Below are 72,089 nucleotides of genomic sequence, written 5' to 3' on the forward strand. Positions count from 1 at the left end.
GTTTATTGACTACTTCAAAGTATATATTTCCCTTACATAGATTTAAAACAATGTTTCGGTAAGCTACATGTGTGTGTGTGTGTCTTGGCCTCCGCCGAACCCCTGAGACTGACTCACCGAACCCCTGGGGTTCGATTGAACCCAGGTTAAGAACTACGGTACTGGTGAAAAGAGAAAAGTTAGGGGACTGATTGTTTGATGATATTCTCGGGGTCTCAGACTAGGTAAATAGCGAGATAATCAGAGTTTCTCTATTATATAGACCTACAAAAACTTATATTCGATCCATGCTAAATGTATGACAACTTTTTGGTTATGTTTGAATGAAACCTATGGTCCAGTGCTCCTGTCCTGAACATTTATCAAAGTAGTAATTAAAATAGTACATCAGTTATCAACATTACATCATTCACTAATGTATTTAACTTTAAAAAAGGTGTGAAAAAAGGTGAAGCCAAGAAAGGTTTGTTTGTTTGATTTTGAATTTCGCACAAAGCTACTCGAGGGCTATCTACCATGCCGGGCCGTTGCCAAGAGAGGATGGAGTATGCAAGTTAAAGGAAGGAAATCAAAATTAGTGGCCAAACTAATAATTATTCTTGTCGCAACTTTATAGCAAATATTTATTTATAATCTAGCCAGGCAGCATTCTCTGTTCAACTTCGGGCATTATGGTGGGTAAAACAAAATACGAGGCCTAGATTACTAATGAATGAATATTTGCCGTAAAATTATTATCAGTGCTATACGTGTAGCTACCCGATTGGTCAGTACTTTGAGTTCATTCCTGTAATTGGCATGCTTAGTCCTTATTTGGTTGTACATTTCACATTTAAGCAAATAACTAGAGCAAATAAGAAAGTGACAACATTAGCTTTAGGATGGCAACCCTATTATTCGGAACTGACCTCTACTTCAAAGAACCAATCGGATTCTTTAAAATATACAGCAGTAGATTTTTCTTTCTAAAACAGTGTAAATAATAATTTCTTTTATAGTAATGTCATGGAATCTAAATTAACGGTTGTCACCTGAACGCTCTCGGTACAGCCATTTCATGGAAAACTATTAACGCTAATTGTTTAACCTGATCTTATGCGACTCTAAACGATCTTTAATAAGAGTTAATGTCATAAAATTTAGCAAATTAATGCTTAAACGTTGGAATGAATAGTGAAGAATATTTTTTGCCCCCGTACGATTCTTTTCAAAGCTTCAAAAATTGCTTGGCCTAACCAATATGATGTACCTGTACATCTCTTCACTTTATAGTTTTGCTGCTGTATATTAGTCGTTTTTTATCCGATTGATAAAACAAAACAAACAGGCCCACTTTTAGTTGTTTCTTTGTTTTGAATTTCGCGCAAAGCTACTCGAGGGCTATCTGTGCTAGCCGTCCCTTATTTAGCAGTGTAAGACTAACGGGAAGGCAGCTAGTCATCACCACCCACCGCCAACTCTTTTACCAAAGAATAGTGGGATTAACCATCACATTATAACGCCCCTACGGCAGAAAGGGCGAGCATGTTTGGTGCGATGGGGATTCGAACCCGCGACCCTCGGATTACGGGTCGAAAGCCTTAACCCACCTGGCCACGCTGGGCCCCTACTCTCAGTTAAAGCTGTGGTAAACTTTTCAGAATGATAGCTAACGTGATTTTTTTGCGTAGGCGTGCGCAAAAAATTAAACCAAACTCGATATTTTTGTTGAATAATTTCACGTGGCTCATATTTAGACTAAATTGTAGATTGTACCAAATAGGAAAAAAAAAATCACAAAAGTTATGAATGCTTTTCTCTCAAATAAAGTTTCCAAACTTTTGTCAAAGAGAAAAAATTGTGTCATATAATTTATTCTTATCATTTAAACAAATATAGTACATTTGATAAATATCTGAAACTAGCACTGATCTATATGTTTATGAATTAATTGTTAGTTTACATACATGAATGAAACATAAGAAAGAATCTTGTTTTATTCCAAGCAAGTCTGGCCATAACATTTCTAGTAAAACCAATTGTTAAAAGAAATGGCTATCTCAGGTTCATATATATATTTAGTTAAGACTGTAGTATGAATATCAACTTTATTCAATCAAGTAGAATCACTAACATATTTAAAAAATATACAGTGTTATAAATAATTGCATTTAGACACATTTGCCAACATGGTTCTTCTAAATTTTAGTCACTTGAAGACAGAGGCATACCTTGAGTTATTGATAAAATGCTTTATGCTTGGACAATAAAAGTTTTTTTTCACACAAAAAAGTTAATGACAAAATGAGCAGCTGTCAAGTTCATGTTTGAAGACCCTATGATCGTGTTAATTAAAAAAAAAAGGGTTGTGTTGTTACTAAACTTCCACACAAGAACACATTTTATCTTAAAACAGTTTAGAAATGTGTGATTTTACTATAGCACCACAGTTTTCATTATAAACTTGTTTGATACAAACTAAACTATGCATCCTTTTAAAAATGGAATAAAAATAAGTACATTCAATGTATTAAAAATATGGTTGTGAAATAAATATATTCACTCTGTATTTTAATTATTTATTGGCATTTAAGAAGTTTTAGTCACCAGATGACTTAAGAGTGAAAATTACCAAGGATTTGTGGTAATGTATTTGTAATTTTTATGTAATTCTTACATGAGGAGGTAAAGATCACAAATGAACATCCTTATGAGGACACAATAAGCAACTGAAACTTAAGTTTTATGAGAAACTTTCCCATTTTAAGTGGATTAAATTATTTAAAACCCAGCTCTTCCTCTCTTCCAGTAAAATGTATTTAGAAAATAGTGATACAACTTCATTTTTGGAAGCAAGCATGTATTTTTTTTATTTCCTCTTCACAAAGTTTTACACAATTTTATCAAATATACATATAAAAAGGTTTTTCTATCAGTAAAACACAAAACATTAATTGACTACAGTTATGAGTAGGAATTTGACACCATAAAACTGTTTTTGTTTATCCAAATCTGTAATGTTCATTAATTTTTCCACAAAAGAGTATGGAATGTGGCCAACTGAGATTTTATTTAACCCTACCTACCAGGCAAAAACCATTAGTAATTAAGTTATTGGGCGACAATCTTCAGTCCTTGTCTAATTTTATTTTTCAACAATTGATAAAACTAAGATATGCTAAACATCACTTATATAGACCAACATTTTTTCCTGTATTTGGTAAGACATGATAAATTAGTTATTTGTATTGAGTAGAATGTTCCAAGTTTTTTTTTTGTTTTAACTTGATTGGACATGGTAAGCTAGATATTTTTGTATTTTGGTGAGGCATGTTCCACTAGCTTTTGTTTTGTAGGACATTTAATATTTGAATGGGATGTCTGTCATTATAAGTGTTTCTGTTTAGTTGAGCTAAGCCAAACTGATCGAATCTAATGCATTTAACTTAACGATCACGAAACAATTATTTAAAGATTTACTATTAAGGACAAGATATGTATTTGACTACTATCTTATCAGATTTACTGTTTATTATTATTACTTTTGGTGCTCAGTAATAAGTCATTAGTATGTTGTTTTATTTAATTAATTTGGAGTTTTTTAAAACTAATTTTCAGTTTGTAAATTTGTACAAGAACTTCAGAGGTACAAAAATTATCTTAAAGAAAAAAGTTAGGAGACAACTTTTATAAAAATCAAATCAAATCACATCTAACACAAAACAATGAAGAGAAAGGCCATGTATGTATGACAACATCCAAATGACTAGACAGTAAACAATTTGTGAAAACAGGAATGATTTGCAGCATACATAAAAACAACAGATGTTGTTCCACAAACTGCAACACTTACATGGAAGAACATAAACATAAATTTTAAAAAAATCAATAAACACGTGCCTTCAAGAATGGCAAAAACATAGTGACCTTTTTTGTTTTAACATTTTTATATAAACCATGAGAAACACCATGAAACCCATTCATATAAATTATTGTTATATCAATAAAATTATTCTGATAACAAATCAAAGTTACAGATAATAAAACATTTTACAAACTATAAAAAACAAATAAAATGTCATTGATGCATAAGTTACTTACTGCCTGTATTAAATTCCTCAGAATCATACAAATTATAGTTCACTGCAAGATTTCTAACACACAAATGTCTTCTTGATGTACATTTATTTTAGTAATACAAATATTGCATTGCAAGAATTGTGACAACTGGATTTTCTGAATTACATTAATTTGAATCATACAAACCACATTTAATTGCATGACTTGTAACAACTGGACTTTCTGGACCTAATTTGAATATTAAATCTTGAAATAATATCAAACTTGCTTTACTTCATGGAAGTGTAGCTTTATATTTAGTTCTTCAAAACAGACTTAAGCTTTGGACTAGTTTGCTACAATCAGTATTTTTAAAACTAAGTTTTAAAAGGCCTACAAAGTTGATGAATCAAAATATACCAGTTCCAATTCAAACAAAAGTGCATCAGTTGTGAATTATTATATCAAACAGAATATTGTGTAAAACAATGTTCAAATACAATTTTGTAACTGTGGTGGTGGTGTATTTTTTAAAGGTACTGACTTGACCTATTAACACAGAATTCAAAATAAAACTAATATAAGCAAAAAACAGTTACAAGCAAGAATAACAAAAAAGAACAGTATAAACACAGCCTTGAAATCAATGAAATCTTTATCTTGTTCAGTTTACAATTCTCAGTAATTTAATTCTTGAAAAATGAACAAGTAGCATTATCTCACATACAATGATTGACTTTAGTTCAAAATAATACATCCCTCCTGCTGCATATCACTCAACCTAAAATAAACACTTCCATTTTGAAACGTTTGGTAGTTTGATATGTATTTATATACACTAAAGAATTTTGACATGCTTTACATATCTAGAAACAACACTGTTCTGTTACATAAAAAACCACCAATTCCAAGCTCTTTGCATGACTTTAGGTAAATAAAACTATGTTCTTTCACTAAACAATTGAAAAAAAAATATAGAAGTCAATTTTCTTAGATATAAGAATATAGAAAATCTTAAGGAAGATAAAACATCTAATGTTGTAAGAAACAATCATAAAACCAGTAAACTAGCAGACTAGTAAAGCTCATACACTAACAATAACAGGTACTTAAAAATCAAGTTATTTCATAATTCTGGAATGAATAACCTATATTTGGCACACAAAATTACTCTAATAGTTCATTTCTACATTAAAATATTTATAACTACCCAAGCAACATTACAACTTCTGCTATGAATAATTTTTTAAAGTATCTCAGTAAGTCAACAACTCAGAATTTTTTTTTCTAAATCTTAAAAGAATTTACAAAAACAAAAAACAATAGAGGGCTCTCAAACCAAATATAAACGTTAAAATCTAAGGTATGAAAAATTAGGCTGCAATGTCACAAACTGAGGTTACTACCTGTTTTTAAAACTTTTTGAAAAAAAAAGTAATGTAATAATTAATGAAAATTATCTATTTGATTATAGAATTTTAATTACATTAAAGATTATGCTGTATTTTGTTATCACAGTCTTTTACAATATAAACACAAAAATGAGTTAATCATTTAATAAACTAAGAAAAACAATTCAAGTTTGTTGTACATAAATTACATATGGTCATTAACAAGTACTGTTATAATTCCATGAACATAACTTTCTATGCTTTCAAATGTTTATGACAGTTCTTTATTTTGGAATTTTATATTTGTGAAACATGGGTTTGAAAGACATCAGTAACGACCTGTGATGTACTAGTTATAACAACAACCTATCTATCAACAGAAGCCTAAACTTTTAAAAATTTAGAAAATACTTTAAAATGGGATAGAAAAAATATCAAATAAAAACATTTTGCCACTGTTGACATGGTACCATCAGGTGGTGATGCCATATTAAGAGTAGCAAAACTTTATTTGATATATTTTGTTCTATCCCATTTTAGCTGTTTTTGCATTTTTATAATTTTGTAGTATGTTCAATTTTGCATTCTTCACACATGTGCACACACACACACACACACACATATATATATATATATATATATATATATATATATATATATAAATCCAAAGTGTTCAAGTCATAAAAACAAGTTCACATTATATCAGTAGAAACCCGAACTGTGCTAGTTATGGAATCAAATCAACAATATACAAGAAGAAACCTAAACTGTTGTAGTTCTAGAAACAAGTTAACAATTTATTAGTAAAAATATACACTCTCCTGTTTACAGGACACACTATATGTGGATAGGATGTTAAACCTTACTAGTTACAGAAACAAACCAACAATGTTTGAGTAGAAACTTACTGTTCTAGCTACAGAAACAAATCAACAATGTATTTGTGAAAACCTACACTGTGCTACCTACAAAAATCAATATTTGAGTAAAAAGCTACACTGCTCTAATTACAGAAACAAATCAACAATGTACTAGGTAAAGAAATCAACATCATTTCATTAGTAACCTACAATATGTATCTCCCAAAAATGAAAATTTCACAAAACAAATTTTTATTCCGTATTAATTAACAATACTTAACAAAAAGTAACCAGTTTGTTTGTAATTAAACACAAAGCTGCACAATGGGCTATCTGTTCTTTACCCACCACAGGTATTAGAACCTGGTCTCTAGTTTGCAGACATATCATTGTGCCACTGGGGGAAGTAGTAACTAGTCTTATTATTATATATTGGTTAAATTATAAATACTAGTTTAAAAAAAGCACTAATAGTTTTTTTTCAAATTTAAGCAATATTAGTTTTATCACCTAATAAGATTTTGTTTTACATGGTCAAGGTCTGAGATTATATCCATTGCATACCTGCTGAACTCAACACAACAAAGTAATTCCCATTGAAAAAATGGATACAACTGCTGAAACTGAAGAAATATGCCCTGTAAAACATGTTCAAAACAAGGGACAATTTACATGTGCAGCACTGTATCAGTTGCCAAGAAAAATCAAGAAATATCTACTTAGTGAAGAAACTACTGCAAAACAAAAAGTTTTAGACTCATTTCCTTAAATATGTGGAAACAGTAAAGAACCTCATATAATAATTCCAATCTTTCTATACTGACAGAATGATCGCTTCAAGTTAATTTTAATTTCTCAAATAAACTTACTGTAAAGAAAATTAATAAGTTCTACAGTAAACATGGTACTTCATTTCACCCACAATTTTTATACACTACAATGAAGTTGTCAATAGATCTAACAAAACATTTGTATTAGAAAACTAAAAATAGAATGCAAAGAGTGATGTTGTACAAAAGATTACACAATGTAACAAAAATTTTGTTCCTGGATAGTATGTGTTATTTCTTAATTGCTTATGTTGTAAAAGTACAGAAAATGGGCATTATTCCCTTCAAACTTTGCTTTTGTGACATGGATAAGGAAATTTAGAAATTAATCTATTTTCTATGTAAAAACAGGCAAATTTGCTCATTTTCATTTACATAAAGTCTGAATAAAACAACATATGAATCAAGATTTACATGTATTTACACTAAAGTTATATAAAAATGTTTAGAAGTGAGTAGTTTTTTAAATTTTGCAACTGTAATGTAAATCACTTTCATGTATCAGCCCCCAAATATAGTCTCCTATCATGTTTTCTTTATATGCTCCCAGGTCACAAAAGTAAAGTTTGAGGAGAAAAATAGGTCTTTTTTATTTATTTTAGCAAAAGCAATTGGGAAATAACACTATCTGCCCAGGAATAAGAAAAAGTAAAAATTTTGTTATAGTGATATTATAGTGAGTAAAACTGTACAAATACCTTCACATAAGTCAGTAGAACCAGTGTTAATAAACAATATAAATCAAAACCACTTAATATTGATTTAGTCTTTTACATTACTGGCATGCTCTCCCAAAAAACTGGGTGGAAGCTACAAGTACAAAGGTTAATCTGTGTATTATATATTTAACTTCATTAAAAATAACAAATAATTCACAAGTGATATTTTTAATTATCCATAAACTTGTTATCTTTCTTTCTTAACAGAGACAACCGACAGTTTATCTTAAATTTATTTATTGATTTAATGTTTACTAATAAGACCAGTTGTGACTTACAGGTTTTAGAGGCTAATGTGGAACTGTGAGCTAGATGTTTGTCATACTAATTTATTAAGAGTAAATAAAGTAGAGAAATGTGGTAGTAGAATAAGAAAAATTATTGCTTTATATATTCACTAATAAGCACAAAGCCACGCTCATTGTAAATTCTCAAAGTGAGTAAAACACAAACATCTGTTGGTAGAATAAAAAAAAAATCTTGCTTTGTTCTGTTTGTTCTTGAGCACAAAGCTGCGATAAGCTACTTGAGGAAACTCAGTGGGTTATCTATGCTGTCTTTACTGTGTGCATATCAAAAAAAGATTTTCAGCACTATAAACTGTCAGATCTACTGCTAAGCCATTAGGGGGTAAACTCTTAGAGTTCTCTAATTAAATCAGAATTTCTCTTAACCTAAAGTAGATGAAGCCATGATAAAAAACCAACTAGTTGTACTTATAAAGTATGGAACATGAGCTGTTGAAGTAGATACCACGAGTTCTAGTTTTAAGCATTAGAATTTTAATTTTTATGTAAAATCAAGAAAAATAAATTACAAAATAGATATAAAGGTGGTCTAGCAAGAAAAATGTTCACACTTTATCATACAAACTTTAAATTATTTAGAGGTTTGTACCAGACAACTACTGCTATACTTTCCTGTATATTTTACCAGGTATTTTATTTGAATTATATATGTACAAAATTTGGTCAAAATTGGCCCCTTGAATCACAGAAAAGCATACTGAAGATCTAATGTAACTTGTCTAAAAAATATGTAAGTTTTGGGAATTCAGGAGTTTATTTATATATTCAGATAAAAACGTGTAATTTCATTTAAAATATTTTCTTCCAGATGCACAATAAAGATTAAACAAAATTCAAGTACAAATCTTTCATTTATCAAAAGATGAAATAAATATTAATCATATAGTAAGCAGTTCTTGCATGGAAGCTGTCAATATATGTAGCATCATCACTCTTAACTGTGAATAAAACCCAAAAAGAGCAGTTGAGTTCTTTTAAATCACCCAAAAATTATTGTTTCCAGTAATCTGTATAGAACAGAGCAGAAGGTTTGATGCCTGCAAGACTTGAGTAACTAAATCAAAAACATGTCTGACATTTATCAGAAAATAGAGTTGATAAATATACACAAATTTTATACTAGTTGTAACGTTAAATTTGAGAGAAGTTTTTACTTTCTGCTACACATAGATTGCCACATACAAAAGGATAGTTATTATTAACACTTGTAGAAGAAAATGAAAACTTAAAAAATTAATTTTGAGGCATTTCATTCCAATATGAATTTTTTGGTTTTCTCTCACACTACTTAAACAGAATTTGAGTAACTAAATATTTTCTTTTTTTTCCATTTAAAGATAGTTCTAGTAATCATACTTAATGTTTGGATGGTTTTAATGAATTGTTGCCATTTGGGTTCTTATTATAGACAGTTCTGGCTCTGATACCAAGACACTTTAAAATCTAAATATGCTATAGTATCAAAATCCAGGCAGAAGAATCCATTGGTAGTAGAACTCTAACATGTATTTTAATTGTACAAATATACAAGAATTAACATTGTAAGAATAATTTTAAACATCTAAATTCTCCATTTTTAATTCAAAAGAAAGTTTTCATGCTTTAACGACAAGAAAAACTGCAACTAGCCAGCTAGTGCATTGACAGAGTGTGCAGAAGGCCACAACAGCAACAGAAACTGAACATCTTACTGACTGATGTTTTCACGAATGTGTGACTCCTTTCCTTGCTACAAGCATGTTCAAGACAGTGTGTTTCTTAATGTACTCCACAGCTTTTTTGTGTGTCACCATGGTGAAGTCATATCCATTGACCTGGAAAGTTGGAGAACAAGAGATATAACATGTAACACAGTAAAGTGGTATTTTCCAAATTGGAAAGCTGGAATTCAGTTGGTTGTTTAAGGCTTAATAGTACAAAGCACCAGGGTTATCTACACCAAATAATTTTTGTTTTTGAAAACAAGCTTTCAACGAATTTAGATAGAATAAAAAATAAAATATATAGACAACATTTTTTTTTCTTGTGTATTTAATATATTTTTTAGAAATTTATGACACTAAATTTAACTAAAGAGGCTTTTAGCCTAAACAAATAAAAAGGTAAAAACAAGATTAGTCTGGCTAGTGTCATCACCACCTTTGACACTGTCCAACTACAGTAGGACACATGTAAAGACATGTCTAAAAAGTGATGTTTCTGACTGTCATAGCTATGGTAGGAAAGTAAAATGTGAGAAGTTGTGACTTGAGTATCACAACATTCACATATTGATAGATTATACACATGTAAGAGAAATGCTAACATTCTTCTTGCATGTGTACCCTTCTGTACACACTAGGTACTTCTCACTGAGGTTTCTCGCACAGTTCTAGCTTTGAAATATCTCTTACCTAAATCACCTTTTGATTTTAACTACACCAGCAAAAACCCTTCACCAATAGCAAAACAACAAATCCTCCATGCAAAGTAGACCCTCAGAAGCACATGCACTCAAAATTAACTTCATTCTTAGACAAGGTGCTACCAAAAGGACTCAACAAGGAGTGTCACAGGACACTAAAAAGACACATGGGGAAACAGAGGAGAGAAGAGAGCCCAGTACAGGTTGAGGGTGTGTCTACATTGTGAGCAGCCAGATGTTGAAGTATGAACCAAAAGATCTGAAATGATCAGATATTTCATGACTTGCAAAGAAAGAGAGACAAATGAGCCTGAATGAGGTGAGAAGAGAAAAAGATTCCCAGGTGGATCAAGTATAGAAGTGGAGTCAGGAACAACCAAGGAGTAAGATCAACTATCGCAGATAAACAGCCTCTCAGATGAGAAGGAATGTTTAGCTGTAGAAGAGATCTACCAATAAAAAAAGCAGCCAAATATCCAAGAAAAAAATATGGAAAATAAGGTTAAGACTGTGTATGTGATAGAGCCTCATGGTCTGGCTGAAGACAAAGAGCAAAATCAAAGTATAGAGCCCAAACCTGATATACTTTATCTTGGCAGACAAAATGAAATGTCACAATGATGGGACAAGTGGAATGTGAAGAGACATGAACTATCTTTGTCCAAAGGACAGGGGTATACCATATACCACCTATTATTAAGAGGAATACACACCTTCACCTAAAACTGGGGAATCATCAGAAGTGGTTCAGAGAAGGAATGCAATGAAAAGACACCAGTTCCTAATGTTTATAAGGACAATGAAAATTTGGAATAGTAATCTGGAGATGGGCAACTGACTTTCTGTATAGCACTCAAAACCAATAGTTCCAATACTGTTTCCTGAAGATAGTGTAGATGCTGGAGATCAGAAGGTGCAGGAAAAACAATGGAGAAGGGAGAAGAGGAGAAAGAGAAGTAAAGAGAGAGATTATGGATATGAACCTGAGTGATTCCAATGACTGGCTGTGAAGTGAGTCCACAGGTTAGTAAAGAAGAAAAGTGCCCTCATAAGGTCTAAGCTGACTGTACACAAGTAGATAGTCATTATTTAGACAGATAAAGTGCAATCCTCCTGAAAGGAGGAGTGGCAACAGGAAATGTGAGAGAAGATAGGGGTACACAAGCCATGGAACATGACAGAAATTTACGGAATGGGCAAAAACAGAAGTAAATATGTGAGAGAAAATCGATGTTTTGCTTGAAACTCCAAGATGATAGAAATTCAAATATCTCATGGAAAATGGGTCAAGTTAGACACAAGTCATGTTGGGAAAATTGAGGAAGGTGGAACAGAGGAGATGCCATTTTTGAGTAGATCTCAATTACACAGAAACCATGTGAGGAGAAACAGACAAAAATGAGACTCGCCTTACCAGGGAAACGATACAGCTAAGATATTAAAAAAAAATAAACCAGATCCTAAAAAGGGCCTCAGATAGAAGAAAGTAAGAGAACTGATAGTGAAGGGGATAAAACAAAGAGAAGATAATGATGGGAGAAATGAGAAAGGAATACTGGAGTCCAATAGTCAGCCCCCAAGCAGGCAGAAGGATAGCAACCAAAAACTAATTTTAAGGAACCACAGAAATGACAAGTAGAAGACAGGGAAAAGTGGGACTGATGCTGAGACAAGATCTTGGCATGGATGCTAAATTCAGGTAAAGGTAAGAAAAATACAACTGAAAAGGAGCATGGAGCATAAATCATGAAGAAAAACAGGGCATAAAGAAATCATAGTACAAACCAGACACAGTTAGCAAAGAGAAAAGAAATGGCATATTCCCTCAGAGTGAACAATAAGGTCACAAAAAACCATGTAGTGAAAAGAGCTGAACCAGAGACACTGGGAAGGAAAGAAATACTCATAACACTGGGAAGGAAAGAAATACCCATAAATACCCATAAATGGTGAAAGTTAACAGTAACATCCTCCATAAACAAAGAACCTTCAAGCACCCATAAAACAAATTAAAAGCTGTGAGGTGTTTTGAGATAACATTGCATGGTGTCTTTAATAGTTCTGTAGATAATATTAGTGGAAGTACATTAAATAGTCTAATTCTCCATGAAATTTTGCCTTTGTAAACAGAGCTAGAACCTCAGGAGATCAAAGCAACAGAAACATGACTTGACAAAGTTGAAGAGCAATGGGAAAGATAACTTTGAAATAGCTTGTAATGTACCACTGTTCAACACTGAACAAAAGTGAGAAATAAGATAATTAATCTACCAAAAGTCAATAATAAAGAAAAGAGATGTATCAAAATAATAGTAAAATCAATCACAAAAGTCACACTAAATCTTTCAAAAGTTAAGAGGAAAATTAAATATGTCTAGTAAAGTTGGTACAAAGTTTAAGAAAGAAGTTAATTTTAAGTGCTTATGGGGATCTATTGCACATGGGGGATGTTTTATCATCCAACTGGTGGAGGGCTATTGTTACATGTTACATGATTATTACCTTGTATCAAAACATGAAATTCAGATGGAAGTTGATTTATGACTAGTAACATGCATAAAATCTCAACAGCAGGACATGAGAAACAGCTACTGTGTGCAGAAGAGTAATAGGACTTTTTATGAAGTTCCTGTGAGAAAACTGGAGGCTTTAAAGAAGAGCTTTGTCTTTTCAACTCCTACAAAAAATCATAATTTCCATGATAAACAACAGATTTTATCTGTAAAAGATTAAGTCACTGCTCACACTATATTAACTGCCAACTGACATGACATTTTATCTTTACGACAGACTTAAAACCAAGTGAAGAATAAGCAAGAATACATGCAACCATCAGTGGTATTATGAAGCTTGTTTTTGGTATTATGAAGCTTGTTTTTGGTATTATGAAGCTTGTTTTTGGTATTATGAAGCTTGTTTTTGGTATTATGAAGCTTGTTTTTGGTATTATGAAGCTTGTTTTTGGTATTATGAAGCTTGTTTTTGGTATTATGAAGCTTGTTTTTGGTATTATGAAGCTTGTTTTTGGTATTATGAAGCTTGTTTTTGGTATTATGAAGCTTGTTTTTGGTATTATGAAGCTTGTTTTTGGTATTATGAAGCTTGTTTTTGGTATTATGAAGCTTGTTTTGGTATTATGAAGCTTGTTTTTGGTATTATGAAGCTTGTTTTTGGTATTATGAAGCTTGTTTTTGGTATTATGAAGCTTGTTTTTGGTATTATGAAGCTTGTTTTTGGTATTATGAAGGTTGTTTACTTGAATTATAACATAATCATTAATCTGGAAAAAACTGGATAAATAGATGGCTGGGAGAAATGGTCAATATTATCTGAATTTAAGAATATTTGGTAAGAATTAATGTTGAGCTATTCCAGAACTTTCAAAGAACTAAGTGAGTTGGTATAGATGGAGAAAATTAGTGTTCTCACTTAGCTTGTATATAACTCAAAACAAATGAGACATCATAGCTCAGCAGTGATGACAATCTGTATATGGAATTCTGTGAACAACTACAGAGCTGCAGTGAACTAGGAGAGCCCATAGGGTCTACGAATTTTATGCCATCCATAACTACTGAAAGAGAAAAATGACTCATAAGGTACTCAATAAAAGAACTTTTTACTTTTAGTTAAGAATATCCTACATTACTGAATTTATTAATTAGCCCTGCCCACCATAACCAAATGTGCCTTGAATGGATATGGAAACCAAAGTTGAGCATAGTAAATCATCTATTTGCAAAAATAGAATCCATTGAGGTGTGAAACTGCATTTGCCAGGGCAGTGAACACAGCTTTGTAGTTTACTGGAAAGAACATTGGAAATATCTGAGATGAAGGCAAAGTTCATGATTGTGTACAAATTGGAGAGGCATGAGATGCCCCTGTGAAGAGTTGAAACTGTTGATGATGCACAGGGTCCAGTTTTTCAATGCAAAATCCCTGGTCAAGGTGATCCACAGTCTAGTTAGATAAAGTAAATGCACACCAGTGAACACAGCTTTGTAGTTTACTGGAAAGAACATTGCAAATATCTGAGATGAAGGCAAAGTTCATAAGATTGTGTACAAATTGGAGAGGCATGAGATGCCCCTGTGCAGAGTTGAAACTGTTGATGATGCACAGGGTCCAGTTTTTCAATGCAAAATCTCTGGTCAAGGTGATCCACAGTCTAGTTAGATAAAGTAAATGCACACCAGCTCTTAAGTACAGAACAACTAACTACAATAGGGGATAGAGAGGGTATTCACTGCCATTGTACAATTTATTTGATGTAGAGAAAAAAAGTTATTTCCAAGAGAAGACTTAAATACCTTTCCTTAGTTTGGTATCAGGATAAAATACCCACTAGTGACAGAAATTTATGTAAAAGCTTATGGCAAGTTGAAACAGCTTGTTATGGTCAAATCACAATTTATTGGTACCAGTTTGGAGCTTACTCTCAATGTCTCTTGTAATTTTAACTCTTTAATGCAAATCAGAATTCATTACAACTCATTTCTATAATGACAAATAAGATAATATCTCCAGAATGTTTCTTTATTAGCTCAATATTTCCCTATTACTGCTTTGTCCAGATATCAATATCCTACAAGTTCACAAACTTAATCCAGTTGAAAGTAAGTTGGAACACTATCATCAGTTAATTGAACATCAATATTTGGTAAAGTTTTTAATATAAAATAAAAGTATGGAATGAGGCTAGAGAAAATCTTAATACACAAAGATACTTAGGGGCAGGAACTTATATAAAACAAGAAATACGATATGTATAGAAAACAGTTTTCAGAACCATGAAAATAAGGGAAGTATAGATAAAGCTCAAATTACTTGAATGATACCAAGTAATCCAGTGACAATAGGGATTAGATAGGTCTTGAACACAGAACCATGGTCAAAATCCACAGTCTAGTTAGAAGTAAATAGCTCTTAAAAGCTCAAATTTATTGTACAATTTATTTGATGTAGAGAAAAAATATTTCCAAGAGAAGACTTAAATACTTAGTTTGGTATCAGGATAAAATACTAGTGATATAAAACTGAAACAGAGTTTCAGAGTATTATCATACTTATATTTTAAAATAGTACAAAAACCAGGCACCTCTCTTATAATCTTAATAACAAGTTTAGTACATATGAAAAAACTATGATGTGTAAAAACAAAACTATACAGCTGCTAACATGGACTACACGATAAATTCCATTGTAAGAACATTGGTTACGAAGCAACCTGTGGCAGATGTACACAATCATATTATGTACAACAGTCAGAAGTCACAGAAGACAAATGCCTTGTTTTCTCTAAATGAGAGATAGGAAACAAAAAGGAAAGTAATAAGGTCAAAGTAAATGTGAGAACCAAAAAAGTAACTGGTGTCAAAGTAGAAATATATTGTGAGTACTGATTTCAATTATGTGCATGTCAGTCATCCTTCTTGTAGGCAATAATATAGAGAGATGGTATCATTTAAAAATAGTCATCCAATAAAAATTAGTAACTTGAACCTAAGATACAGGTGAATGAGAAGCAGTGGATTGGCTACAATGTCTTATAGTTAACAGTCCAATACCAAAACTAAAATAAACTTAAATCTGGGTAAAATACACTAGAAAACTATATATTTTGAGTAATACAAATAACCAAGTAGAGATAAGTAAATAATACTGTATTCAGTTACAGGTATTGAAGAACTAACAAAGAATGATGGAAGGTTGCAAATTAAGGAACAAAATGTAACAAAAATAGATATAAATAACTTATTTTCTAATAACTAATAGATAAACAACACTATCTAATGATATTACAATACAAATGCTGATACCATTCAAATTCCTTCCTGCAAAGAAAATTAGATTTAAATTTTTCAGCAAGAATAATATGCATTTCTTTCCATTCATCAAATCTCACTAATGTTTGGTGTAATCTCTGTTTAATTGTTTGAACTGATTATTTCCAGGTACATTTATTATTAGCTAAAATAAATCATCTTGAGAATGGAAATTATCTTTATAACTAATTTAAGGTTGATCTAGGTTTCAGATTTCATACCTGAAGAATTTTGTCATGAACTTTCAGTCCACTCTTCTCTGCTGGGCTATCACCATAAACTTCTGTCACATAAATTCCCTGGTAACAAAAGCATAACTACAGTGTTTAGTACAAAATAATACATTATACAGCTATAATAACACTAACACACTCTTAGACTAAAAATCTGTTTCCTTCAAAGTCTATTAGCCCTCTTAGCATGAGTTGGTTAAAAAGCACATTTCATGACTCTTTAACAGAGTTACCTTCAATATTTAAACTATTTAATTATCAATGTATGTTAATAAACTTGGCAATAAAATGTTGTTTATACTTCAACTTTGATGTTATACAAACTTTAATTTCTTACTTTTAAAAAGAAATATTTAAAGAAATGTCCAAGTATCACATCCTTCATACGAAACTGTTCATTTCTATATTTTCTGCTACTCAAGTGGGGCCTGTACATAATTTTCTGTAGAATTTCCCATTTACACTTTCCACATCCCCAACCTGAGCTGTAAATTTGTAGCAAGAAAGGATACTGCTTTCAAAAGTAGTAACATTTTCTTTGGTGTTTGCTATTATATTACTTGGAGTTAAAATAAAATTTTCCTTTAATGGCAACTACAAGGTTTAAAGGCCATAGACAAAGCATAATTGACATTTTAGTATAACTTGCTTCACATGCCACTATTGTATTTTTGCTTGATCAAATATGGGAAGTATTTTAAGCCATTTCTATCTTAGTTAGAAAACCAGATAGATTTATGACAATCTGTTTTATATGCATTGTAGTATTTCAGTTTAAACTAGATATATGAATAAAAAAAATTCCTATACCATATTTTCATTACTTTGAGTTAAGGCTAAGTTTTAATATCAACTTGGATTGTACACTTGAAGTCATTACGTTTAAGTACTAAATTTGTTATTTCTGTTTAGTGTTATAAAATTAACTAAAATGCAGAAATATAAAACTTACCATAAGTAATACTAAATGAAATAAGTAAACAAGATACTGCAATCAATGATGTCATGTTTAAAGTACAAACATGGTTGTGTAATTCAACATGTGTGCTGGTAACTGAATTTGTTATTCACAAAGCTGTGCAGCATCATGAATAGCTAATATCAGAGCTTGAAAGGGTCAAAGGTTAACTGTAGAAAAAAACAAACTAAATGAAAAAGTAAATATTATGTACTTATCTGTTACATTGCCAGACATTCTAGAATGAGAAAAGGGTAATTCAGATTTATTTTGTCATTAGTTTGGTGGGTACAGGATCAGGCAAACTGACTTACTCTCTATAGTGTTAGGGTAGAAATAGTAAGGTACAAAATTTTATTCAGTACGTAATACTGGTTAGCCAAATCAAATTTGAAAAGTGAAACTCGAAAAGTATTTTTAATCTAAATATGAAATTCATCTTGTACTCAGACCATGAATACATAAACTTACAAACAAATCTTTAGTAAAATTACGTAGTGATAAAATCAGAATTTTTTGTACAAAACAAGTGAAATTTTTATATTTACAACTGTAAAAATTTTATATATTTCATGGTTACCTATGGGTTACACAGTGATTACAAAGTCAGTCATTTTGTCTGACTCTTTATCAACTCTTTATAAAGGGATATGGTCTTATTGGCTTTCACATTCAGATCTAGGAGTCAAATCTGATATAGAAAAGTTATGGAATACATTGAGTTGGTTGTGTGGTTACAGTAAAATACATAATTTTACACTAAAAATCAAAGGATCCATTATTGAAATTTATGACATATATTAAACTTCAATAAGTGCAATTATTAAAGTGACTAAATAACTATAACTTAGGTGGATTCTTGAAATGAATGAAAATAAAAATAATTACTATTATTGATTAGTCAAGCAGGTTGTTTCAGAATAGGTCTAGTCTACTCATCTCTATAACACTGCAATGGCCTTTTGATGTGTCTAATATAATTTCACTACTGTTTGTACCAGGAAATGGAGGCTATATTTATTTACTTTCACAGCAACAATGCATGATAACTTTCAGGATATCAAAACCACTTGACAATATTAACTGAACTAACTGTCACTGGTCCCATTGAAATCTAAAAACATACACTGATTGGTTGAATTGAGAGAAAGAAGGAACACAAAATGATGCAAAATTAGTAAGATGTTGTGCAACTGCAGTGCAACTGAGTTCTAGTTAGCACAACACTACAGAAATAAAATGGGAGAAAATATTAGACATCATCATGAAATTCTTGGTGACAAGAAACCTACTTGAAATAAATATGCAAATCAGAATGGCTGGTATGGGCATTAACCTTCTTTGTTAACCTTAAGATAACCTAGGAAGGTCAAAACGTTGTTCTCTCCTTATCAATAAAAGTGTTAATATCCATACCAGCCATTCTGAGATACACCATTATGAAATATTTAGTTGCCATGGTGATCTGGCACCCAGGATTTGTCTATGCCTGAGTGTAATTGCTCAACCACAGACAGTTTGGCCGAAGTTCAGTGAAAAGAATAATGATAGCATGTGATGGATATTATGAAAGAGGCTAAGTATGGTCTTAAAGATAGTTGTCAGCTATTCTGATTTGAATTTTTCATACACACAAGTACCTAAGTGAAATACAAAGGCCAACAACAGTTAGCATTTTTCTTACCTGAAAATGTACTTCAGATGGATGCTCAACTCCTTGCATCACAAGAAGTTATTACCTTTTGCCCACTGTTGTGCAATTTCTCATGTATGTCACAAGCCTTGAACAAAACTTTGAATCCTACGTGTATAAATATGTATTATACCCACCTATGATGTAATATTCATTAGACTACTCCTTCACCAAAAAGAAAAGAGTAACATACCCTCCATGCACACTAGACTAGAATTTGAACAAAGACAAGGTAAACAAAATACACTGAAAGTAGGAAGGGAAAATAAGGAGTGGGAAAGAGAAAATATCATCTGCCTGAAATACATTTTCAGGTAAGGAAAATGTTTACTTCACAAATAGTACTCACCTACCTGCACTACAAGGAACTAAACCCCACACTGAAGAAAGTGGAGTGGCTAGTGCAGAGAAATAAAATACAAAGAAAAGCATCTTTCTGAAAAGTGTCAGAAGGGAAAAGCGTATGGAGTGTGATACCCACAATGTTGGGGAAATTAACCAAGAAGGGTAGCACTTAGTGAGAGACTGCATTCATCCCAAGCAGGGGTACATTTTACCAAATGTTATCATGGTATTTTCAGTCAGAAGATGAGACAGAACAAAAAAAAGTATTAAAAGAATCTTTTGCATAGTACTAAAATGTCATAATGGTGGGAGGAATGTAAGATTGCTGAACCAGCCATTTTCTTCCATGTAGTCAGCTGAACAAGACTGTAGTCTGGCTAGGGCTAGATATTAGGCTGTTCTATTTAGGGAACTAATTATATTATATACTTATCACAATCAGGTGCAGAGAGTAATGTTCCAGACCTGTGTCCTGAGGCAAGCCCCAGACCCTTCCAGTTTGACCTGACCATCAGGAATAGCTTGGTTCAAAATGTAGTGGGTGTCCTGTACTACATTATCAGATAATAACCAAGCCCTACCTCCAAAATAATGGGCGTGTGCAGTTTGTACAGGCCAAAACAATTTTGAAGAAAACCCCCAACTGAATAGGGGGCACTAGAGCAGGGATAAATGGGGGTTAACACATTTCATATTTCCTATTCTGCTTGAGATGGGTTTGGGGTATCTATTTCTAGTAAGGAACAATGATCATAAGGTGGGTTTCATTGATACATGGTGATTGATGTACAGCAAGACCTAAGAATAACAACGAGTAAGTAAGGGAGAAACTGAAAAACAAACAACAATCACCTCATGAGGGCCTCCAGATAGACAGAGTAGACAAAAGTCATAACTACAAGAAATCATGTGTAATGTGCATAATGTGTACGAGTGTATTAGGTGTCATCCACATTCTGGGCTATAGAAATTCAGTTACAAGACAATGTCAATGAGTCAAAAGAACCACTGAGATGACAAATATGATGGAAGGTGATGCAATAACATGTATGAGTATACTAACCTAAGTAATAACACAGATGAGTTAAAAACTCACCCAATTAAAATCAAAAGCAACATATCATGAGAAGAGGAGGTATCTCAAGGGATTAACAGGTGGTTTCTAAAGACGAGAGAAATTTGAATCAGACAAAAAATAATCAGAGTCAGAATGATTGTATCAAGAGGAAATGGAAGGGAGAGTAATGAGATAAAAGATCAGATAACCCTTCAAAGAGCCCAAGTCTTTGGGAAAAAGGAGGGGCATATAAATAAAATCAGCTAATCCCTGTGATAAAGAGTGTGCAAAGTGTTTAATGCATAAATGTTTGAAAGATGTCTCTTACAAGAAAGTAGGAGGACAAAATACATCTTTGGGAGCAGATGATACATGTAAAGAATATTGTGGTTCTAAAGATAGAAGCTGTTCTGATGTGACTTTTTTATATATATAGACAAAATGCTTGGATGAAATGAAAGGGCCAACAACAGTTAACATACATAGGTGAATGCTACTGTTTCCAAGAAATTCATCAAGAAGTTATAGAAATGATCTCAATCTCGTAAGGTGAAAATAGAGATCTCCAACTCTAGACTTCAAGAAAATGTTTCGTGAATGTACCTAGTGTGATCTCAAGATAGAAAGTGTGAAGCTTTATGATGCAAAAGGAAATCCAAAGATTTAGATAACAAACATAAAATGAGAAAATGGAGAGAAAACTTTCCAATAAAATAAACCTCATAAAATTGATGGAAAAAACACAAATAACTGTACATTTCACAAATTTTTCATTTATTAACAATCATGGCTTTGCCAGTAAAGGTATCATTGTGTATAGGTTGAAATGATTTTTAAACATGCTTTTATATATATATCCAATGAACAATAAACTTACCTTGAGACAAGAGCAATGAAAAGTGAAAAGACCAAGTTGGTTTTGTTGTTTAGAATGTTTTATGGATTTGTTTTTAGGTTCTTTTATTTCTAAAAATTTCCAGGCTATTTAGTTTTTTACTTTTTTCACAGATATGTAAAAAAAGTTTTTTTCCTGTCTAAAGAAGGGAAGCAAGGTTTAAATTTGTTTTCATTAATTTCTATTTCTTGTTAACTTCTCAAATTCTTGTTTCTATACAAGTCCTGTTCTTTGACTTACAAGTATACTATTGCAGTATTGATAACTGGAAAACACTCCTCCTGCTGACAAAATTCAATGTATTTCAGTTTTTTTACTAAAGATAATTAATTTACATTGTTCATGTTATCTGTTAGTCTATTAATTTTTTCTTATCAAACCACACTTCATACTCTTACTCACTAATAAAATATTTAAAAATAAAGTTGTTCTATTGCTTTCAGGGAATTATACTTGCACATCTATAAAAACTAACTGTTTTATAAACATGATGTAAATTCAGTAGATATTTCAGTTTTAAATACTGAAGGATGTAGGTAAACTTACATTATCTGTATACCCTTGGGGACTCTTATGGAAGTCTTGGTCTATACCACCTCCAATCTTAAAACCACATTTCATAACTGGTCTGCCTTCAGCATCCACACTGGCTTCTTTAGCAAGTTTAATTGGAATCTGAAAAGTACATACTAATTAATTATTCACAATGCTGATACAAACATTAAACTAATAGTCTAACTATATGTAGACTAAAAGTTTTTCAGAATGAATTTTTTTATATTTTGCTATTAAAACATTTCTAGAAACAATCAACATTATCAATCTTACACCGAATAAAAAATATTTGTGCAAAGTTTAGAGAAATGAACTTTTTCCAGCATATTGTCAAGAACATGCAAGGTGACCAAAAGCTACATGGCCCAATAACATAAGAGAACACACACTATCCATCAAAATAACCAAATAAATCTTTAAAATCAAATTAATTAAATGTAGTTTTTGAAAACAACATATCAATTCAGTATGTGTTTAAATAATTTAAACTAACAACATAAGAACAATGATAATCCAGAATGACTATTAATTTCTTCCTCGACAATGTTAAGAGTTTTTCTTATCAATACAGTTCTTAATATTTAAATCATGATAACCCACATGCATTATCTTGCACTTATTAAAAGTTAAAGCCAGCTGTCAATTATTTGTCCAACTCATCAAATAACCTACATCCTTTCATAAAGTAGCATCCTCTTCAGAACTAGCAACACTCAAGAAGTTAATATATTCAAAGCCAAGTAACTTACTGACCATTACTTGATCTTTGCCCTTGTTGGTTGATGTTTAACGGCACAAAACAATTAGGCTATCTGCATTATACAACCAATAAAAAAAAGTAAAAATAAAAGTAAATTATTATAATATGTAAAAATGAATCATGTTGAAATAAAACAAAGTCCAATTTTCAAATTAAAAATTTAGAGTTGAAAAGGCCAATGGCCCTTAAAAATTTAAAAATAAAACTAAGGTGGACAGTGTCACCGTCATCAATGACACTGTCCAATGTCAAGAGTAAACCCACTGTAAAAATACCTCTAAAATGATGTCGTCATTCACAGTCATAGCAATGACAACATTAAAATGTGGGCTATTGTGACTTGAGTGTCACACAGACCCCACATTGGTGCATCAATCATAGTTAAAAGTAAAAAATGAGTTAAAATACTGTGACCAATGTGTAATCTGGCCATGAAAAACTCCTCCTTCCAATCCTCATTGAAGTAAGATGGCCAAAGAACAATAGAAGGTTTAATCCCGAAAAGCTTGTTACTACGTTGCTCACTCCATCTCAACTGCCAACTGGTGCAGAGGTGATCCTTGAATACAGGACTGTAGTCCATGTATGGGACAGGCACAACCATGATGGTACTAGAGCAGACAGACTCAGCTGCTATGTCAGCAAGCTCATTCTTGCAAATACCAACATGGCCTGATATCCAGAAAATGTGGAGAGTAGATGATAGAGAAAAACAGCCCAGTTGGTTTTGAATAACAATAACAGGGTGAGAACTAATGTGAATCAATTCCAGGGCCAGTAGAGAGCTAGTGAGTCAGAATAAATAGTACAGTTCATGTACTACATAGCTTCTATGCGATCCAAGGAAAGAGAAATAGCATACAATTCAGCAGTGAACACAGAAACTGTTGAGGGGATTCTGTGTGCAACCACTGAACTACAACATATCATGGCAGATCCCAAAGAGCCACATGATTTCAAAAGATCTATATAAATGGAAATGAAAGGATGGTTGAAAAGATGGCACTTCCAATTGGGAGTATATGCCTTTTTCAGATAACTCAAAGAAAGGTCATATAAAGGGATGGTAAAAAGCAACAGTGGGATGGGCTGACAAATGGATACAGCAATGTTACCCAAGGACAGACCCAATTCATTCAACTGTATCTGGATATAAAGGCTAAAAGAAATTATGGCAGACCATCTATTCTGAAAAAGCATGGCCCACTAAGGAAAGAAAACACAACCACAGGTAAGATGCTGTGGTAAGTTTTGAAGCATACAGTAAAGGCAGATACAAACAAGAGGTGTAGAGGAGGTTGATGAGATTCAGTGTATAAAACTCTGGAATGGAGAAGTGCAGAAGGCCCCTGATAATGAATAGGGTATAATATCTTCAATGCCAAGGTCCTGCCAGAGCAATAGACTTGAGACCCATGTCTAGTTTCAATCGAATGAGGGCACAATAGATTTTTAACATAAAACATTAATCAGCTCCCCAAGAGATGGAAGAGAGGACATGAGGGATGTTCAGTGCCCTTGTACACTTGATACATAGCTGCTTTATGTGTGGAATAGAGGTCAGTTTACCATCGAAGAAAATACCCCAAGAACTTTGCCTCAGGGACCACAGGAAGCACAATTTCTCTGAGACAGAGCTCAGGATTGGGGTGAATACCTTTTTCTAGCTTTAAAACCATTTGTTGTAGTCCACTTCAGTATACAGTTGAGGGCAGTCTGTAGTTTCTGTTCAATAAATCTCATGCTTGATGACTGACGCCAAACGTGGAAGTCGTTGACATAGAGACCGTTTGCAACTGTCAGTGGAGTTGTCCTCTGATGGTATTAATCTTTACAATGAAAAGTGTGAGAATCAAGACAGAGCTCTGAGGGACTCTTAAGTTCCTGTGTGAAAGAATGGGAAAGTGTTGAGCCCACATGGACTTAGAATCTCTGATCCATTAAAAAATGTTTAATAAAAATGAGCAGCTTTCCACACAAACCATGAGTGGAGGTCTTGCAAGATACCATACCTCCACGTAGTGTCATAAGCTTTCTCAAGATCAAAATATAAAGAAACAAGATGTAGCTCCTTGAGAAAAGCTTTCCTGATTGACATTTCAAGTTGAATCATGTGGTCCACAGTGGAGTTCTGTTGTTGGAACCCACACTGAATGGGCAAGAGGAGGTTATTTGATTCAAGGAAGCAAATAAGATGATCATTGACCATCCTCTATAATATCTTACAAAGACAGCTCATCAAAGCAATTGAATGATAATTTGGAGGAATCTTGGGATCCTTCCCAGGCTTAGGAAGAGGGAAAGCAATAGCATGGTATCAAGCATCAGGAAAAACATTTTCTTGTAAAATTTGGTTAAAAATAATCAAAAGAATAGCAAGATGACAGGAGAGAGATGGAGCAACATGTCATAGTGAATAACATCAGGTCATACTGATATACTGCAAGACTGACAAAGAGTAAGCTTGAGTTCCACCAGCATAAAGGGGAGATTATAGTTATAGAAATGATCAACCTGAAAGGGAGGTGATTGTTCTGCCCGTGGCTTGATGATTAAGAAGGTGGTGGATGAAGCAGAAGTGCTAAATGCATGAGAAAAGTTTTGAACAAGAGCATCAGCAGCATCCTGACCATCAGAGAGCAAGATGAAAAGAGGGGAAGAAGTATACTGTCCACCAACCTTTCAAATCTTGTCCCATATGACTTTGGAACTGGTGGAGAAAGAGATGTGTATTTAATCCAAGATTCCTTCTGGTTTTGACATCTGACATGTCAAGCATGTGCATGTGCCTGCTGAAAAACAATGGGGTTTAAAAGTATAGGATAACTACTAAAGATATCCCAAGCCCATTTTTAAGCCTTCCATGCCATGTGACAGACAGGATTCCACCATAGACAAAGATACTGTGGAAAATGTATAAAAGTTTTAGAAATACACCAAGCAGCTGCCTGGACAATACAGTCAGTCAATTCTGCCATGCAGTTGTCTAATGATGGCTTACAGACAGATGACGGCAGGATCAATTTCCAAGAGTGCAGCGAAAGAGGGCCAGTTGGTCTGGTCCAACTTCCATTGAGGCATGTGGGTGAGGTGACACTGACCACAGCCAGTATCTTTCAAAATGATTAGTGCCCCCTGGGTTAATGATAACCCTCCAAGAAAAGTAAGAGAGAAGCAAAATGAAGCAGATAAAGAGATCAATAGCAGTAAAAAACTGACTAGATGAATGAAAATAAGTATAAAAACCAGTGTTGAAGAGAGAAAGGTTATGATAAAGAGCATATGTTCTACAACATGACCATATCTATCAATATCAGCACCACCCAGAGGGATTATGTCCATTAAAATCCCTCAGAATTAAAAAGGGAAATGGTAACTACTCACTAAGGCCACCAAAGTCTGAATGATCATAGGCCTCTCCAAGAGTCAAATAGAGTGAATAAATAGTGATAGTGAGAGCTAAAGAAACATGGATGGCTACAGCTTCCAAGGGTATATCGAGTGGCAAAGCAGGATGAGCATGTGCTGACTGACCAGCAGCACCATTCTTCCATGCACTCATCCATCACACAACTTGTCATTTCTGTACAAAGAAAACTGCCAAAGGGTGACTATATCAGTAGGTTTCAGAAATATTTCCTGTGAGGACACACAGGATGGTAAGAATCAATTAAATTCTTAATGTCATCTACATTTGAATGAAAACCTCGACAGTTACACTGTATCAAAGTGGACATTTTTATTTATGTGGAGGAGACTGGGGTGGGAAGCCCTTCAGTTTCCAGCCAGGTTTTTATTTTCTTATTGGAAGGAGGTCTATTGACCTCCATGGATCCTGCCCTGCATCAACTAGGGAAGCCTCTGTCTGTTGACAAAGATTTCAGCAAGTTAGGGTGTAAAGGAGTAATCGCATTTGGGGCTGCTGAGAGATGGGCATGAAGAAACACCTGAGCCCAAAGCCAGAGGAAGTGGACCTAAACAGTCACTGGAAGTAGGGACAGAGATGGAAGTACACATAGATTCTTCAACTCTTTTAATCAAGGAGGACAAAAGATTCTTCAGATGCTTTGCAAATAACTCTGCTGGAGGGCACAAAGAGATCTGTCTGAACTTCCACTGTGGCAGTGGAATGGAGCACAGCAGCATATGTCTGAGATGGAGTGGAGGAGTAACTTCAGAGCCTCTGGGTAGTTTACAGTCTTTAAGAGCTGCACCTCTTTCTCCTCCACTGACTTAGGGTAAGAAATAGAATACAAGGGGTGTGAACTACTACAGTTAACAGTGTGGTTCCAGTTTGCACTCATAGGTGTTGTAGTCTTTGCCACCAAAACAAGCACATGTTAAAGAACCACAATGATGTTTTTGAGTGACTGAACCTTTGATACTGGAAACATCTGAGAGAGTTGAGAATATATGACTGTACCTTACAGTTCAGATAACCTGCTTTGACTGTGGCAGGTGGATGTGGTGATGTAAACATCAGTATCAGAACATTAGTAGGCATTGTACTTCTTTCTTTGTGAGTGGAGATCTGAAGCACCACAGAAATGCCTTGGATTTAGAAACCAGCAAGGATCTCTAGCTCGGGAATGTTCTTTAAATCCCTGTCAACTATAACTCTTCTGGAAGAATTCAAAGTTTCATTGGGAGTAACCCCAAAGGGTATATCAAGAGGAGTTTGGTATGTTGTAGTGAAGATGTGTCCACCAAAATGTCTCCATTGCATAACTTCTTTACTGACTTGGAGGAGCCAGTACACCCCTATAATCCATTTTGAATAAAAAAGGGAGACATCTGCCCAAAGGATTTCTTGGACCAGGAATGCATAATTAGAAATCATGATACAGAATCTGACTATGATGTTGAATGTGCAACAGAGTCATCCATGCATGGTCACTTTCCGATATGTTTTTTCTCAATCTTTTAATTTTTATTTTTTTCATGGATGGTGATATCCATAATAACGAGAATACACTTTAGTGCCCACTGACCATGCTCACCATGGAGCCCTATAATGTGCTACAATGCCAAACAAAGACATTAGAGCAACACCAGTGTTTCTTGAGCACAAAACCTGAACACCAGCATCAAACACAATGTCTAAAACACTTGCTAAAAACATCCAATACTGCTACTCAGTTGACCCTAGCCCATGTGGATTAGCCAAATGACCCAGAGGGGCCACCCTATGGCCAAAAAGATGTGTTAGATCCCTCAACTACCTGGATCCTCTCCTCCTCTTCACAGGTCACCATGCAAGGGAAACATGCGGGTGGATGTTTAGATCCCAGAGGAGGTAAACCAAAAGTACTGAACCTTTTCTGGGGGATCCCCTTACTACATACAGGAATCCATCTTGAGGGATTGCACTTATTATAAATCAAAATGATCAATGATTCTAACTTGAAACCCTGGGATACTCCATGTTATTAATCCACTTGAATTCCATTTATAAAAACTCCATGCTTTCTTCCACCCTGCATCATTTATTTAAGCAATAAGAACATCAACACATTATTAAAGCAAGATTTTTCCAAACTGAAGTAATTTTGACAATTCCATAGAATGTTAAACTATATTAACTGAAGTTGTGAAGCATCATTCATCAAACTTTTTCCACCATTAATGTAACACTAATAGGCTCATAATTTTATTATCTTCTTAAAAAGAGAAGTAACTTCCAATCCTGTGGTACCTGTCCACTATCCCACTAATCAAGGATATGTTAAAAAAAAAGGCTTAAATGGCTGATACATTCCATCCTTAACCTCTTTCAAAGCTCTAAGAAAAATATCTTTCAAAACACTTTTATTATTCTTTAATACATTGTTTATGCAGAGTATTCATGATGTAACTTTGTAGAACGAACAGCAACTGCCTGTCGCGGAGACACAAGTGTAGAAGACGAAAGACAGAAGACTTTCGAAACATCGTCCTCCATACTCGTGTCTCCACAACAGGCAGTTGCTGTTCATTCCACAAGGTTTTAACCTTCATCATTCTTTTTATTTCATATACCCTTTTTGACTTCCTAAATCTCCTGATCTATAATTCTTTAAGTTTCCTGTCATAGTGATGTGTTACAGCTTCTTAAGTTTATAATGCTTTTTTTAACAGTTAATTATTATCTCATTCAAAGTTTTATTTTTTGAAAATTTTAATCAAACTCATTATTCTTCCTCTCCATACCTCCCTAAAATACTGAATCTAATTGACCAATGGTCACCTGCACCCACATGTTCTTCAGTCTCATCTCTGTGTTAATAGTTAATAATAAATCTGAAATAGCATTATTCTTAGTCATTTCTCTGACCAATGAGTGAAGAAAATCAAAAGGAATAGTTTCTAAAAGTTTGTCCCTTTTGTGTTTTGATTCAAACATTTCCCAGTCTATATGCCTGTGATAAAAATTCCCTATAATTACGACCTTATTAACAGCTGAAATCTTAATCTCACTATAACATTTCTCATGAATTTTATTAGTTTCATCTGCTGGTCTGTAATAAATTCTCACTAACAGCTTTCTCACCCCCCTCCAAGTCGACTAATAGAAATCCAAATATATTCAATCTCCTTGCTGTTATCTTTAATGTACTCGAACAGTATGTTTTACATACATAAACCTTTCCTCCTTTTCAGTATTCAATCTTTAGTAAATAATCTACAACCTTATACTTCAAAGAAATCTCAGCCATCAAAACTATCCACACTTAAACACTCAATTCCATTACAATAGGAAATCTTCATTCATACCATTGCTATAAAATCTTTTATCTATTATATTTCTAGCATTACAACAGTAAAAGTTTTCTTTACACTTAAAATATGTATTTTGTTCCTACACTAAACTTTTCTTTAGGTATTATTTTTTCTATACTTAGTTTATTCTTGTCATCACAATTGTCCTAGTTCAAAGATGCCCTTACAATTGAGTTAATAGCCCTTGCAAACAAGTCATCATCTACCCTATTGAAATGTTCTCTATAAAAGCTCCTTGCTCTTTATTAATAATTTTACATTTCAAAATAATGTTCCACATTTTTGTCAGCTCACTAACAAAGATTATTGCATGAACCTAGCTTTATCAGGATATCAAACATATTCAACGTGATGTGTGGAAAGAATATCCCAACACTTATTATTACTTATAACAAAGCACAAGACTAAAACATATAGGTGTAATAACTGGAGGGTGTTCTCAACATTTTCAGATAACCTTTATGTACCCCTCAAAAGCCAGGCAGATATGTTGGAATTTATAGCTTTTAAGCTCCAAAACATAGCCTTTTGTATGTAGCTGATAAAGTTTTTTTCCCTAATTGGTAAAAAAAAAGAAAAAGAGGACAATAACCATAAAGTTAATGTCTTTATACCTTAAAACTAAATAACTAAAACACTAAAAGCAAACTAAATGTTGCTTTACATCTCTCTATATGTACATCACAAGTTTAAACTAATTACATTAAAAACACCTTATCTAACATACAATCACAAATTTTATAGTTAACAAAGAAAATACTTCACTTTTAAATACAGCAATTACAAATCATTAAAACGTTTCAAATAGCCTTATAACCCACTATCTAAAAAAACTGAAAACAGTAAAAAAATGCTTAGATTAAAAGGGAAACTAGTTAAATTTGTGGGACAGGTTAAAAGAAGTATCACTAACCATGCCATGAGCATCTGTGAACATTTTTTTGGGAGGGGTGACAAAGTAATGTGAAAGGAAAAGGTATGTGTTCTCACCCCCCACTGCAGACACTTTTATCACTTGTGATGAACACATTACAGAAGTAGCATTAAGTTGTTAGAGGTAACTGAAGCTATTTTATTTTGAGAAGACATATGCATGTTGAAATTTTAAAAACCTTTTGACAAATAGGTAGATTACTACAAAGTTAATTTCATCATAAAAATATCTCAAATCCTCATAATATTATAATTGGATGCTTTATTTTAATCTGTTGGATGTTATTTACATTATAAAATCTTAGTTAAATAAAAATTGCAAATACATCACCAGAATATATTTCACAGCTTCCAAAAAGCACAGTGAAACCATAAAAATGCTATGAAGCAATTTTTGTTAAAAGACATGAGGTAAAAGTCTACAAGAGGAGCAATACATCAAAAACTGACAAAATGTGCAGTGTGTTAAGTTTACAGAAACAGTAATATGAGAGATAAGATGCTTGTTTATTAGCATTTTTTACAGACCTTTTAATCATGTAATCAAAATTGGTAATAACTTGTTGAGACAAATTACTAATGCTGTCAATAAAAAAAAGCTTATAATTTTAAACCGAAACATTTCCTCGGAATTATTTTCTTTTCCAGCATATCAAGTTTTACTTCACAAGAAATTTCAATTCTAATTTTGAAGTTGAGGACTATAAGATTAGAAATAGTGTTTTGCCAGAGTACTTTAGTACTAGCAAACATTGGAATTTTATTGGATCTTAAAACATAGTATAATTTGGTTTTTGGAAGTTAATCACAAAGCTACACATTGGGATATCTGTGCTCTGCCCACCACAAGTAGTGAAACCCAGTTTCTAGCAGTGCTAGTGTGCAGATGTACCATTGTGACATGAGTTACACTAAATTGTGAAAAAACTGATAGAGGACTGCACTGTATGTGAAAAAGGACAGAAGCTTGGGAACTACAGATTAGTTCAATCAAACTTGCTAAAATAACTACATTCAAATTCTTGCATTTTAACCACAAACTTATTCATACGTAGATGAACGATAATGAGCTTTAACAATTTATAAAAAGCAAAACACTATTCCTGAAGTTAAACTAATTATAAAACTTTCAACACAAAACATCATATTTGTTTCGCAATAAGAAAACAAAGTATAATGCACTGAAACTTTTGAATAGTAGAATTTTTAGCATTGTTCAGGTTTATTCCCAAATTCTTGTAGAAATTTAACGAGAGGTTTTAGGTCTATGATTATTATTTTCATTTTTTTTTTATGCTGGAGAAATTTGCGATTTACTTATTGTTGGAAGATCAACAATGTCAATGATCCATGATCCAGTAACAACGGTAGATGAAATAAAGCCTATTTTTTAACTAAATACTACCACTGCTATTTAATTTATTTACTCTTTTAACCAACATAAACATATCTTACGAAAGTCTGCAAAATAAATAAAAGTTCCTTACGCTTAAACACTCTATAGCTACTCCAGGCTGATGCTGGAATGCCATTATCAAATACACACAATAACGAATTTTGTACCAAATTCACGAAACACGAATTCACCCGTACACCGAGACTAAAATAAATAAATAAATAAATAAAAAGAATAAACCCTCACTGGAGAAGATGGTCAGATATTACTAGAGCGCCATCTTTATATGATTTACTTCTAAATAAATTATATGAATAATTTGTCAATCTAAACTTATTTTGTGTATACGTGAAGGCAAGTGAATATGATAAAAACTGTTTTTGAACCACTACTACAAAAGGTTTAAGACATATTTACAAAAAGTGTGTGTGTGTTTTCTTAGAGCAAAGCCACATCAGGCTATCTGCTGAGCCCACCGAGGGGAATCGAACCCAGGTTTTTAGCGTTGTAAATCCGGAGACATACCGCTGTACTTGCGGGGGCTAGAAAAAGTGAAAAATATGATTTCGAACCAATTAATGTAGAAATTTAAAAAAAAATCCGAATATGAAGATGGAGATACATCAACGAAATTTTCTGAACAATCTTGATTTTGTGAGTTCAGTTTTTGTTAATTATGTTAAATATTTTTGTTATTTACGAATTCACAAAGTACTAGAACTCAGAATTAATTTTCAAAACAATACAATTTCATTTTGGTTTCAATAGTTTCATATCGACACAATTAAATTAAGATACTGATTGTTTTTGTTTGTTTGTTTTTTAATTTCGCGCAAAGCTACTCGAGGGCTATCTGCGCTAGCCGTCCCTAATTTAGCAGTGTAAGACTAGAGGGAAGGCAGCTAGTCATCACCACCCACCGTCAACGCTTGGGCTACTCTTTTACCAACGAATAGTGAATTGATTATCACATTATAGCGCCCCCACGGCTGAAAAGGCGAGCATGTTTGGTGCGACGGGGATGCGAGTTGCACGCCTTAACCCATCTGGCCATGCCAGACCCAGGATGCTGATTAAATTACGATTAAATACTTATTCAATGCATTCTACTTACTTTCGCTTTTCAGCCTGACACTAAGAAAAGCATGAATATAAGAAAAACTTGAAAACTATTCTATTTCTACTAAAAGGTCATTTTCTTCCTTTATACTGAATTTCAATAAAGTCAGTAAATGTTTTTCATCCATAATTATATATATAGATAGCTCTATTCTGCTTCTATCCACAGAATTTATAATAATAATTTTTTCACTAACGCTTAAACATTTCTAGCTGCGACATAGCAGCTCATAAGTTTTCCAAATGCATAATTTTAGTTCATACCTTTGTAATTTCTTCGTTCCCCGCTAGTACAGTGGTTAGTCTATGGATTTACAATGCTAAATTCATGGTTCGATTCTCCTCGATGGGCTCAGCAGATAGTCTGATGTGGTTTTGCTATAAGAAAACACACACACTTTTTATCTCTTGATTTGTTTGAGATATAATTGCAGTTTTGGACCGAGGAGGTTAAAGTTTTTCGACTTATGTACTTGATCACACCAAAGGTCTCTAATCCTGCATGAAAGAGTTTCAGTATGGGCTAGGTTGGGAGATATCCTCACAAATAATAAATTCAAATTGTGTATAAATGCACCAAACGTTTGATATTGCTGGTGCGCAAAAATATAACTAGTAAAAAAAAAAGTTTCAATGATTATTTTAATCTTGTCAAAAAGATCTTCAAGTGTCGCGGATATTAATAATTCTCTTTTATTTCTCTTCTAGTGGTTTGATCTACGTTATCTAATAAGAGCTGTAGACATTGCTGGGTTTAATCAAAACCTTTTTCTTCCAGCTGGTTGTTTATGAAATGGATGGACACATTATTAAGGCTGGTAACATTTATCAAAAAGAATTATTAAACACTTATCCAATTTCATTTTATACTCTACTTAACACACTATAAACAATTTCCAAACATAACGTTCTGGAACAATGCAGAAGCTATTGATCCATCTTGGCTTATCCATACTCTAAACTAAATTGAAATAAATAAATACAAAATCTTAAAGCTAGCCCTTATCAAACTCTTTCATAAAATTACTTTGATTTACTGCCTCTACAACATTCAAAGACAACCCATTCCCAAGACCAACCACCCTATTAGAAGAATGAAACTGTCTTAGCTGAAAATGACTCCTACCCTGCCCAAGTTTATAAATGTGTCCATTAGTCCTACTATTCTCATTGTTAGATATGAAAACAATGATGTATCAACATTATCAATTCCCTATACAATCTTAAACACTTACAATCAGATCCCTCCTACCTCTTTTTTTTGTTTTAAGAGAAACAAATTTGAAAGATTTCAGCTTCTCCTCGTATGACAAGCCCTCCATCCCAGACACCATTCCAGTAACCAGGGGCGTAGATTTTTTACACCCGATGAAGGAGATGATTTTTGCAACCACTTATGTGGACTATTTAATTTGCAAATTGGTAATCTCTGATTACGTGAACCTGAAAGCTGTAAACATGCAGTCACAGAGTTATCTTGCTGCCACGATACTTCAAGGTTTCCATGTAGGTTTGTATAAGTGAGGTGTTGTGAACAGTTTTCACAATGTTAATAGAATAAAGACAAATATGTCACAAATTAACTGCCACATGAATTTATTCCTGCACACAGTATAAAAGATGGCCATTATACTTGACAAGGTTATTAATAACTTTGATTGCATGAATTATGTTTTCAAATATTAATAAAATTAGTAATTACCCTTGATAAGTTTATATCTACTGAAAAACTGTTCATGTTGTTTGATAAAAAATAATTAACATGTCTTTGTGAACTCTTGAAAATTACACATCAATACAATGTAGCACATAATTATTTATTCTTTTCATTGAAGTAAGATTCATTTAGTCCTCTAGTCTACATGTTCCCAAACGTAGACCTCCTTTGTGATGATCTGCTTATGAATTCTTTCATAAGCTCTTCTATATTTATTTTGTCAACCTCATCTTTGTGAGTGTGATAAACTGCCACATTATTGAGGCGGCACTGAGACATAGCTGATCTTAACCACGTCTTTAACCGTCTTAATGCAGGAAAGCTGCATTCACATTCGTAGCTAAATACTGGACATACAAGCAAAACTTTCATGCGAAGAAATACTTCACTAAACATCTGCTAGCTTGTTTCATGCATTTTACAGTAAGCATCCTTCGCACCTTTCAGAGATACTGCTTTTGTTGTTCCTTTGAACATGGGCAACTGAAACTCGAGCCGTTGTGCAGAGATTTCTGGATAGAAGTTTATAACCGAGTTGTCAATCTTAATCTTGCCAGATGTGATCACATTCTCAAGTGCCAGATATTGTCTCAAGTCATTGTTGTCTGCATAGAATCTAGTGATCAGATGTTCTGTGACTGTGCCCACAAATTCAAAATATTGGCTTCTATAGTAATCTCTAGCTGTTGCAGAATGGTGTGCTAAGCCATCACCTGCGATCCTTCTGGGGGAGAGATCTGCGAATGCGTGGTAGTTCAATAGGCACCAGATCTAGGGAAGTTACCTTTTTCTCAGCTTCATCAAATATCCTGTTGTAATTATCTTTTGTTCGCAATACCCGCAATTGCTCAACTGTCATTGCAGATGCTTTAATCATGCCAGATACTGTCACTGATTTTGCTTGAAATGCACAGTTTAGTTCCTCTAATGCAGCTTATGGATGCTGAGCCATCAACAATCCTAAAACTGTTTTTCCTTTGTCAAATCTGTCCAGTAGACCTCGTGCTTTCACTGCTACATCTGATTTTTCATTTTCTAATTCAGACAAAGAATCAACAATGTCACTGTAGTGATCATTAGCACGCGTAATTGCAGATAGGCAGCACAACCAGCGTGTTGGACACAGTGAGCGGATGTATTTAACTGGACCATTGTGGCTGTCTGACAATACAATACTTTCAAAGATTGTCTTGTATCTGTCTGATCTCTGAAGCAAGACACCAAGTTCATGTACCCACTGGATAGAATCTCGAACACATTCACAAGCTTCAACTGCATGCTGCATTATTAAATTAGCCTTTGTGCTCCGCAATGAAAAAAACAAGGCTGATGGTTGCTTCTCTTTTATTTTTGCCTAGCATCCACTGTATGCATCACTCATGTTAGCGGCTCCATCATAAGTTTGTGCTCTTAATCCTGACAGTGGTAAATTGAGTCTTGTCAGTACATCAAGTATGGTCGAGGATATTGTTTCACCAGTTGTATTGGAAACACTGTACAAGCCAAGAAATGTCTCATGGTTGTCAAGGTTCTCATCTATGTATCGTACACATATTGCTTCCTGTTCGGCACCTGTAACATCTTGAGTGTCATCAACCATTAATGCAAATATTTTACCTTGCTGCACTTTGTGTGCTATGTTCCTCAGTATTTGATGGCTGAACATCTCCATTATTTTCATTTTGAGCCTGGGGTGATGTGAATGTGGTTTTATTTGACAAGTAAGCCATCAACTCAGGATCTTCCTCTTCCAGGAGCTTCATTAACTGCAGGAAGTTCCCCTCCATATCAGTATGTTCACTTAATGCTAAACCTTGATGTAGTAAGAAACGTAAACTTCTGAATATTTTGGCTAGACTCCTTTTGCATTCTTCCTGCTGCTTCTTTTTTCCATCATGTAGCTGGACAGTCACTGAAGCTACATCAAGTGAACCTTCTGGAGATGTAGTGAATCTGTGCTGAGAGAAGGATTGGTGTTCGTTGAATTTCTGTTTTGCCTTTTTCCAGTTGCAAAAACCGGTGGATATGAAGGTATACTCCACTGGCCTCTCCAATTTCCCTGTAAAAAGGCCTCTATTTTTCATCTTGGCACAATGAAAGCATGTGACTTTTTGAGTCTGATTGTCGAAGTGCAGCCGTGGGAACTCATCAAACCACTTGTCCTGGAAGTTGATACTTTGAGATTTTGCTTTCTGTCGTGGTATTAGTTATGCGTCTGGATAATATGGCTGTCCACACGATATCTGTGGAGTTTCAGATTTTTTCATTACTGCACAAACTTGTTTCACTACTTTCTGGTGGTTCATGATGTGCAATAGTTGCACAAGCATTTTCAGACTTGTCCTCTGATGAATATGGTATTTCCTCTGTATGGCAAGTTTCCATTCCTTTGCTTGAGGTTGTTGGATTATCTGCATCTGCGTTGTCACTTGTAGTACTAGTAACTGGCTTGCAGAACTGTCTAATATCGAAAAGGTTTAGACGCTTGCTTGCAATATTTGGAATCTGTTTCCCAGATGACTCAACAGGCTAAAATACAGTCTTTATTGAAAAACTCTGATGTACAACGAACGAAGATAGAACAGAATGGAAGTAGGACTGAACTGTACAATGTATTTAAGTCGAACGCGCAAACCTGAAATTACATGGATTAATGAGGGCCACAAACACAGGTCTAATGAGCCCTGTTGTAAAATCGAGGCTCAGACTAAAGGGAGCGGAGGGGGGTGATGTAGGGCGCGTCTGGATCCGAGCGGACCGAGCCTGTCCTAATACCGAGCCATGTGGTACCTCATTTGTGACATTAATCCAATTTGACTGAGCTACATTTGTAACAACCCTCCAGTTCCTTCCATTCAACCACTCTTCTATCCAAGCTATTACTGGATCCCTCACACCTATAATATAAGCCGTTTATGTGACACCTTGTCAAATACTTTCTTAACATCCAGATATACCCAATCTAAATCCTTGCGTTTATCAACAAAACAAACAAACTTTTCAAACAATATCAAAAGACGATTGCTCCTCACTCTGTCTTTGTCCTCGCCAAATGCACGACAGTTTATGGCGAGATCTGTCGTCTCTGACTTGATTAATTTTAAACTACAATAAAATTTTAAAGCAACAATGAAGTAATTGAAGAGGGGTTAGATATGACGAGTGAGTTGTTGTTGTTGTTTTGAATTAAGCACAAAGCTACACAATGGGCTATCTGTGCTCTGCTCACCACGGGTATCGAAACCCGGATTTTAGCGTTGCAAGTCTGCAGACATACCGCTGAGCCACTGGGGGGCGACGAGTGAGTTATTCAGGCTATATGAAACTAAACTGTGTTTATGTGAATATTTTAACAACATAAGCCATTTTATTTAGTAATCGGAGTTGTTTTTTTCCAAAATTTAGCATTGATTTAGTTTATTTGTTCTACCTGTAATTTTTGTGTTTACACTGTGAAAATAAATTGTTTGTTTAAAATTAAGCACAAAGCTACACAATGGGCTATCTGTGCTCTGCTCACCATGGGTATCGAAAACCAATTTTTAGCGTTGGGAATCTGCAAACATGCCTCTGTTCTATCTGTGAGAATATATTAATTGTTTAATACGCTTGAGAAAAACGTATTAATATGAAGTAACATAAAATGAATTTCAGTGGTTTGAATTTCGCGCAAAGGTACACGAGGATTATCTGCGCTAGCCATCCCTAATTTAGCAGTGTAAGACTAGAGGAAAGACGGCTAGTCATCACCTGCCACCGTCAACTCTTGGTCTACTCTTTTACCAACGAATAATGGGATTGACCGTGATGTTATAATGCTCCCACGGTTGAAAAGGCGAGCATGTTTGGTGTGAAAGAAATTAATATATTTCACCTGGTAAAAAAAATCTGGTTTCAAATGTTTCAACAGCTTTCACCTTATAACCCTTATTTTTTAAATTTAGAGGAATACTATAAACTCAGCAATCTAAATAATTAAACTAGCTTTATCTGGCATTCCTAGGCCTGGCATGGCCTAGCGCATTAAGGTGTGCGCTTCGTAATCTGAGGGTCGCGGGTTCGCGCCCCAGTCGCGTCAAACATGCTCGCCCTCCCAGCCGTGGAAGCATTATAATGTGGCGGTCAATCCCACTTTTCGTTGGTAAAAGAGTAGCCCAAGAGTTGGCGGTGGATGGTGATGACTAGCTGCCTTCCCTCTAACCTTACACTGCTAAATTAGGGACGGCTAGCACAGATAGCCCTTGAGTAGCTTTGTGCGAAATTCCAAAACAAACAAACAAACTGGCATTCCTTGTATGTACTGAGAAAAACCATGCCAGGCATTAGACGTAATTAAGGTCAACGACACGATACTTAGGTTTATAAAGGCGTTGGCGAAAGGTGGTAAATACTTTGAAAAATGGGGTGTTTATACAAAAAGTGTTATGTACAGAGGTGTATTATTGTAGTATGAAGATATTTGAGACATATTTTTACATTTAATGACTTTATTGCAAAGAATTGTATTTGACATTTCATGAAGTGCTACTTTTGGTACATTATACACAAGTGTGTTCAAATAATCAGTGTAAATACGCTTCGCACGCGAAGCACAAGCTTACCCCAATTATTTTTATTTCTGCAGTTACTTGGGGCAGGTGTCGTACGTTTGAATAAAACATTTACACGTTACTTTAACAATAGGGTTTATAGATAGTATTTCGATTATTATTATGTTTATTGTATTGCAGTCAGCCTGATGAGCTCTGGTATTGAGCGAAACACGTCGTAGACAATGGGAATGACAAATGGGTATTGTGGTTAAAATACTATTACAAATTCTTTCTCTTGGATAAACCCTAAAGGACAGAATAACGAACGTAGTGTTTTAGAATACAATAATTCCAATATTATTGATTCATAACGAATATAACTGGCACTTGTTAGTTACACTAACAAGTACAACAGTACTTGTTACATTGATACAGTACAACCTTACAAATATGGAGTTTAAGTTGCATTTTAAGAAGGGATAAAGTGTTAAAATGATATAGGCGTAGCCATCCTTTATTTTTGGTCATTCAAAGAAGAGTGATTGTTGTAAGATTTAATAGGAAGTGAAAAATGTATCGATTTTTTTTAAAAAAGGAAAGAAAATATTTTATCACCATCAGTATTGAATTAAGTGTTTATTATGCATTCTGAAACATCATTATGTTAAAAATAAAACCTGTGACTGCTATACCTGTTAAAATAATTAACCTTCAGTTGGTTAGCAAGGTTGTGAGCTATTTGTAAGCAACAATCAACTGACAGCTGATAGTAGATAATTTGCAAGAAATATTTACTTGTCAGTTGATTTATAGTTAAATTGATTGTTTGTTTTTGAATTTTGCGCAAATCTACTCAAAAACTGTATTGCACCATCCTTAATTTAGCAGTGATATACGAAAGAGAAGGGATCTCGTCAACGCCAATTCTTGATCTACTCTTTTACCAACGAAAAGTGGGATTAACCGTCACATTATAACACCTCAATGGTTGAAAGGGCAAGCATGTTTAGTGATGGAATCCGAACTTATGACTCGTAGATTGGAAGCCGAGCGCCCTCACCACCAAGTCATGCAAGTTTCTTGGGTAAATTACAAGCAACTATTAGTTGATCAGCATGTACTTCACAAGCAACTATTAGTTGATCAATTAGTTAAAATACGCTTTGCAATTAACATTTATAAGTTAATCAGCAGACCGCGTAAAAAACAATTAATGAACAGCAAATTTATTATAAAACACATTGCAAACAATAATTATCATCAATTCATTAGTAAACAGCTTATACGTAGCAATCAACTAGCGGTTGATTGGTGAATAATTTGAGCTATAAAACCCTTAGCTTTGTAAACAGATCCGTAATAAATTATTAAGTTGATTCTCCGTTTCCTTTAAAAGCTGCTCTAGTGAGTCAACGGCAAGTCTGAATGCTTTTAACGCTAAAAACCGGGTTTTGATACCCCTGGCGGACACAGCACAGATAGCTCATTGTTAAAGGTGAATTTTACAGAAAAAAAACAAACTTTGCAGTCAAAAGAACTACTCATACTGATTAATTTTGCAGGTTCACATTTTTTTACAAAACATATGTGCTAATAAATGAAACATAGAACTTGGTGCATAAAGAGCCCTTTCTGAGCAGCAATCCGAACGTTTTAGTTTTTACGTTTGTCGCTAGGAAAAGTATTGTGACGTAATAGTTGCTAAACAAACCGTCAACGCCAGCGCATTGAATGTAAATAAACATGGCCAGTGCGTACAGAGAAACAGAGGTGGAGTCTGTTTTGACTTTGTGTTCTGAACAGTGTCGAGTAGCTCCATATCAATTTGAACCTACTCTGAACGAACCTAGAACAGTTACTTTTGACACAGATGTGACAAGTTCTAGTGATGAGGACAGTTCCACGAGCGAGAATAGCGGAACTGTGAGTGATACTGATAGCGCTCAGGCCGGTCACGAGTCGGTCACACCTCCAGTGGAAGAATGGTAAGTCTAAGTCATGACAACAAATATGGTCTGTATTATGTCACGTACAATTTAAGCATCTCGAAACCTGTCTGGTGTTTATAAATTATTAGTATCACCGACTGGGTTTTATTTCTTTATACTTTTCCGACTATGGTAACTAATACTCGGCCCTTCCACAATCATTGTACCGAATATTTATCGAAAAAAGCATCGATAAATTTACATAAAACACCAGCACTGAAAGAAACAAAATGGTCGGCGCGCAACGAAGCGTGTTTGGCAACTATTATGTCATAGTTGTAAAACGTCACGAAAACAGCCGAACGACCGAGAGGAACTTGAATTCGAGGATCCGCATATTTTGTTTCTTTTTTTATTCAAAAAATAAAGTGTTTAAAAATATGGCAACCACACAGGAATTATACCTAACCAAAGTACAGTTTCTAAGGCAATTATTAAATTTGTTGAATATTCACCTTTAACCTTTGCGCTTAATAATAACTAACCAAAAATAATAACAACAAACATTTAAAAGTTTATTATTCACACATCATCAAAAATACATTTATATACATAAACACTTTGATTCTTTTCTCATATTTATCTTTGTTCCATACAAGTCAGGGGAATTTATTATTATTATTACAGGACTATTAAAAATCGCTTTTAAAAATAAATATAGTTTTAATATCACTTTTACAAAGTTTAAAACATTTAGTATCTATTACTCTCAATAATGACTATTTACAGGTGTTCTTGTTTTTAAATTTACATTTGAGCAAACTTGGTTACAAATTGTCGTTTTTATCGAATAATATGAAAAAACAATGGTAAGTTATAATAAGTTGGTATAAGGTAGGATCAGTACAAAATTGTATAAAGTGTTGCTTATAGGTCCTTGAAAAACTTCACAGCTTTAAAATCCTTAAAGGAGCAGTGTCGTACAGAACACGCTAAACCATACTTTCCATCAAAAGTTAAGCCATTTCCTTCTGATGAATCCCACACACATAGCGATAAAACTAAACTTACATAAAAGTGTATATACTGGCACTATCAGCAAGGATACCTCTTTACATAAGTGTGAGGATAACGAGCAATACTAAGTTAATTCATATTGTATGCTTTTAAATTTGTTAGCCGCAAACTCAACCCACAGTCTTAGAACAAATAGAAACATGACATGCGGGCTGGGAGTAGTACCGAGCTGTCCTTATCTATATGGCGTAGGCCTTACCCTTATTTTATTGGGGTTACTAAATGAGATTAAAACGCGTCAGGAAGGCCATCAGAACATGATGGAGGTTTAGTAGTGGGTTTACATGGTTGCTGAACTCAAATATAGCCAAGACTTTTTGTTTCTGATCCTCCTTTGGATCTTAGGAGTGTCTTTGTTGAAATTGTTGTCAAACCCATACTAACAAGCTAGCGGAACTAAACTTGGCACACCAGGTACCCTCGGATTAGTGTAATTATAGAAGTAATTATGGACAGTGGAGGAAACTTGATCGAGGATATATTAGAGTCTCTGTGATTGGGTGGCCTTAGAACATCACAGAGGAAAGTGTTTTACTGATTAATTTTAAATGATTAAATAAACGATTTTTTATATAACATTTGAACAAAACAAACTTGTGAGGAATAAATCACAACTTATATTGGACTTCTGGACACAGAGAATATCAACTTTCACAATCACAACTTACACTGGAGTACACTTCAGAGTATCCTCGTTTAAAAACGTACAAATTCACCAACTACTTTGGAATTGTTCTAATAACCTACCAATCTTCATGGTACAATTTTTTCCCAACTTGATTTTCAAAAAAAATTCATTCTTGTTTTTCTCGTATAAAGTAATGAGTCTGTAATGGTCTTCGTATTTTAAATTTAAGAAAAAGCCTGTACGTTTTATATTTATTTATAAATTGTGTGTGTGTGTTTTTCTTATAGCAAAGCCACATCGGGCTATTTGCTGAGCCCACCGAGGGTAAACAAACCCCAGATTTTAGCGTTGTAAGTCCGTAGACATACCGCTGCACCAGTGAGGGGCTGTTTATAAATTTTCCTTCTGGAAACTTAATGTTTAATTTCTTTTTGTTTCTCATTAAAGAGTCGCTGTTTTTAAAATAAGTTTTGTTTATTTAATTCTGAATTGTTTCTGCAACCCCTCCAGTATTAGTCCACTGCTAGCGGAGTTAATGTAAAATACAATAAAGTGATTAATTTCATTTTTTGTTTATTCAAAAGAAAAATTGTTCTCATAAATGTGTGTTTTTCTTTAACATAACCAATTTATGGTACGAATTAATTATCTTGATTTCTATATTTTTATAAAGTCGTTCAAATTATAGTTTATTCTTAAATTATTTACGTTATGTTCTATGTAAAGTTTAAAGAGATTGTAATGCTTTTTATTGATGGAATAACATTCAATTTTATGTCTGTATACCGTCTGATCACCAGACAAATATCCCTAGTCTTTATCAGATTACATCTACTTGACATCGATGAAAACACGGTAGGCACCCACGAGGAAGCACGTGATTGAACTCTGGTGAACTCGACCATGCACGTGTCTGGTGATCTGGATCAAGGTTAGATTCTCGATTATTATTGCCAGTAATATTGCAGTGGTTGGCCTGCTGAAAAGAAATATAATATTATTACTATCACTGTTTCAACAAGTTATGCTACATCGAAAATTACTAATATACTGTTTTGTATCGATCAACTTAAACAGAGTAAGATAGTAAAGATACATGTTTGTGTTATTACCCTTAGCGTTTCAACAGTTTGTATCGAAAGTCGCTGATAGATAATATTTTATTGTGATTGACAGAAACACTACAAGGTAGTAAATATGCATGACTGTTATCGAAATGTAACAACGGGATTATTTCGTTAGAGTCAGCGATGTTTACAACATATTTTTACAAAAGCTATGAGCATAAATCATTTTGATGATTTTATGCATAATTACAAGAAACATGAATACTTTTTTCTTTCAGCTAATTTGTGTATCAAACAAAAATAGCATTTTAACAATTTCTTAGTACATACTAACTTTACTATCATTTTTATGCTATTTTTAGTGTTTTTATTTCAATTTTGAAATTATATAAAATCGACAAAGAAAACGACGTTGAAAGTCGTTACGCGGAGTCCCCCCCGTTAGTACAGCGGTATGTCTCCGGATTTACAACACTAAAATCAGGGGTTCGATTCCCCTCGGTGGGTTGAGCAGATAGCCCTTTGTGGCTTTGCTATATGAAAAACAAACAAATGTTACGTGGAGTTTCTTTGCTGTTGAGTGGAACGCAACACAAAATCCGGTTTTAGCGTTAGAAGTCCGTTGACTTATCGCTGGAGGGCAGTAAAGTGACGCCGGGTGATGTATTAATTTTTTTTTTTTAATTTCGCGCAAAGCGACACGAGCGATATCTGCGCTAGCCGTCCCTAATTTAGCAGTGTAAGACTAGAGGGAAGGCAGCTAGTCATCACTATCCACAGCCAATCCCACTATGTATGTGTTACAAAATATTACAAATCAAAGTGTTAAAATAATACCAACATCATACAGTATGCATGACAGTCATAACGTTACCCTTCAGTTTGTTTTATAATCTTTTTTAATATCTATTGACGTTGTTTGATTTATGTAACAGGTTTCAGTAACACTTAACCGTAAATTTGAGACAGTTTATTAAGTCGTCTCATTTCTAAAACTGGAGGACTAGCAATATTAAGGAGAAAAGTATGCACGTCTTGAAATTAAATCCAATGCAAACTGTCAAGAAAGTTGTAGAAGTTACTTATGTTTTAGTCGACACTGTCTTATAACCTTCACATTATTTGACTTTCACTTACATTTCTGTTTTCTGTTTCAATTATCCGGCCGACATAGCCAGGTGGGTTAAGGCGTTTGACTCCTAATCTGAGGGTGGCGGATTCGAATCCCGATCGCATCAAATATGCTCTACTTTTCAGTCGTGGGGACGTTTTAATGTGAGGGTCAATCCCACTATTCGTTGGTAAAAGAGTAGCCTAAGAGTTGGCGGTGGGTGGTGATGACTAACTTCCTTCCCTCTAGCCTTACACTGCTAAATTAGGGACGGGTGGTGATGACTAGGTGCCTTCCATCTAGTCTTACACTGCTAAATTATGGACGGCTAGCGCAGATAGCCCTCGTGTAGCTTTGCGCGAAATAAAAAACAAACAAACACCAGTCAGTGTTTATTTTAAGTTAATATTGAGTATCAAAGGTATAGGGTAACTCTGTAAGTTTATGATGCATCAGTGTACTGGTGGTACACATCATGTTAAAAATAAACGTGGGGTCCATGAACGACTTAAGTCCTTGGAAGCTGAAGGGTCTTGAGTGATTTAACATGAAACCAGAAGCTTTTGTTGTTTTTTTTACTTATAGCATATTCAAACGAAATCAATATTTTTACTTCAATATTATTCTAATTCATGCAAAAAATAGTAAAGGCTAAAAAATAAAGAGAAGAGGAAGACCAGTTTGTGTCTTTTTTTGTTGCATTAAACTATCTGCTGAGTCCACCGAGGGGAATTGAACTCCGTGATTTTAGCGTTGTAAATCCATAGATTTGCTGCTGAATCAGCGGAAACAGGAAGACAAGACCTTTTAAATTAAACTTCTATAAATCTTGAAATAAATAATAAAACTTTCTCCTTTACTGGACGTCGTCTAATATGGATTTAAACTCGTTTCAGTTTTACACCTTGTACATAAATTATCAATTAATTTCGAGAAATAATGTACAAACATCACAAAATGTAAATGTATCGTCACGAATGTCGGATTGTAAAAAGTCGTGTACGTGATAAAATTTAATTGTTTAGCAAAAGGTTAAATGAATTACAAAATCTGAATATTTTTCTCCCTTCATTCCGAACACTGTCTTAAAAAGAAACGTTTAATAATTGGGAAAAGATTCCCTATTGGTCAAAATTGTAGAGAGACTAATACCCTAACCAATAACCATTCCGATAAGCACACGCATGACTAATAGTAATATAAAGATAGCTTACCGAATTTCAACAGATCGACTACGGAACTGGAATATGTTTACATATCATTTAAGCAATAGAACAGTATTGGCGAACAGGCACAAAACTATTGATAGTACATAACGCATTTCTTCTGTTTTTGGAATTGGTGTTGTACTTACAGCATTGTGGCCTATTGTCTATTAACATTTGAAATAATGATAAAATAAGCCTTTGAAGGAACAAGTACAATGCGCTATTGGGGATGTAACTTCATCTAGGAACTATCTTTGAGTGAGAGGTATTGGAATAAAAAAAATAATGAAATTACCTTGAAAATTTGTTCTCATAGGGTTTCAACAGGAGCTACGTTAATTAACTCCACTGACAGAATCAGTTTTTTTCTGTCTTGACAACACTTCACGAGAGCTTCTGTTTCTTTCACGTTGAGCTCCGTTTAACACATAAGAATCTCTGTTTGTGTTGTTTCTCTTAACATACACTTTTTAAAATTCCTTAGGCATTCTGTTATATCTGGTGGTCTTAACATATATTAAAATAATCTAACACGTTTTCCCTTACTCCAGCTTTAATTTTCTTAATAGCTGGAATATTATCTATTTTACCTCCAAACAAACGTGATTATCCTGTTTACGTGGAATGTCTGTGTGGGAAGGAGCTGAACCCTGTACTACATTTAATTTTTTTTCGTTTGTATCACCTGTATCAAATATATGTGATGAACAAACAAGAAATGATGGAGAAGACGTTATTTCTTTCGATGTGTTGCTGAATTCAGATAGACGAAATAAACCGTACAACTCAGAAGTCGTTTTTTTATAAAAAAAACTTCCTCTTGTTGATGTTGGTGGTTTTTTTATTCTCTATTTAGAACTTCCTAATAAAACGGTGTTCATTTTGACCTCTCTCAGTAAACTTTTATTCCTCCAAATATCGCGAAGACATAAAGTCTAGAATATTAATTTCTGAGTTTCGGTTGCAGTTTAACCAGTTGCCCATTTCTGTAGTTCATTTTTGTCATTCTTCTGACGTCTTCAGAGTCAGGAAAGTTGGCTACGCGTAACAGTACCTTACTTTCTATATCATGATTTTCAAAAACTTTGTTCTTCTCATTGTCAGGTGATAGATTTTGATAATTAGAAGAATTGATATAATTAGGACCACAGTTGCAAGTAGCTTCATATTTTTCCAAATCACAAACTGTGGTGTCTTGGTTTAAAGCCTGTAATTGACTACACAGACTCATTTTCTCTGACTTTCGTTGCTTTCGGAATTCTTCCTCTACCTTGCTCATCCATTCAATTTCTGCTTCACTTTCTAACCCATGGGTCTGTTCTCTCTGGAAAGCATTCTGAAATGTCAATTTATTTTTCTTCGAATAAATCTGTTTTGCTTCTCTTTGAAGTGTTGAAGTGTCTTGATGCTTTCCATTGTGAGTTGCACCATATCCAGGAAGGTACATAAAACATTCTTTCCCTTTCTGAATAGATGAATGTCTTTGTTGCACATTCTCTTCAACCAAATAGTCAGAGTTTCGTTTTGGCAAATGTCCGTAATCTAACTTCAAAATTTCAACATTTTCGGTTTTATCAATTTCATACGGTACACTACGATTGAATTGCCAATTTGAATCAACATTGTTACAACTCTCAGTAGTTGGTAGTTTTTCTCGAAATCCAAGACATTTTTTTAAGTTACGGAGACTATTCAGTTGCTGTTGACTTTTCTTGATGCTCTTTTTATGTCTTTCAAAGTTTTTATCAGGCAGTAGTTCTTGTGAGCCACTCTGTGATGCATTTATTCGGTTAAAAACGTTATAATCTGTATGTAGGTTATACATAAAATTTTGATCTGGTTGAGTCAACTTGGCAGAATTTGAAACACTTTTAAATTCTTTTCCTTCGTTTTTTCTTTCTGACTCATCCAAATCTTTTATAAGAGTCATCTGCAATGGACGAAGTTGCCTGTTAGAAGTAATATTTTCTTGTGCTTCTTCTGAAAATAAATCCAGATTCTGGAGATTTCCTCGTTGTTTAATATCAGAAAACATATCCTCAATAGTCTCATTCAGTAATGCTGGGTTCCCGACATCAGGAGAAATTCCAGAATCTCCACAACGATCTTTACCAATTCTAGGTGGAGCAACAAGCCTGTTGGTTCGGTGTAATTTTATCTCAGATATCTCCTCCTCTTCTTCAGTGTTTTCTTCTGACTGATAACAATCAGAGAACAAGGATTTCCAGACCTCAGTTGGAGAAAACCGTGGCGGCTGAAGTCGTCTTCGTGGTAAAATGGGTTTAATTTTCACTTTGATCTCTGTGTCTTCCTCACCAGACAAACTAGATTCAGAAGGGACTCTTGGGGCACAGAAAGATAAATTCGGTTGATCTTTATACAGTTTCTCCACGTGTTGATTATTCAACCTACCTGTATCTGCAGAACTGTAAATTTCTCTGGCATATCTTAGCGGAGCCTTGTTTAGTTTAGTGTTATTTTCTTTAACATGTACTAAAGATTTATCTCGATTATTTAAATTTCCAAGTTTACAAGCGATGTCTGAAGTTTGATAATCAAACTCAGATTGATTAACACAGGGTAAAGGAGTTAAAAGTCTATTGTTTTTAGTACTCATTAGAGCATATGATTTGTTTGGTATTTCTGTCTCCATATGCTCATCTGACCCTTTACACATATGGTTATTTTTCCCTATGATACAATGATCAAAGCTATTTTCATTATTTTTGAAACATTTGTTACTTTTGATGCCTGAAAAGGCTTTCGGATTTCTTGTAAACTGGTTCTTTTCTTGGTGAATATCTTCGTCTTGGGATTTCACACATAACTGTTTACTAAAACCCTCATATTTTGTGTGTTCTTGTATTGGACTTGTTCTGACATACGAGGATGTTTCTACAGCCGATTCTCCTATATTTTTATCACAAAGATTTCTCTTATTAAGATCATATAATGTCCCTTTAGATTTACTTTTGCTGTCTTCATTGAAACTTTTTCTTGTTAGAGATTCCATTTTCGTTTCTTGAGAACAATATCCATTATCATCGCCTTTTTCAACTTGAAGCTCGTCAGATTCTGTACTATAATCTGGAGCAGGAATGATTGGAGTTTTGGGGAAACCAAATATTCCTTTCACTTTATCTTCCTTTTTCATATTTCGCCATTTTGAAAAGAGTGACCTCTTATATTTATTGAATTGTTGAGTATCCTCTCCAGTATTTAGGTGACGCACGTTGTGAAAATCTCGGGGAAGACTACTTGAATGTGACCATCCGAATTCCTGCGTTTTTTTTCTGGACTTAATCTTCGATTCGCTAGGGCTCAAAGCAACCAGACTCTTAGTATTGTAGATACTATCAGTTGCATCCTTTTCTGCCTGCAAAAGTCCGTCCCAGTTCAAAACACTGTGAACAATGTCTGGATCACTGTACGCTTTCTTTGATCCGAAGAAGCCTCGTTCAACAGATGAACCACGGAAGTATGTTTCTTCTGACTTCAAACGTTTCTGAAGAAGTTTTGAAAGTTCTGGGTTAATATCATTGTTTTGTTGTTTCATGAACAACTGCGCTTTCTTGCCAGTAATAGTGCCTTCGTTTTGGAGGAACATGCCATTTTCCGTGACCCGTAATACACGACCACTTGGAAGTTGTGGAAGAACCCGGATCTTTGGCATCTGTTGAAGATGACCATCATCTCTTTGGAACGGAGAAGATGCAGAAGACTGAATTCTCGCTAACTTCTCAGAACGGGAGTTTGAATTACCCATTCTTTAGTGAGTTTCTGCAATGACTTCTGAAAGAAGAAAACAAACAAAATTATGAGACAAATTTGACAGATCAGTTTCGTAATTAGTTATTACGGATTTAGCTGTTGTGTTTGTTTTTTTTTAAATAAGGAATTACCTATTACAGTAAGACTACGAAAGGAACTATATATTTTCAAATATTTTTCACCCTGATCCTTATTCGGGAATGTATCTACTTTTTTTAAAGTTTTGTTCATTGATCAATTGTTTATTTGTTTGGAATTATGCATAAAGCTACACAATACGCTATCTGTACTCTGCCCACTGCGAGTATCAAAACCCGGTTTCTATCGGTTTGAGTCCGCAGACATACCACTGTGCCACTGGGGGTTCATTGGTCAAAGAACTAACTAGTTTCTTAAAATTTCAGTTTTTTTGTTCTTTCGTTGAAGTATTAACCATTTTCTTGATCAAAGAGGGCCGAGCGTGTTCTAGTGATTAATATGCCAGGACTGTAAGTTCTAGAATTCATATTTTTCAACTTGTTTCTACATAAACACGCTTCGGGCTTTGGGTTTATGGGTACGTGATAAGAGTGACGGTCAAATCCTACTATTTAGTAAGACAAGAGTAGCCGATAAGTCAATACTGGTTACTTCATCCAATCTATCTGTTCAAAATTAGGAATGCTTCTCAGCAGATAACCACAGACAAATTATTTCTGTAAACTAAACCTCTAAGTTTTTTTTCATTATTGTTAAGTAAAATAGTTCCAAGTATATAAATCGATTTCCAGAAATAATTTGTCTTTAATCTGTTACATTAAAAATATTCAAGTAAACATGTTTACACACACATTTAAAAGAACTGCACACTTACAAACGGAGAAACTCAGACCTTTCGTGTGTTTTGTTTTTCATTAACACAAATTATAATACTTGCACATGATTTTTGGCGACGTTCAACTTTAAAGACCAACACCATTTCATCTAGCATTTGCAAGCTGTAAAATAGAGCAAATACATCAAGTATTTTCAGTAGGAACTGGATACAAAAATCTTCCCACTAACACTGCATGTTTGTATTCTTTTGCAGCCTGATATATTCAGTTTTCCCTTTCACTGTAACAGCCTTGAAAACATATTTCATCACAAAGCTGCACAATGAGTTATCTGTCTTCTATCCATGGCAGGAAACTCAACTGCAGCTCCTAGCACTTTAAGTCCGTAAACTTATCGCTGAACTGCTGGGTTAAGATTTAGTCTTCACTTTTAATCGAATAATTACCTAAAATTATTAATTAATACTTGCTAGTTCCTAGTACATTACAGAATAATCTGATTATTTTTGTTATTTTACAAAGTAGAGATAAAATAACACTCGAATAATATTTTAGATTTAACGAGAATGTGAGTGAATAAAACTTCAATGATGTGTGTAACCTGTCGACTTTGAAATTAACGTTTCAAACAAAGTTGTTTGGTATGAATTTCGCCCAAAGATACTATATAGCGATAGACTAAAGGGAAGACAGCTCTTGGGCTACGCTTTTACCAATAGGTCCCGCATGGCCAGGTAATTAGGGGGCATGACTCGCAGTCTGAGGGTCGCGGGTTCAACTCCCGGTCGCACTAAACATGCTCGCCCTTTTAGCCGTGGAGGCGTTATAATGTGACGGTAAATTCCACTATTCGTTGGTAAAATAGTAGCCCAAGAGTTGACGGTGGGTGGTGATGACTAGCTGCCTTCCCTCTAGTCTTACACTGCTAAATTAGGGACGGCTAGGACAGATAGCCCTTGAGTAGCTTTGTGCGAAATTCAAAAAACAAACAAACAAACTTATGTTCATCATAGTTAGAAAGAGACTGAAGAAACTAAACAAACAGGTTTCGGTACACAGGTGTAGTGCAATCGAACGTATCATCAGCACAAGTAAAACCAGAAAAACCGGTGTTGGATAAAACTGGAGCAGACTCACATACGCAGGTGCCTCATCTATATAACATGTTTGAATATATAAAAACTGTGGAATTTTCACACTGAGGACGAAAGAAAAATGAAATGAGATCAAGCTCAAGTGTTTTAAGACATTTGGTTTGGTCTGTTTTGAATTTCGTGAAAAGCTATCCCAGAACTATCGGCCCTTAAATTAACTATGATAGACAAGGAAATGCAGTTGGTTAACACCACCCACCGCTAACTCTTGAGTTACTCTTTTTCCAAAGAATAGTGGGATTAACTGTCATATTATAATGCCCTCATGGCGAAAAGGGTGAGCATATTCGATGACGGCGGTTCGAACCCTCGACCCACAGAATACAAGTCGAGCATCCTGTTAGGCTATGTGAGGTTTCGTTTTAAAAAGGCCCGGCATGGCCAGGTGGTTAAGGCAATCGACTCAGTCATCTCATGACTGATTGTTTTAAAACGATTTTGGTTTGTTTTGAGTTTCGCGCAAAGTTATTCGAGGGCTATCTGCGCTAGCCGTCCCTAACTTAGCAATGTAAAACAAGAGAGAAGGCATCACCCCCTACCACTAAATCTTGGGCTACCTTTTACCAACAAATAGTAGGATTATAAAGCCCCCACGACAGAAACGGCGAGCATGTTTGATGTGAGGAGGATGTGACCCCGTGACCCTCAGATTACGAGTCCAGCGCCCTAACCACCTGGTTATGTTGGGCCTATGTGAACTGTATTACTAGAAATACGGTTTCTATAAACAGACAGTGCCGGTGGCGATGGGTGGTAATAATTAGCTTCCTTCCCTCTAGCCTTCCACCGGTAAATTAGGGACGGCTCGCGTAGATAGCTCTTATATAACTTTTCACAAAATTCAAATTAAACAAACTTGAGCTTTCCTCCTTGCTATCAACAAAAGATAAATTTCTTGTTTGTAAATCAACATATGTCGCACAGATTTTCTAATCATGCACGATGAAATTCTATGAGGCAAGCCTAACCTCATATAATTTTGAATTACCAACAAATTATGTTGTATATAGAAACTAAGGGTACTTCTGCTGAAACTTTATGGCCGCTTGTTATCTGCGTCAATACATTTTCATGTTCCATTTCTGGACGCAATTACCAAAGTTTCTTTACTAGATCAGACTGAACAATGCAAGGGCTTCCCATCAATAAACTCACAAATTCATGGACCGGTTTCTTTAAATATCGACTCGTAATCTAAGGGTCGCGGGTTCGAATCCCCGTCGCACTAAACATGCCGTGGGGGCGTTATAATGTTACGATCAATCCCATTATTCGTTGGTAAAAGAGTATCCCAAGAGATAGCGGTGGGTGGTAATGAGTAGCTGCCTTCCCTCTAATAAGTCTAATCTTACACTGCTAAGTTAGGGACGGCTAGCGCGGATAGCCCTCGAGTAGCTTTGCGCGAAATTCAAAATACAAATACAAATCTATCGGTTGAAGTGTAGCATCTGTATAAGTTAAATAGAAAAGTTTGTCTAAGGTTTCACCCTTTTTTTTTTATCTAATTCTAAACTTCGCTTCAGAAAGTCCCTTCTGAGACGACTCTGAATTTGTTTGCTAAGGTTGCTAACAAAGTATGATAGTTATTATAAGTCCCTGTTGGAAGATTCCTTAACGTTGGTGAAGCCAATCCTTTTAAATATGCAGCAAAAAAAAACGAATGAAGTTTTATTCACCGCTCCTAATATTCATCTTATAGAATTTATTCAGTCACAATCTGTCGATTAGGCTGTGTTATTGAACTGGCTTGCTAAATTCAGTACTAGCTGGAGTATTCTATGAAGGTCGACAGTTCACAGGTGGTGAAACTGATGGCAGTTGTAGACCAGATGAACTATACTTTTTTATATTACACAGCTAATAATATTTTAGTTTGAAAACGTTTGTAATAAATGGACGCAATGGCTGGTATGATGTTTGTTTGCCAATTCAGTTTTCAGATATTTTATTCTGAGGATGATGTATCTCTGTAGGTTTCCTATGGCTTCTTCGGTCTCGTTATTAAAATCTTTCTGTACTCCTTCAGTCTTGTTGTGATCATTTTATGATTCTTTAGCATTTTTATGGTCCATCTGTACCCTTCCTGTGGCTTGTTTTAAATTTTAATGTGTTCATTCCTGTATTTCCTTCCGTCAAATCAAACTGGTTGTGTAAGTCTTATATCACATTCTCGTAATTTATTCTATCAAATTTATGTCACTTTCCGGTGTTTTATCACTTCCATTAAGTTTTAAATCTCTCTTCGATCATGTGTTATCATTCTGAGTGTCTTGTTTTATTTTATGTTTGCCAAACTAATCCTACTCCTGACACAAGTGTTCATATAGTTTCTATTGTTAGACTAGTTTTTTTATTGAATTATCTGGTAAAAGGAAAATGGGAGAGTCTAGTCCATTTAATGATAATAAAAAATCTGTTTTTCTCACTAAACTTTAAATCTTAAAAATTAGCTCAACTGATATTCACTGATAAGCCTAAGTTCGCAGTTGATGCTTACACAAAAATGTAGCGTGTTTTTTATTCTTGTGTTTTACAAAATGTGTGTAATGTCTTTTTAACACTTTGCCGAAAACAACAACAACAATGAATATTCCAAACTTGAACTAATAACTGACTGTTTAACAAACTAACCAAACAATAACTCTTCTTCAGATTCAATGTAACTTATTAATAAACTCAAAAGTCGATAATTTTCTGTTGCTAGTCTAACTTGTGTTTTTTAACTATAATTTTAAAACTTTGAAGAAAATTCACCACGTGGTTTCAAACTTCAGTCCGGCAAAAAAACAAGACAAACTGCTAAATGAAAATCATAGCCTTCACTTGTATGATATCTATAAATTATCACAAAGAAATTCTGTTGATTATTTTTGTTTATCATTATCTCATAAACCATTTAAATATGGTTACCTCCTTCTTATAAGCTGAAAGGTTATCATGTGATGTCTGTTCAAAGTACAGTCGTTTTACTGCTTTTACTTAATTTGCACAAATGATGGTCCGGCATGGCCAGGTTGGTTAAGGCGTTCGACTCGTAATCTGAGGGTCGCGAGTTCGAATCCCGATCGCACCAAACATGCTCACTGTTTCAGCCGTGGGAGCGTTATAATGTGACGGTCAATCCCACTATTCGTTGATAAAAGAGTAGCCCAAGAGTTGGCGGTGGATGGTGATGACTAGCTGCCTTCCCTCTAGTCTTAAACTGCTAAATTAGGGACGGCTAGCGCAGATAGCCCTCAAGTGGCTTTGCGAGAAACTCAAAACAAACAAACCCCAGTGATATCACTTCACGCATTCTCAATTTCGCCTCACGTTTAACAAACAAATTATTTAGTTAAATGTTTAGAACAGAAACAGTAGGTCATAAAAACTAAAATGTAAACACTATACAAGAGTTCACTGACCAAAATACAATAGTACAAGTCAACTTATATTTATTTAAGCACATATTTCAGCTATAAGAACGTAAATTATATATAATTTTCTTTAAGATTGTTACTGACTAGAGTAGGCTGTGTTTACTCTAATTGTGTATTAATCATTCTGTTTGTTTGTTTTTGGAATTTCGCACAAAGCTACTCGAAGGCTATCTCTGCTAGCCGTCCCTAATTTAGCAGTGTAAGACTAGAGGGAAGGCAGCTAGTCATCACCACCCACCGCCAACTCTTGGGCTACTCTTTTACCAACGAATAGTGGGATTGACTGTAACATTATAACGCCCCCACGGCTGAAAGGGCGAGCATGTTTGGCGCGACCGGATGCGAACCCGCAACCCTCAGATTACCAGTCGCACGCCTCAACACGCTTGGCCATGCCGGGCCTATTAATCATTCTATTGATAAGTTTCTTTTACCAAAACGAGATCTCCTTAACTTATTTTAGATGCACCAGAACAAACACCTGAAGTATAGTATTTGTAATGTCTAGTCCAGATACTATAATATTAATTCAAATATTGCTTTAATAGTTGCGATAGAAGTACAATATTAACATTCAACATAAACATTTATTTACGCGTAAAACTTACACTATAAGATATCTGCATTGTGTCCACTGCGAGGAATCGAATCCAGAATTTAGTAATGTAAATCTTCAAACTTACTGCTGACAATGCAGAGTACAGAAATAAACATTAAACTGAAAAACATGATCCCTCATATAAAGGTGTACTTATGGGGATTGAAATAAATGTCATATAATAAAATGAAATTTCTTTCTTGTATTTATTATTGTTTTCCCTCCGTATTTCTGTTTTAGTATCTCGAATATTAAATACTTTATTATATTGTGTTTCTAGGCCTACTATATTAAGTCAGCGTATATTTCCCTTTGATTTCAAGGTGAAACTATACTCAGAACTATTAAAATGGTGAAGTATATTGTTTGCTGTTATTTTGGTTCAAGCAACGATTTAGGAGGTTGTAAATATCTGTGTAACCCTGACAACCTACAATCATACACACAGTGATATGCAGGGTGGCTGAAGGGCTCGAACCTCTGCTCTTATGCCCCCCTTAAAAAAAACACTTTTTCAGTCATAAAAATTTGCCAACAGTTACTAAACAATTATGCATGATTCCACACCTTCTCTGCTGCAAGTTATTAACTAAAAAAAACAGCTTTTATGAATGGAACACAGAAACATGTAGGTCTTGACAGAAAAAGAAGTGACATGTGATGTGTTATTAACTGTTAGTACACACAAATTCACTGTTTTGACTTGTATAACATACTTGATTTTAGAATTTTAAGCTGCCATCTAGTAACAAATTATCTAGTTAAATGTTTATAACAGTAACATTTTATCACTGAGACTAAAACGAAAGCATTTCCTGAACTGATTGGTTAGAGGAAAAGAAGTTGGTTGATAATATTCATCGCTAACTCTTGAGTTGACCCTTATTTGACCTAACAGTGGGGTTTGTCAGCCGCTCTTATAAAGCACCCACGATTCCAAAATGCGGATCTCGTGTTTTTGTGATTACAGGCTACAAATTATAAACCACTGATATCACAATCCGGACATCGTAACCATTAGGCCACACGGGTACTTACATTCTTTTCATGGTTGTGAAACGTTAAATTGGTAAATATTCTCAGGTTTGTAGATGCTATTTTTATATTAAAAAGTCACATTTCGTAATATTATGGTACTTTGTGTAGCAAGTACGTAAGAAAAACACAACCTCGAATCACCGGTTTACAATCCTGCAAGTTAAACAAATACTAGAAATAACAGCATTTGTACCACACAGAAACTCGACAACAACAACACGTTAAGAACAATACATTTACTTTATAATACACCTAAGCCTTATTATACAAGATCTTAGAATAAGATATTTCGAATAAAATCTTCAAAGAAAGGTGGTTCTAGTTAGTGAGTTTTAGGAAGTTAATAGTTTAAGAAATATTCACAATAATAACTAAATATTGGTTGACGTAATAACTTTTCCGTTTCGAATTTTCTCATGTATACACCATAATCACCATAATAAAAGTTAGATATTTTACAAGCCTGGAATCTTCTGGAAGAAGTTTAAAAGCTATTAAAATACATTAAACAAACAATGTACATATAGATATAACACAAACTTACCTTCTTATTTGTTGAAAATATCTCTGCTGTAGCTACCGAAAGAATGGTACCAAGCACGCATGGTTTCCTGGTATTTTTATTCAGCTAACACCACCAGTAAATTAGGCCTACTGAACAGATAAATCGTCACCAGCCTTAGCAAAAGCAAATCATTCTGCAAATATTCGTTGACTTGCTATTTCTAACCCTAACCTTAACCAGACTTAGCATAGTAATCGTACAGAAGCATAGAAAGTGCGGAACGTGCCTGTTCCTTGTCCCTCCATTATCCACATTGCAACGGTGGTTACCTTTCTCTACGCATAATTTTCGACTCGTCGCGGAGGAGTCTCTCTGAGTAGAGGCCCGCCTTCTGATCACTCACATTCTCACTGGGGCTTGAACTGCTAGTTTTCTCGACAGAAAACCCTCCAGGCAATTTCCTACACCTTGCTCAACTGGGCAGAGATAATGTTTTAACTTAATAAAAAGATCTCGAAGTGTCAGTACCAAAACAGTTTGTTTAGCTTGTGTCCTTCTGAAGACACTGTCTGATGTTTGGTTTGTATCATTTTGAAGACACTGTCTGATGTTTGGTTTGTATCATTTTGAAGACACTGTCTGGTGTTTGTTTCGTATCATTCTGAAGACACTGTCCGGTGTCTGGTTTGTATCATTCTGAAGACACTGTCTGGTGATTGGCTTATATCGGCCCGGCATGGCCAAGCGTGTTAAGGCGTGCGACCCGGTTTGCATCCCGGTTGCGCCAAACATGCTCGCCCTTTCAGCCGTGGGGGCGTTATAATGTGACGGTCAATCCCACTATTCGTTGGTAAAAGAGAAACCCAAGAGTTGGCGGTGGGTGGTGATGACTAGCTGCCTTCCCTCTAGTCTTACACTCCTAAATTAGGGATGGCTAGCACAGATAGCACTCGAGTAGCTTTGTGCGAAATTCAAAAACAAAACAAACTGGTTTGTATCATTCTGAAGACACTGTCTGGTGTCTGGTTTGTATCATTTTAAAGACACCGTCTGGTGTTTGGTTCTATACCTTGAAGGATGGGTATCAATGTTTTACACATAGATCAAGGTGCCAGGTCGTCATATCATTCCAGCAACACATGATGCAAATATTCAGAAATGAAAGTACCAGAACAATCAATAGTAAGCCTATAAGGTATACATGTGTCGTTATTTTATGGTAAAAGCGATGAGACAAAACTTTACACGGACGACAACAGTTCCGATCATTACGATCACATGACTTGGATTAAAATTAACTACACTCCACTGATCAGTGTAACATTCGGACTTACAAGTTTAAAAGTCTAAAAATTTTTCACCCAGTTACACACCGAAAATCAACGATATCATGATTAAAACTTACCATAGTTTATCCAGAGTTGAAGATTAAATTGTAAGTTGTTTCTGTCTGGTCATATTATTTTCCTTCTTTATTACAATAAATAACTGTTTTCTTGTATGTTTTCTTATAGATTAACAATTTTACTCTCTCATGAGAAAAATTCGTTGACAAGATTGAGGTGAAAGTCTGTAGTTTTCTTTCAGCTACAAATTTGTAAAGTAATTAAAACCAAAAAAAAAAAAAAACATTCTCACAGTCATTGAGAGATCTTTCTTCAAAAAAGTTTACTGAAATCTTTAGGTATTCACCTACCTTGGTATTATAATAAAGCTAAACACAAGTTGTCTTACACGTGTTATTGTTTTGCATGGGGATTTTCTTCGGAAATTCCATAAATTATTGTTACATAAGTTGCTTTCTTTGTCTTAATATATGTAAGTTTAATGTTATTGTGTTCTACATACATGTCAAACAAACAAAAAAGTGTTCCTGACGTCTTGTGTCTCCTTGTAAAAATAACTTTCGCTTTGAAGAATTTACCAGAACAGAACTAAATTACTATGTAGGTTGCTTTTAAAGGCGATCTGTAGAGGTAGCCTTGTCTTGATTGAAAGGGCCGACTAACCCCCTTTGCCAACATGTCTCTAATGCCAATAAACATTAGTGTCATTGTTATTATTTTTCATGACCTCATGCACCTACCTACTAAAACTACTCTGGAACAGGCAGCTGAAACACCCACACCTGTCCCATTCGCGTCCTTCGACATAGCTCTTACCGACGCTTTTGGTTTTACTATTCTGTCATAAATCTGAACACCCTTCACACACAAACATAAAAACTTCGTACAGTCAATTCGAGATTGCACCCGTATGCCTTGAACACCTAACCCTAATTCCACGTGCGGGGCTGAAGAGACACCAATGTTTCTGAGTGTCGTTAATTGTCTCGCAAGACTCCGAAGGCTTACGAGATATAAAGTCCAAACCACTGACAAGTTAGTTAGTTAGTAGGTGCTTTGATCAGAAGTTAATATTAATCAACTAGAAACAGACAAGTATAATATTCAAAAGTACCGTCTCTCTCCTCAAAACCTATAAACAAACTCATGTAGTATTATGAAGAATCGCCTTTATTCCCGGAACCTAGAAATAAACATGTATTATGAAGATTTGCCTTTCTACCATGAACCTATAAACAAACTCATGTAGTATTATGAATAATTGTCTTTCTTCTCTAAACCTAGAAAAAAACATGTTGTATTATGAAGATTCGCCTTTTTTCCCTGAACCTATAAACAAATTCATGTAGTATTATGAATAATTGTTTTTCTTCTCTAAACCTAGAAAAAAAACATGTTGTATTATGAAGATTCGCCTTTTTTCCCTGAACCCATAAACAAACTCATGTGGTATTATGAATAATTGTCTTTCTTCTCTAAACCTAGAAAAAAACATGTTGTATTATGAAGATTCGCCTTTTTTCCCTGAACCCATAAACAAATTCATGTAGTATTATGAATAATTGTCTTTCTTCTCTAAACCTAGAAATAAACATGTTGTATTATGAAGATTAGCCTTTTTTCCCTGAACCCATAAACAAACTCATGTGGTATTATGAATAATTGCCTTTCTTTTCTAAACCTAGAAACAAATACATGTAGTATTATGAAGAATCGCCTTTGTTCCCGGAACCTAGAAACAAACACATGTAGTATTATGAAAAATCGTCTTTTTTTTTCTTCTCAGAACATAGAATGTAGAAAAAAGCATGTTTTAAGATTTAAAATTGTTGACCCCAAGTGTCACAGCAATATGTATGCGGACTTACATCGCTAGAATCCAGGTTTCGATACTCGTGGTGAGCAGAGCGTCGATGGTCTATTGTGTATCTTTGTGCTTTATTATAAACAAAGAACTTTAAAATGTTAACGTATTTTGAAAAAAACAACAACTATAGATGTTGTAATATAGCTTTACAGTGATACTATTATATCACTTAAATAAAATTCAAAATGATTATAGTTCACTGTCTTCACACCAAAACAGTTCTTGTACAAGCAATTGTTGACATGAATAACACCTTGATCTCTAACTGTTCGTCATTTTCTAGTCGATCTGATGAGGTCTGGTATTAGACGAAAGGCTTCGCCAGAAATGGATATGGCAGTTATGATGGGTTTGACATATTATTACATTGCCTTTTACTTGAACTCATAATGATTACTGGATATATCATTGCAATGTAATTCTTGTTAAATAACTTTACGGCACTTGTATTGTCGTTACGAATACATCTTTGTAACACATGTTATTGAATTATATCCGTTGCATAATATCCTTGTGCTGTGTCGTATACCATTTACTTAGGCCAAATTTTCTTTTAGACTGCAAGCAGGTTTCCTCAACGTATCTCACTGTGTGCATGTTAAGGTGCTGCTAGTTTGAAAAGAAGTCCTTCGCTCACTTATCGCTTCCCACTGACACAGCGGCATGTCTGCGGACTTACAACGCTAAAATCCAGGTTTCGAAACCCGTGGCAGGCAGAGCACAGATAGCCCATTTTGTAGCTTTGTGCTTAATTCCAATTTGTTTTTTTTGTTTGTTTGGGAATTTCGCACAAAGCTACTCGAGGGCTATCTGTGCTAGCCGTCCCTAATTTAGCAGTGTAAGACTAGAGGGAAGGCAGCTAGTCATCACCACCCACCGCCAACTCTTGGGCTACTCTTTTACCAACGAATAGTGGGATTGACCGTCACATTATACACCCCCACGGCTGGGAGGGCGAGCATGTTTAGCGCGACGCGGGCGCGAACCCGCGACCCTCGGATTACGAGTCGCACGCCTTACGCGCTAGGCCATGCCGGGCCGCTTAATTCCAAACAAACAAAAATTCTCACTTAACAACCACGATTCGTCCCACAGCCAGCGAACTTAGCTGCAATGACGTATGATGACAAACGTTATACGCCCTTCTATTAGCATGACCGAGTTTAGTACTGACTAGTTGGGACAATGAATGTTTTGGGGATAGTTTACTTGTTACACTTTAATGCAGGCATTACGTACCAATGTTGTTTACTTTTGTAAATTTTCACCCACAAACTTCTAATGTGTAGTTATATTACATCTTGTATCACGTTCGTCAATTGGGGTATTAAGTTCGCGACAGTTCTAACCATTTGAATATTTCCAAACTTAAAGCTTGATCAATATTTCTGATAGTCGAATAGTGCGCCCAACAGCGACAACTGTTGGTCAGAACTGTAGCATTTAATTACAAGTAATAATTATGAAAAAAAAAAAAAGATTATATTGTGATTTAACACGGTGTTTTCTATAAGCTGTTACAAAACAATAAAAATACGACAATTTTCCCTTTTAATTAGTATACGTCCCTATTGTGATATATTATATGTAAGTTGAAACATTGGTGTTTGGAACCCTTCTAATCGTTCGTGTCAAATGAAATAAATAATTGCAAAAGGGTTTTATGAGGTTTCGAAATGAGCAAATACCAATAGTGTTTGGCTGGAAATTGAGGCTTGCTATTAAAACTGTTATTTTGTTTTTAACTTTTACAAAGCCATAATTACAACGTGTCTTGATTACTATATTGCATCTCCATGATACGAATCTATACGACATTTCAGTCAAACTGTTAAAGTTATACCTTTTCTCTGCACAATATAATTTCTCTGTAATTTCTTTACAACGTACACTGTTTTAGCATTTGGTTACAACCTAACTTTTAGCAAGTCTTTATAATATATGGACTTCTCATGTTATATCTTTACAATATATGTTGTTCTCGTATCTCATTTCTTTACATATACTTTTTGTGCCATATCTTTATAATATAAATATGCTTCTCAACACCTCTTTACTAATACATCAGAGAAAATTATTGTTAGATAATTCGCTCTTCGTGAACCGTTGATAAAATATTCAGTTCTAGACCAGACAGAAGACTCAATATTGTTTATAAAACTCTTGTACATGAAGAGTTATTTGTAATAATTGTTATTATCAATTGTGTTCTTATTACTTGTATATTAAAACATATTTGTGTTAAGAAACGAAATTGTGTGTATCAATCTCGTTGGTAAATATAATAAATTTGACACACATCACATATTCAAGTAACTTCGAAATTAAAATTTCCAGCTACTTGAAATCGTAACACGTAACTTACGTAACAAAATAAATAGGAGACTCGTCAGAGACAATTATAATACGTAATCCTAGGTTCTCCTGGCAGACTGCAAATAGTGTTACTAATGTTATTACTCCTAGGTTAGATGATGTTTCTGTAAATGGATGACTTAATTGAATGATCATCACATCATAGGGTGTAATTACATGATCAACATCGTAAGTTAGATTTAACATATCCTAAAAATTTACAAGTAAAGCAATTATTTTAATGAGAAAACTATTATAACTCTGTTAGATATGTTAGTTTTTACCACGCATGCTATCATAATTTATTCATTAGTTGAACAAAGCAAATATAATAGCATAGCCAACAGCTTACGTTAATATTTTTAGAATTATCTGTTCCAACTTTTAAACGTGCAGAATAAAATTTTGATAGCACTGAAAGATCTGTAATTAAACAAATCAACAGACATATGTTTGTTTTGTTTTTGTAAAATACATTATTTCTAATTTTTAAAGATACGTACGAATGAAAAGTCATGTATTTTAATATTTGATGACAAAAGTATATTACTCTATAACGTTTAATCTGAATAGGTTTTCAAAGCATCAGATGTATTTTTCACAAATGAACATAGTTTATAGCTTAAAAAAAGCTCACAATCATAATCTTAAATGGACCTTTAGTTATCATTCGAGCGATTCTTCTTTCACATTTTATAAATCCAATGTATTTACCATATATCATTACATAATATGCTTTATAATAATATTGCAAAATCACAGACTTGACAAACATACTGAACAATACAGTAAAAAACTCCAAGACACACTAATATGCTATAAACATCTTAATTTATAAAATACTAAGTTTCCCTACAGTATTTGCACATTATGTTCATGTTACTATTTCAGTCAGAGCTTATGTTGTTCATGTGCAATATTATGTGAAAGCAAACACAGAAGTTATCACATAATATTATATTAAATAAATTTCATTACATAAATAAATCAATAAATGATTCAACCATGTGCATTTTCGTCAAGAAATTATTTTGTGACATCAGCAGTATTATTTGCTCACATTACATGTACAATACATGTGAGATTTCAGTTTGTAGGCATAGAAAACTAGTTTATTGACTACTTCAAAGCATATATTTCCCTCACATATATTTGAAACAATGTTTCGGTAAGCTATATTATCTTTTCACTTAAAAATTATACAAAGAATCACTTACAAACCAGTGTTTAGTCTAAAGACCAAATTTAAAATAATTACGTGTCTAGTCTAGTCTTTTATGATAAACCACACCACATGAGTAACAGTTTCTAACAAGTATATTTAAACACCTAATGCAAGTCTCCATTTATATATTTTTTTACATAAAACTCATGTTTCATCAAAGTCCAATATGCTATTATTAATATATGTAAGTAAAATCACACATTTAACAAGCTTACTGAAACATTTAAGATGTCAATAATTAGATATACTAATATACTATTTAGGAAAACTTCTTACTTTATAACTTACTGATTTACAATCCAATCTAATAATACATGTGATATATACTTGTTTTAGTATGTTACTAGTAAAATAAATAAATAAAGTACTGTAAAAGAAACATAAGGTACATTTCTAAAGTGATTCAATCATAGAAAGTTTCTTCACTTTAAAAACTCTATAAAGCACATCATACACTTGAAATCTATTACTAAACCCATTCTTCGCTGATGTACTAAACATTAGATTTTGTCTCTAATGTTACTCTTCACCTACAGATCAAAACTGATGTGTTTCACCCTAGCCTAAACCAATATCATGTGTATATATAACTAAAATCACAGACTTCTCAAGTATTACACATACTGGAACATTTATTAAGAGACAGCAACTTAGAAAACACGATTTTATGTATGATTTATCCCAAATAATATGTATACATTGTATTTTAAGAACAAAATATATAAAATTGACCAAATATTTTCATTTTGTAGCTTCTCATAATAAAATATATGGTCTACAAGAAATGGCGATTATTTCACATTTAATAAATAAGTCATGATTACTGTTTATCATTATGGAATATACTTTAGATCCAAGATAAGTTTTTATTAAGTCTAACAATCAAGAACGGATTTGCTGAATTTAACAGGCAGTAAAAAACGAACTTATCCATTATTGTGCTTTATATAATTATGCATAATGAAACATTGGTGTAGATGTACTGAGTATAACTGAACATGGATGGAATCATGTAATTACTGTTATATGTGTTAATAACATTCCCTCTACTTTGTTCATATATTTTGAATTTTGCGCAAAGCTACACGAGGGCTATCTGCACTAGCCTTTCCTAATTTTGCAGTTTAAGGCTAGAGGGAGATTCGAACCTGCGACCCTCAGATTACGAGTCGAACGCCTTAACCCACCTGGCCATGCCGGGCACTATTTTGTATAAGTACCACTTTATTTATCATGGAATTAATATGACCATCTGATAAGGTTTTCTTTATTTTACCAAATTCACAATAACAAAATTTATGGACACAGATTTCTAATTTTGATATGTTATTTAAAATAGATTAATTCACATTGAAAAGAAACTGAATAATTATATTAAATTAATTCTGAAGAAAGGCAGTGTGAAACATGTGAAGTCAACGATTTCAGTTAGACTCATTATTCTTCTAACAAGTTAAACCATGATGAATTTGTATTGCTATGTTTGAGATCTGTATTAACAAAACTAAATTATTTATTGTTCAAGGTATGGTTAAAAAGAACAACACAGTTAAATTGATCAGACTCTATCGCTGAAACCTTCTGGGATACTGTATAGAAAAATGACATTATCTGAGGTTTGTCAAAAATAATGTGATTTGTTTATTTGTGTTTAATTTTGCGCAAAGCTACTTGTGGGTTATCTGCGCTAGCCGTCCCTAGTTTAGCAGTGTCATACTAAAGGGAAGGCAACTATTCATCACCACCCATCGCCAACTCTTCAGCTACTCTTTTACCAATGAATGGTGGGATTAACCGTCACGTTATAACGCCCCCACGGCTGAAAGGGCGAGAATGTTTGGTGCAACGGGGATTCGAACCCGTGACCCTCAGATTACGAGTCTAACGCCTTAACCCATCTTGCCATGCCGGGCCCCTAATGTGTATGTATTCTACCTTTGAATATTTTAAGAACAAACAAAATCTGTAAAATATCTGTGATAACAATAAAAGTTTACAAACAAAATAACCTGTATGTTCACTAACAACAAAGAACAGATTTTGTACGTCACTGAACTTAACAATTAGTAAAAAAACGAATTGACCTATTTTTCACTTCACATAACGACACAAAAAATAAATGTATATTCATGACATTTTCAAGATTTGAGGGTATATCATGAAGTTATTTGTTGTTTCAAGTTACTGGTTTCTTTATTCGATCTATAACTCATATATCGTTTACAAATATATATGGCATATTTATTTAAACACATAAAGAAATATCAGTATCATCCATCTTGCAGTTTGGGTTGTGTTCTACAAACTGATCCAAAGGGGAAATTCTACTGGCAGCTGGATATCCAATAATATTTAAAAATGATACAAACTGAAACATGTATTAATTATAAGAGACTGGATTGCCAAGATTAAATTAACTGTCATATAAGTTTAGTACGTATCAGTTAGTGTACAATTCTTGTGTACTTTCTACTCTGTTAAATGTTCCCACTGACATTAATTCATTGGTCACGAAGCAACTTGAGAATTTTGAGAAAAGAAGAGCTCATATGTTTCACCTGATACATGACAATATAGAACGCTGATTGTAACAATAAATTTTTTTTTTTCACTAATATATTGAAAATTTGTTGGAGAATGTGTTAAATAGTGTGATGTTGTTCCATCATTGGAACAATAAGAACAGTGAATACCACAGTAAACGTTTTCAATATGATAATATACTTGTAAGTTCTGTGACCTCACGACTAGAGGTATGATCTACAAGAAAAGATATATCTGTCTTTTTCTATGAAATTACTTTAATGAGAGTGTTCATATTATTTTACTTTCACTAACACGATTAGATTTATCTCCAGCGACTGCTGCTCAGAGATCATGTTTGTTTTAATCAAGGTAGTATTATTCTTACCATATAGCATAATGATAGAGTTTTACTATTTACATTTTAGTTTTGTAAACAAAACTGTTATAAGATTTACGAAAATTAACGTTCACTGTAACAGAAATAAGATAAAGTCACCACACATTAACTCACATTTCTCCCTTAAGTTACAGTCATAAAAATCCTGTGATAAATTATTGAATGTAATATTTGCCTCGTTCAAATAACGGATAAATTAAGATAGCATGTGCAATAAGATTGACATGTGCAACAGTGTAATAATAGTTTTATTGTTGAAAGAATGGCTTTTCTTGTCAAAGCAAAACAGAAGGATGTTAAAATCCTACGAAACCAAAAAAACAAAATTCACCTAAATAACACTATTATTAAAAAGACCTTAATAAGACCCTCCGTTCATGGAAGCACTGTCAGCCTTTTTAAACCACATGTAATACATATGTGAAAGCTTATTATGAAGTAACTGTCAGCACGTGTAAAATGAAATAATCTTCAAAAACCTATTTACTGTTAAACACAGTAATAACCATAGTTACATGAGTAAAAGAATAACATAAGAATATATATTTAATCTATAAAGACAAAGTGAAACGTGTATTAAGTAAACAACTTAGGTTATATGTTAAATTATTGCATGATATTTAGAGATGCAAAGACAATGATGAAAAATCCGTTCTTTTTCGGACGGATATTTGTAAAAGAAGTATGCTATGCAAATATGGTAAAATAATCTTGATTAATCGATCATCCTGTAAATTACGGTGGTAACATTATCTTTAGTAGCATCATTCACCTGTAAAAATATTATGCTTATGACTTGAAACCATTTTTGAATGGTTAGTGAAAGAATTTAACTAACAATAATTTGTATGTACCTCTAAAACTCACCTACACTTCACTTATTTCATCAATGTCAAAGTAATTCTTTAATCACCAAGTTTTTAGTAAAAACTACACAGGAAAATGAAATAGTTTAAATACCACTCTTGAGTCTTTTTCACTGTATTCTAGTTCAGAAATTAGAAGACATAGTGCGGGTATTTTGATAAAAACTTTCAACTCTTTCAGCTGTGGAAAGAATAAAAGATATTTGTTAGTAATAAAAAATATATTTTTTTATATTTTAAGACCAAGAAGATAATATATTTGTTAAAATACCAGAAGTATAGACCAGGTGGGTTAAGGCGTTCGACTCATAATCTGAGGGTCACAGGTTCGAATCCCGGTCGCACCAAACATGCTCTCTCTTTGAGCCGTGGGGGCATTATAATGTGACGGTCAATCCCCTTATTTGTTGGCAAAAGAGTAGCCCAACAGTTGGCGGTGGGTGGTGATGACTAGCTGTCTTACCTAAACTCTTACACTGCTAAATTAGGGATGGCTAACGCAGATAGCCCTTAAGTAGCTTTGCGCGAAATTCAAAACAATCAATCAACCAAAGGTATATTTATTAATTAATATTTAGCCACCACTTAAAACTTCTTAAACATTAACTCTATAACGTTAGTAATAGTAGGGTTATTTGTAGTCTCTTTTAGGCATTAAGACTAATAAATAAATGTAATTTAAAGTTTAGCTGAAACACTACTTCGTAAACTTTATTTTGCTTTTGGCTACAACTCGTTATCATAAAATTTCCGAATTTAACTATTTTGCTGTTATATCACCGAAGTTATCATAAAATAAAGAATATAAAAAAACAAACCTTTCTAACAAATCAACACGACTGTAGAGCATTCAACATAAACCCTTGGTTGGCTTAAGAATAATCAGGCGATAGATTTATTGCTGAGTGAAATTGCGTATTGTTGAGTATTATTAACAAAGGAGAGTGAAAGCATTCTCGACAGAGTGAAAACAGAATAATCCTTTTATAATTACTGCTGGTAAGATCATAGAAACACCGTTCATCCTTTTAATATGTACGTAATTAGACACAAAAGCTTATTTGTTTGTTTGTAATTAAGCACAACTTTACACAGTGGGCTATCTGTGCTCTGCCCACCCTGGGCATTAAAACTCGATTTTTAGCGTTGTTGGTCCGTAGATATACTGCTGTGCCACTGAAATGCGTGTGTGTTGAAAGAAACTTTAATACAATGTTTCAACAATCTAAAAAGTCGAATCGTCGCCAACAGATTAGAATCTGACATTGTCTTTTAGAAAGTAAAGTATTTTGCAAGAATGTTTAACAAAGGTTGTAGTGTACAATCATATCGTGAACTTTATCCTTTCTCATTTTAATGTATATTGTTGAATTTTTTATTTTCCTTCTAACTTTCTAGTTTTTGTATAACATGTTGTCAACCAAGTTATTGTTTTTTTCTTGATATGTTTGTTCTGTCGTCATTCTATGAATATAATACCTGTTCTACCCATGGATGAAATAATCGTAATACTGAATATTATGTAACAAATATAATTGGTCAGCGTTTTCCAATGGTAGGTCAGCTATTATGAGATTGCAACTTTCCCATGTTTGAACGAGAATTACCAGTAACTTGGTAGTGCTAATTTCTATATGTTATTTTAATGCAAAAAAAAATTATTTTCCGACAAGTATTATATAGTTAAAACACGCTAATAACAGCATGTTCGTTCAATAAGTAAGAAACATATTTCTGATTTTTATAACTGAATGTTCATAATGTGTGTGAAATAACAATATATATGACAGAACAGACAATAAATGCAATATAAATATTCATACAGTTACAAATACAATCGAATCTCTGCTAAGCTGTCCCTCGTCCTGCAACTTTCACTCTCTCAGACTAATCCCTGTAGATGTAAAGCACGATGAATTTCAAGTACAATCTTAATACGACGATATCAGGCCCAGCATGGCCAGGTGGTTAAGGCACTCGACTCGTAATCTGAGGGTCGCGGGTTCGAATCTCCATAACTCCAAACATGGTCGCCCTTTCAGCCGTAGGGTCGGTATGATGTGACAGTCAATCCCAATATTCGTTGGTAAAAAAAAAAAAAATCCAGAGTCGGCGATAGGCGGTGATGACTAGCTCCCTTCTCTCCAGTCTCACACTGCTAAATTAGGGACAGCTAGCGCAGATAGCCATCCTGTAGGTATGCTCGAAATTTAAAACAAACTAAACAAAACGACGATATCATAGTAGAACTGAACCAAAAAAGCACATCTGAATTCAACAGATAAACCTAGTTTCTTTTTCACTGTTCATAGCATCATTTTTGGTTAACCTTGTGACACGATGGCGTGTTAAACAACTTATATGGTCTAACTAACTAATGAATGAAACATTTACTGTAAAATTATTATCAGTGATACGAGTGTAACTACCAGTTTGGTCACCAGTTTTGATTTCATTCATTTAATTAGCACACTGGTTTCTTTTCTGGCTGCATCATTTGTCACACCTAAGGTGTTTTTTTTTATTACGTAATGATTTATTGTCGACACCCACCAACAAACCACACCACGTAAGAAAGTGACATTCGAAGATAAGAACCTTAAGCTTTAGAATAGCAACCCTATTATTTGGAACAGACCTATACTTAACAGAACAAACCAAATTATTTAAAGTATATAGTGGTTGTTTTCCTCTCTAAAACAGTGCTAATAACATCCTTTATAGTAACGCCATGCAAAATAGATTAACAGTTTCTTGACCTCAGTGCATTCGGTAGAACCGTGTCAAGCATTATTATTTACGCTAATCGCTAATGCTAATACAACGTGACGCTAAACACTCTTAAATGAGGATAAATTAATAAGGTTTAGCAAAGTTTTCCTTTGTTTGCAATGAATAATTGATAATAACTGTTCACCTATATATGATTCTTTTGAAACCTTGCGATGAAAACTCTAATCTACTTTGCTTGGCCTAACCAATACTTGTGTAGCTGCATATGATTTTACCATATAGTTTTATTCCTCTAAATCAGTCGACTTTAATCCGAGTGATCAAAAAAAACACGTATGCCTTCAGGTAAAGCTGTAGTAACAATCTCCGGCACAGTGGTATGTCTGTGGACTTACATTGCTAGTAATAAACAAGTAATAAAAATGTCAGCCCGATAGTTCACGTGACTTTTAACACTTTGGTCAAATTTAAGATGTTTTTGTTGAATACCTTAGCACATGTGGCTTATATTTGGATCTAGCTGTATGTTGGAAAGATATATTACTGTGTTAAAAGTGAAACAAAAAAGAGAAATCAATGAAAGGTTAGTATGTTTTCTATCAAACAAAGTTTATGTAAGTTGCGAACAAGAACCCTAGCCAGGTGGTTAGGGCATTCTACTCGTAATCTGAGGGTCGCGGGTTCGAATACCCGTCACACCAAATATGCTTGCCTTTTCAGCAGTGGAGTCATTATAATACTACATTCAATTCCTTATTCGTTCGTAAAATAGTAGCCCAAATGTTGACGGTGGGTAGAGATGACTAGCTGCGTTCCCTCTAGTCTTACATTGCTGAATTAGGGACGGCTAGCGCAAATAGACCAAGTATCGCTTTGCACGAAGTTCTGAAAACGAGCAAAAAAAAAAATTCAATAAAAATTAAAGATTTTATATCTCATGTATTTCTTAATAAATTGTCTTGAAATTTGGTTTGTGATATAAGAGTCCGGCAGGGAACATGTACTGTAAATATTTAATAGTTTTGACTACCACAGTCTCAGCTACATAAAATGAACAATTACTAAACTATCACACAGTGACACAGTGGTGGTGGACTCGAAAAACGCGGTTCGCAGGTGTGAATT

The 72,089-nt window shown here is 34.1% G+C and overlaps 2 protein-coding genes across 3 annotated transcripts; both read right to left on the reverse strand.

The window, feature by feature from the left end:
- Positions 1-2,822: 2,822 nt before the first annotated feature.
- Positions 2,823-32,237, reverse strand: LOC143223453 (tax1-binding protein 3 homolog). Its single transcript, XM_076451456.1, has 4 exons — positions 32,054-32,237; positions 22,106-22,234; positions 16,600-16,677; positions 2,823-9,960 (listed from the first exon to the last, which is right to left on the reverse strand). The coding sequence occupies exons 1-4, from the start codon at positions 32,096-32,098 to the stop codon at positions 9,850-9,852; spliced, it is 363 nt and encodes a 120-aa protein (XP_076307571.1). The 5' UTR covers positions 32,099-32,237; the 3' UTR covers positions 2,823-9,849.
- Positions 32,238-43,708: 11,471 nt separating this feature from the next.
- LOC143223454 (uncharacterized) lies at positions 43,709-58,279 on the reverse strand. 2 transcript variants are annotated; one of them, XM_076451459.1, is made up of 3 exons: positions 57,689-58,279; positions 46,645-50,141; positions 43,709-43,939 (listed from the first exon to the last, which is right to left on the reverse strand). In XM_076451459.1, exon 2 carries the CDS (start codon positions 50,113-50,115, stop codon positions 47,293-47,295), a length of 2,823 nt encoding a protein of 940 aa, XP_076307574.1. In that variant the 5' UTR covers positions 50,116-50,141; positions 57,689-58,279; the 3' UTR covers positions 43,709-43,939; positions 46,645-47,292. The 2 variants fall into 2 exon arrangements, with proteins under 2 accessions (XP_076307574.1, XP_076307572.1); XM_076451457.1 differs by having other exon boundaries at positions 43,709-43,942.
- Positions 58,280-72,089: the final 13,810 nt, after the last annotated feature.

Source organism: Tachypleus tridentatus, chromosome 8 (assembly GCF_004210375.1).
Source record: "Tachypleus tridentatus isolate NWPU-2018 chromosome 8, ASM421037v1, whole genome shotgun sequence".
Classification (NCBI taxonomy): Eukaryota; Metazoa; Arthropoda; class Merostomata; order Xiphosura; family Limulidae; genus Tachypleus; species Tachypleus tridentatus.

Bases quoted from the DNA above. Each gene is read 5' to 3' on its own strand.
- LOC143223454 (XM_076451459.1), bottom strand. From the start codon at position 50,115: ATGGGTAATTCAAACTCCCGTTCTGAGAAGTTAGCGAGAATTCAGTCT.
- LOC143223453 (XM_076451456.1), bottom strand. From the start codon at position 32,098: ATGGCATTCCAGCATCAGCCTGGAGTAGCTATAGAGTGTTTAAGC. The intron at 16,678-22,105 runs GTAAGTTTACCT...TTTTGTTACCAG, and splicing joins CCCAAGGGTATACAGATAAT to GGAATTTATGTGACAGAAGT. The intron at 9,961-16,599 runs GTATGAAATCTG...CCAACTTTCCAG, and splicing joins TTCATGACAAAATTCTTCAG to GTCAATGGATATGACTTCAC.